At 44.2% G+C, this 72,089-nt stretch overlaps 1 long non-coding RNA gene across 1 annotated transcript; it reads right to left on the reverse strand.

Annotated features, from left to right (window-relative positions):
* Positions 1-20,544: 20,544 nt before the first annotated feature.
* Positions 20,545-39,796, reverse strand: LOC143998210 (uncharacterized). Its single transcript, XR_013277784.1, has 3 exons — positions 39,607-39,796; positions 37,056-37,117; positions 20,545-20,781 (listed from the first exon to the last, which is right to left on the reverse strand). It is a non-coding gene; the product is annotated as an uncharacterized LOC143998210 (long non-coding RNA).
* Between the last annotated feature and the right edge of the window lie 32,293 nt (positions 39,797-72,089).

The following is a 72,089-nucleotide window of genomic DNA, read 5'->3' on the forward strand; positions in this document are numbered from 1 at the left end:
TGGTACTGTCTTCTGCTTTCAATGGATGTTCTTTATACTGCTTTGTACCAGGACATGCAATCCTGAGTTCCAGTTTAGCAATCACAGAAATTCCGACAACAAATGTTCTCTGGAGCATACGCACGGCCGGACTTTCTAACAAGGTCACATCCAACATTTGTTGTCAGAAAATCTTATCGTGTGTACAGGACATAAGGTTGCACACAGGTGGACATCATTTCACTAATTATGTGACTTCTGAAGGTAATTGGTTGCACCAGAGCTTTTTTTACAGCTTTCATTATTTCTGAAAAATTGTTTTTCGTATACATTTTTCTAATTTTAGTTCACCAACTTAGACTATTGTGTTCTGATCCATCACATATAATTCATATTAAAAAAAAAACATTGAACTAAAGGCTGTAATGTAACATAATAGGTAAAAAGCCAAAGGGGTGAATACTTTTGCAAGGAGCTGTTTATGTATATACATATATATATTACAGTTGTGCTCATAAGTATACATACCCTGGCATAATTTATGATTTCTTGGCCATTTTTCTGAGAATATGAATGATAACCCAAAAACTTTTCTCATGGTTAGTGTTTGACTGAAGCCCTTTATTATCAATCAACTGTGATTACTCTTTTTAAATCCTAGTGGCAAAAGAAAATTCCAAAATGACCCCGATCAAAAGTTGACATACCCTGATGATTTTGGCCTGTTAACATGCAGACAAGTTGACACAAAGGAATGGCTATTAAAGGTAATCATCCTCACCTGTGATCTGTTTGCTTGTAATAGTATGTGTGTGTATAAAAGGCCAATGAGTTTCTGGACTCCTGACAGACCCTTGCATCTTTCATCCAGTGCTGCACTGACGTTTCTGGATTCTGAGTCATGGGGAAAGCAAAAGAATTGTCAAAGGATCTGCGGGAAAAGATAGTTGAACTGTATAAAACAGGAAAGGGATATAAAAAGACATACAAGGAATTGAGAATGCCAATCAGCAGTGTTCAAACTCTAATCACGAAGTGCAAAATGAGGGGTTCTGTTGAAACCAAAACCACGGTCAGGTAGACCAACTAAAATTTAATCTACAACTGCCAGGAAAATTTTTGGGGATGCAAAGAAAAACCCACAAATAAATTCAAGTGAAATACAGGACTCTCTGAAAACATGTGGAGTGGCTGTTTCAAGGTGTACAATAAGGAGGCACTTGAAGAAAGATGGGCTGCATGGTCGAGTCACCAGAAGAAAGCCACTATTGCGCAAATGTCAGAAAGTATTCGGCTTACAATAAGCTAAATAGCACAGAGACAAGCCTCAAACCTTCTGGCACAAAGTCATTTGGAATAATAAGACCAAAATTTCGCTTTTTTTTTAATCATTGAGCCACTCTGGGGCGATCTCAAATGTGCAGTTCATGCAAGACAGTCCAAGAATTTATAGGAACTGGAGGCTTTTTACCAAGAGGAATGGACGGCTTTACTATCTGAGAAGATAAAGAGCCTAGATTGGACTAGAATAAGGAAGTTCATAGCCAGTAGCCAATAGCTGCCCTAGCGTCAGTTTTCATCCGTCAGACTAGCATACAGACGAACTGATTTTTCATCCGGAATCAAGTCTGTTGGAAAGATTTGAAACATGTTCTAATGTCGTGTACACGCAGCCGGACTTTTCGACAGCAAAGGTCAGACGGATCCGTCAGACAATTCGACCATGTGTGGGCTTCATCTAACCTTTGCTGTTGAAAAATCAGACGGACTTTAGATTTAGAACATGTTTCAAATCTTTCCAACGGACTCAATTCCGGACAAAAAATCAGTTCGTCTGTATGCTAGTCCGATGAATGAAAACCGACGCTAGGGCAGCTATTGGCTACTGGCTATGAACTTCCTTCTTTTAGTCCGGTCGTACGTCATCGCGGTCAAATCCGTCTGACTTTGGTGTGATTGTGTGTAGACAAGTCTGATTCAACGGAAGTCCATCAAAAGTCAATCGAAAAGTCAGACGGAATTCAGTCTGTCGAAAAGTCTGGTCGTGTGTACATGGAATGAATCTAAAGTCTGATTTTTGACAGCAAAGGTCCAATGAAGCCCACACATGGTCAAATCCGTCGGACCTTTGCTGTCGAAAAGTCCGGCAGTATATACATGGCATAACAGTGTAAATTTGCTGTCCCCTCAAAATAACTCAACACACAGCCATTAATATCTGAACCACTGTCCAAATTGGGCCCAAAGTGTCAATATTTTGTGTGGCACTGCCTTAAACCTCTTGGGCATATAGTTCACAGGTTGCCACTGGAGTCCTCTTCCACTCCTCCATGATGACATCGCGGAGCTGGGGGATGTTAGAGACCTTGCGCTCGTCCACCTTCCATTTGAGGGTGCCCCACAGATGCTCAATAGGGTTTAGGTCTGGAGATATGCTTGGCCAGTCCATCACCTTTACCCTCAGCTTCCTTAGCAAGGCAGTGGTCATCTTCGAGGTGTGTTTGGGGTCGTTATCATGTTGGAATACTGCCCTGCGGCCCAGTCTCCAAAGGGAGGGGATCATGCTCTGCTTTAGTGTGTCACAGTACATATTGGAATTCATGGTTCCCTCAATGAACTGTAGCTCCCCAGTGATGGCAGCATTCATGCAGCACCAAACCATGACACTCCCACCACCATGCTTGACTGTAGGCAAGACATACTTGTCTTTATACTCCTGACTAGGGATGAGCTTCGTGTTCGAGTCGAACGCATGTTCGACTCGAACATCGGTCGTTCGTGCGTTCGCCGAATTCCGAACGTTTGGGCCGTTCGCGGCAAAATTCGTGTGGGCCACAATGCACTGCGATGGCGCAATGCATTGCTGTCTCACGATTGGCCAAGCATGCACTGTGACCCCGCATGCTTGGCCAATCGCAGCGCCAGCAGCGAGGAGAGCCATGGTTGGCCACAGGCATCCTGCCTGTGGCCAATCATAGCTCAGGCTGTGTAGTGCACGCCCCACACTATATAAGGCCGCCATTAAGGCGGCCTCGTGTAGTGTGTTGGCGTCTGAAGCAGTGGGTGTTCTGTGTACCTTCAACACAGTTACACACCAATCGTTTTTGGCTGATTTACTATCTTGCTCTTGTGTAGTGGTTACTGTCTGTGCCCTGACCGCAGTATACACCACTATATTCACCTCACCTATATAGCTAGTGATCTAGCTTTAATAATAGAGCTTGCAGTCAGTAGTGTTAGTGCGTGCTGTCTGCGTGCTCTGTACCCAGTACATACCACTATATACACCTACATAGCTGTTCTCTATTTGAGCCCGATTGTCATCTGCAGGAGTTATTGGAAGTTGTGTGTGCTTCCAGCACAGCACAGTATACATCTGTATATACCCCTTTAACTCTGCTGTTTTCTGGTTATTGTCTGCGTGCCCTGACCGCAGTATACACCGTGATATTCACCTCACCTATATAGCTAGTGGTCCATCTTTAACAATAGAGCTTGCAGTCAGTAGCGTCACTCAGGAGATAGTGCGTGCTGTGTGCGTGCTCTGTACCCAGTACATACCGCTATAATCCACCTACATAGCTGTTCTCTATTTGGGCCCGATTGTCATCTGCAGGAGTTATTGGAAGTTGTGTGTGCTTCCAGCACAGCACAGTATACATCTGTATATACCCCTTTAACTCTGCTGTTTTCTGGTTATTGTCTGCGTGCCCTGACCGCAGTATACACCGTGATATTCACCTCACCTATATAGCTAGTGGTCCATCTTTAACAATAGAGCTTGCAGTCAGTAGTGTCACTCAGGAGATAGTGCGTGCTGTGTGCGTGCTCTGTACCCAGTACATACCGCTATAATCCACCTACATAGCTGTTCTCTATTTGGGCCCGATTGTCATCTGCAGGAGTTATTGGAAGTTGTGTGTGCTTCCAGCACAGCACAGTATACATCTGTATATACCCCTTTAACTCTGCTGTTCTATAAAAAAGGCATCTGCAGGAGTTAGTGGGTGTTGTGTGCCTCCAGCACAATATAAACTACCCAACTACTGTTTTACCCAACTCCCTTCAGGCCATTACCATGTCTGGAAGGCCAGCAAGGAGAGGCAGACAGGCGCGAGCCGATAAAAGAGGGCAAGCAGGCTCTGTGTCTAGAGACAACAGTGCTGGTCGTGGACGCGGTGCATTGTCATCAGCACGTGGCCATGGGACATGCTTGTCCTTCTTTTCTGCAGCTGGACATGTTGAACCGCAACATGCCAACGACTTGGTAGAGTGGATGACCAAGCCCTCTTCATCCTCCTCATCCTCTCTCACCCAGTCTCAGGGTAGTAGAAAAGCAGCTGCCAACACATCGTCGTCCCTCCTCTCAATGTCATCATCAGTGACTCCTTCCCTAGACCCACCACGTTCTCCTGAGGAGTCTCCTGAACTCTTTGAGCACAGTGTTGGGTACATGCTCCAGGAGGATGCCCAGTGTTTGGTGGGCTCTGATGATGACACTCAGCTAGAGGAAGGCAGTAGCGTGAGCGCAGAGAGAGAGGATGCTCAAGAAGCACAGCAATCTGGCAGTCATGTTCCACAAGCTGCAGCATACTGCCAGGTTTGCTACAGCGATGAAGAGGGAGGGGATGATGAGGGCACTGACTCCACGTGGGTGCCTGGAAGGAGGGAGGAGGAGGAGGAGGAGGAGGAGAAGGCACATGTCCAACGAGGCAGGATGCCCTCCGGGGGCCAGCTTAGGGGCAGCACACCGACTGAATCACACCGCAGAGCTCCGCCTGCGCAGAGCGCTTCCTCTGCGCGTTATTCTAAAAGTTCTTTGGTGTGGGCCTTTTTTGAGACGAGTGCATCAGATCGCACCGCTGCTATTTGCAACATATGTCTCAAGCGTATCTCACGTGGCCAAAACATCAGCCGCTTGGGCACCACATGCTTGACCAGACATATGTTGACCTGCCATGCAGCTCGTTGGCAAGCATACCTCAAAGACCCACACCAAAGAACAAAGCGGACCTCTCCTTGCTCCTCATCAGCTGGCATCTCCAACCCCACTAGACCTTCAGTCCTCTCTGAAACCTGCTCTGAGAGGAATGAAGGTGTAGAATTAGGTGTGTCACAGCCAAGTGCTTCCGGGAACTCTGCTAGTGGTACATCCACATCCGATTATAGCAGGCAAATGTCCCTGCCCCAGCTGCTGGACCGGCGGAAGAAATTTACTCCCAGCCATCCACATGCCCAGCGGTTGAATGCTAGCTTGGCTAAATTGCTAGCACTTCAACTGCTGCCTTTTCAGTTGGTAGACTCGGCCCCCTTCCGTGAGTTTGTACAATGTGCGGTTCCTCAGTGGCAGGTCCCCAAACGCCACTTTTTCTCACGGAAGGCGATTCCGGCTCTCTACCGGCATGTGGAAGGCAATGTCCTTGCCTCGCTGGACAGGGCGGTCAGCGGTAAGGTGCATATTACCGCTGACTCATGGTCCAGCAGGCATGGACAGGGACGTTACCTGTCTTTCACGGCCCATTGGGTCACTCTTCTGGCTGCTGGGAAGGATGCAGGACAAGGTGCAGTAGTGTTGGAGGTTGTTCCGCCACCACGCCTCCAAAATGCTACTATTGGTTGTGACACACCTCTCTCCTCCACCCCCTCCTCTTCTTCTTCCTCCATGGCCTCTTCCAGTGCTCTGTCCTCAGAACCAGCGGTGCTCCGTAGGCGTTGCAGGGGCTACGCAAGTACGCAGGCAAAACGATGCCATGCCGTGCTTGCGCTGGTTTGTTTGGGGGACAGGAGCCACACTGGGGCGGATGTTTTGTCAGCTCTGCAGGGGCAGGCCGAGAGGTGGTTGACGCCACGCCAGCTTAAGCCAGGAATGGTGGTTTGCGACAATGGCACCAACCTCCTCTCTGCCCTCCGACAGGGACAACTGACCCATGTGCCCTGTGTAGCTCACGTCCTTAACCTGGTGGTGCAGCGGTTCTTGGGCAGGTACCCCGGCTTACAGGATGTCCTGAAACAGGCCAGGAGAGTCTGTGTGCATTTCCGCCGATCATTTAATGCCTGTGCTCGGCTGGCTGAGCTCCAAAAGGAGTTGAACCTGCCCAAGAACCGCCTTATATTTGACATGCCCACCAGATGAAACTCAACATTGGCCATGCTGCAGCGGCTGCACACGCAGCAGAGGGCCATCAATGAGTACCTGTGCGACTACGGCACCAGGACAGGGTCAGGGGAGCTTGGTTTTTTCTCACCACGCCAGTGGGGCATGATCAGGGATGCATGCACTGTCCTGTCACCGTTTGAGGAGGCCACAAGGATGGTGAGCAGTGACAGTGCATGCATCAGTGACACTGTACCTCTTGTCCACCTCTTGGAGCATACGCTGCGTGGAATAATGGACAGGGCACTTGAGGCAGAACAGAGGCAGGAAGAGGAGGACTTCCTTGCCTCTCAAGGCCCCCTTTATCCAGACAGTGTTCCTGCTGTGCCACCCATCACACAGGAAGAGGGTGAGGAGGAGGAAGAGGAGGAGGAGGATGATTGTGTCAGCATGGAGGTGGAGGCTGGCACTCAGCATCAGCAGCAGCAGCAGCAGCAGCAGTCTTATAGGGATGATTTACAGTCCCAAGAAACACGTGGACTTGTACGTGGCTGGGAGGAGGTAGCTGCGGATCATGTTGTCCTTAGTGACCCAGAGGACTCCGGACCGAATGCCTCAGCTAACCTACGCTGCATGGCCTCCCTGATCCTGCAAAGCCTGCGGAAGGATCCTCGTATTCTTCGGATCAAGGAGAGGGACCATTACTGGCTGGCCACTCTCCTTGATCCACGGTACAAGGGTAAGGTTGCCGACCTTATCTTGCCATCGCAGAGGGAGCAGAGGATGAGACATCTCCGGGAGGCCTTGCAGAAAGCTCTGTGCAACGCGTTCCCAGAGACTGGGAGGTCACAAACTCCTGGTCCTGGACAACGTGTTGCTGAGGCATCAGTCAGAAGGAGCGGTGGAGAAGGTGGCCGTCTGACTGATGCTTTCAGACAATTTTTTAGTCCACAGCCCCAAGGTATGATTGGTTAGGGCACCCATCGCCAGCGTCTAATTTACATGGTGCAGGAATACCTAGGGGCAAGGTCAGACTTGGACACCTTTCCCACTGAAAATCCTCTGGCTTACTGGGTCTTGAGGATGGATCACTGGCCAGAGCTTGCACAGTATGCAATTGAGCTACTGGCCTGTCCTGCATCCAGCGTTCTTTCGGAACGCACCTTCAGTGCTGCTGGTGGCTTCGTTACCGATCACAGGGTGCGCCTGTCCACCGAATCAGTTGATCGACTGACCTTCATCAAGATGAATCAGTCTTGGATCACCCACAGCTACCAAGCACCTGAAGCTGATGTAACCGAATAATTTTTTTTGAAATACCACATCCCTTCAAGACTGCCTATGCTGATGCTGAGTGACTGTCCTGTTATGTTGATTGTCTATCCTCTTCCTCCTCCGCTGATATGTTGGAAGAACATTTTTGGTTCTGGGTGATGCCAGCAGCCCAATTTTTCTGCCCCTGTTTAACAGGGGCGTTTAAGTACAATTTTTGATGCAATGCTTTGCAGCAGGGCTAATTTCTGCAATAAAACTAGAGTATATGGCAGAGGTTGCAGTGTGATGGCACCAGTGCCTAAGGCCCAATTTTTCTGCCCCTGTTTAACAGGGGCGTTTAAGTACAATTTTTGATGCAATGCTTTGCAGCAGGGCTAATTCCTGCAATAAAACTACAGTATATGGCAGAGGTTGCAGTGTGATGGCACCAGTGCCTAAGGCCCCATTTTTCTGCCCCTGTTTAACAGGAGCGTTTAAGTACAATTTTTGATGCAATGCTTTGCAGCAGGGCTAATTCCTGCAATAAAACTAGAGTATATGGCAGAGGTTGCAGTGTGATGGCACCAGTGCCTAAGGCCCAATTTTTCTGCCCCTGTTTAACAGGGACATGTAATTACAATTCTTGATATAATATTTCACAGGAGGGCCCCTTCCTGTGCCCACCCAGAGTAACGGTGAGGACTTATAGTGTTGTGGCACCAGCACCACAACCACCAAAGGTCAATTTTTCTACCACTGTTCAACAATGGCATGTAATTACAATTCTTGATATAATCGTTCACAGCAGGGCGCTCCAGCGCCCACCAAGAGTCACTTTGAGGGCTTACAATGTTGTGGCAAAACCAACACCTTGTTCCGCCATTTCTGCAGAGCATATAGGGCAGGCCCCTACTTTCAAACATCCAATTTACAAACATCTCCTACTTGCAAACGGAAGGAGACAACAGCAAGTGAGATGAAAAAAGATGGACGACAAAACAAATTATACAGGGGTGATAACCCTTCCCTATGTTTTCCAAAAAGCTTAAAAATTGTTTTTTTGACTGGAGCTACACTTTAAAAATGTACCAGTTGAAAATTACAAACAGATTCAACTTAACACAACAAACCTACACAGTCCCTGTCTTGTTTGCACCACCTGTATACTGCTGTTCTGAGTATATAGGGCCTGGGGGCCACACACATTTCCTTTTTTTAATATGGGTACGGGGTTCCCCTTAATATGCGTACAAGACCCAAATAGGCTGGTAATGGGCAGGGAGGGCTACCCATGCCATTTTCTGAATGATTTTCAACCATATTGCAGGAACCAGATATAACATTAAAACCGCAAGCAGTTTTAAATGGTGTTATTTCCGTTTAATGTCATTTTGTGCAGGGACTGTTCTAAACACGGGAAACACGTGGCACTTCACAGGCATACTACAGACATCCCCCAGGCACCATATTTAAAGGAATATTTCATTTTTTTTTCACTTTAATCGTCATTAAAATCAGTGTTCCCGCCAAAACGGCCGCTTTTAAAACTTTTTATTGCATTGACCCATGTCCCCTGAGGCAGGAGTCAGGTCCCCAAACCCTTTTTAGGACAGTATCTTGCATATCAGCCGTTAAAATTAGCACTTTCCATTTCGAACGTTTGAGTCCCATAGACTTCAATGGGGTTCTAACGTTCGTTACGAACGCGGGTCCGTTCCAAAGTTCTGGTGCGAACCGAACCGGGGGGTGTTCGGCTCATCCCTACTCCTGACCTGGTTGCAGCCACACACACTTGACACCATCTGAACCAAATAAGTTTATCTTGGTCTCATCAGACCACAGAACATGTCCTTAGTCTGCATGTTTTCAGCAAACTGTTTGCAGGCTTTCTTGTGCATCATCTTTAGAAGAGGCTTCCATCTGGGACGACAGCCATGCAGACCAATTTGATGCAGTATGCAGCGTATGGTCTGAGCACTGACAGCCTGACCCCCCCACCCCTTCAACTTCTGCAGCAATACTGGCAAGCACTCATACGTCTGTTTTCCAAAGACAACCTGCGGATATGACGCTGTATGGTCTTGGCTGCCATGCTGCAGCTCAGTTTCAGGGTCTTGGCAATCTTCTTATATTCTGGGCCATCTTTAAGTAGAGTAACATTTTTTTTTCAGATCCTTAGAGAGTTCTTTACCATGTTGAACTTCCAATGACCAGTATGAGAGAGTGAGAGCAATAACACTAAATTTAACACACCTGCTCCCTATTCACACCTGAGACCTTGTAACACTAAGGAGTCACATGACACCGGATAGGGAAAATGGCTAATTGGGCCCAGTTTGGACATTTTCACTTAGGGGTGTACTCATTTTTCTGGCTATCAGTTTAGACATTATTGGCTGTGTGTTGAGTTATTTTGAGGGGACAGCAAATTTACACTGTTATACAAGCTGTACACAAGCTGTACACTCACTACTTTACATTGCAGCAAAGTGTCATTTCTTCAGTGTTGTCACATGAAAAGATATGATAAAATATTTACAAAAATGTGAGGGGTGTACTCACTTTTGTGAGATACTGTATATATGTCTGTGTGTGTGACAATTTTACTATATATTATCAGACACAATATGAAAAAACAAAAACACAAAAAATAAAATACACCATAGTTATTGCATCATCCCCATTCTGTAAGCTGCTTCCTTATTGGCCTGTATGAAAAAAATTCAGTTTTTGAAAGCGATTGTATGGTAATCTGATCATATACTGATCTATAGCCAATAACGACAGTTCATCCAATATTATCTGATCGGACAAGCACGAAAATTTTTCTTGTATGATTGCAGATCACACTATTTTCATATAATTAGTACAGTTGTCATCCGAAAATACAATACAAATACACTACAGCACATTACATCACTTCCGAATTTTTATTGTGTCATTCAAGAATTAAATTAAAGTAATCTATTCAATTTATACTTGCAACTAGCGAAGTTGAGTGATCTGTTGTCCGATTTTCGAATTGTGTTTACGGGGCATTAGAGGGAGTTATATATTTCTCTGCTGTCAGACGCATTCTCTTTTTTTACCACTATACAAAAAAAATCTGTTTTCCCAAAAAGCCATATAGAAGTACATAATAAAAATATAAAAAATACATGGGCCCAGCTATGTGAAATGATCATGTAGGCCAAGGAATAGCTTGGCAAGATTTTAGTGGATATAGAAAATGGGAAAGACTATAACCCAAGTTGCTTGGTGCTCTTATAAGCCACTTCCTCTAGCTGTGAAATAAACATCCAATATATGAAAAACACCATTTAAAAACTTAAAAAAATGCAACAAAGTAAAGGATAATTGCATATCGCCTCATATTATATATCTACTTCCTATGTAGCTTTTTGCACCCTTGTTCACCCTCATTTAGTGGATGTAGAATACCACCTCTTGCTTAACGAGATTGTAAACGATCACCTTGTAAAACAACCCATTCAGTTTAAAATAGAAATGAAAGGCAAAACATTTTTGTATAGATATCAAAATAAATATGAACTGACCACGATGTGCTCTCCTGCTTAGTGTGGCCAGTTTTTAATAGGAAAGCAGGGGGACTGGCAGGAACACCAGGGATTTCGCATAAAGGAACCAATACAAAGAGAACAGGAGACTTCCTTATACAGAGCCGATCCTAAGGTCACAGATGCCTGAGTGCAGAAATATTTCTGGAGCCCCCACATGGGTGTGGTCATCTTACTAACCCCTCCCCTTTACAGATGTTTCTATGGCAACAAGTCCTGCTATAAGTTGATGATCACCGCCACTACTAATAAAAAAAAATCCCATAGTTTGTCGATGCTATAACTTTTGCGCAAACCAATCAATATACGTTTATTCTGACTGTTTATCTTCCACTTCAGCTCTGAGGGGTTTATGCTGTGACTTGCAGTTCTTCACATTTGGGAGGGTCAGACTACAAGTCCCAGCATGGCCCCCTCAGAGCGGAGGAGGTGACACCCCCCACCCCCAACTAGTGAAGGAAAAGTCCCTGAGATCTAAAGCTGTGACCCCTTGGATCTCATGTGTTCATGCTGTGACCTGTAGTCTTTCACTATTTGGGGGGCTGGGGGACACCTCTTAAGCTCTAAGGGGTTCATGCTGGGACAGTGGGACCTGTAGTCCTTTACTAGTTTGGCAAGGGGTGGGGTGTGATACAGCCTCAGCTCTAAGGGGTTCATGCTGGGACCTGTAGTCCTTCACATTTGGGGGGTCACATTCCCAAAAGTGAGGGATTATAAGTACCAGCATGACTCCCTGAGATCATCCTTGTGACCTCCTCCTCCCATCCCTCTGCAGGTTGCATCTGCTGCCAGCTCATGCTCCCTAATGACACACAAACTTTTAATTAATTCGCCTCCTCTCAGGTAGGTGCAGGTTGACTCTTCAGAAATGCTCTAATCTCCCTTCTCTCAGGCTCTGAGAGGAGCATGAAGCTGTGCTGGAAAAGATGGAGGGAGAAGGTGGGTGGAGACAAAATTCTCTAGGCTCGGAGGAGGAAGACGTTATATCCTACTCCGCTCTGAATGCTGGGGCCTTGGCCTCACTGTTCTCCTCGTGACTTCACTGGTTGCTAGATGCTAGGCAGTAGGTGATCCTAGGAACCAGTGTGGGCAGTAGAGGCCAGCAGTGCAACAAGAGGGTCTTGGCTGGCCGGAACAGATACTAAAGCACTGTGTGAGTAAATTGGAGCCGCTGCTGGTGAATGTAAGTGAGTGCCACTTGAGCTTCAGCGCCCCCCCTTCTGCTTCAGCTCATGGTGCCTGGGAGTGGGGCATCCGCCCAGGATCGGCCCTGTTCTTATACAAATACATGGTATAGCAGACACACATTAGGAATATGACATTTTGGGGTAACAAACTTTTTAAAGTGTATGTAAACCCAGAATCTATATTTCACGGTTTCAGTGTTTGGCATCATGTCTCACTGTATTCAGTTTTCAAGCAAACAACTTGTTTTTGAAGATATTGCAAAGGTTTTTTTTTTACCTGGAGATCTTGCCAGTAACAACACTTCCTGCTGAAGGCTGGCAATGCTAATACCTAGTACACACGATCAGAAAATTGAACATAAACATAAGCTGCTTGCTGTGGGGGTTCTCAACAGGAGGGCGGGGACCAGGAGCAGCAAAGAGGGACCCAAGAAGAGGAGGCTCTGGGCTGCTCTGTGCAAAACCACTGCACTGAAAAGGTAAGTATGACATGTTTGTTATTAAAAAACAACAACAAAAAGATACTCTACAATCGCTTTAATCAGTATTTGTCCCGAAAAAATCGGGACAAGACCGCACATGCTCCGAAACAATACATTACATTACAATACAACACATTCCATCACTTGCAAAGTTGTATTCTGTCGTACCAGAATTTTTGTAAGTTTCGTAATTCTTCATTTTCAATATAAGAAAAGCATAAAAAAAAATGGACGATCACTCTTTCGATATTTTCATTATGTGTATGAGGTTTAAGCCACTGCGTTGTCAGCCCACTATCAGAAAGCCAGCCCAAGTGCCAACCTAAAGGAGCACACATAGCAGATTGTGAGGATTTGAGTTACCATTGTCGGCCTGCAACACAAATTCACGAAGAACAAATTGTTAAAAAAAAAAACTGTATACTGTATTGTGAGACATGCCAATCAAAATGAAAAGTAGATTAGGGTTCACATACATTTCAGAAAAAGAAAAAAAATCCCAAGGGCTTATGCACAGCTTACAAGAAATAAATATACTTGTTATGTATAAAAATTTGCTTTATCCTTCCAAATTGATATAAAAGTCACTAAAAACAGCAACAACAACAAAAATGAATAAAAGAAGGGACAACAACAAGAGCTCTGGTATACATTAACATTTGCATAATGGATGTCCAAAACGACAAACATTGAACAATACACAAAAAATATATCTCTGTGAATGCTAATGTTAAGAGATACCCTAATGCGTTTCAATCATAATTTTGTTTTGTGATCTTCTTTAGGGTAATTGGACATCTATAACATATCAACAACACATTGTATTAGTAATATAATTTAAAGGAGGACACACCTGTATATACAGGTTTCCAAAGTATCAGAGAGTCCTACCTTCAATAGAAGAGGGATTGGAAGGGGTATTGGATGGCCAGAGCAAAAAATTAAAAATAAAAAGTAATAAGCGGCGTTCTGTGGCCAACTCCAGATGCCGATGTTCATCGTGCGCCTGCACGCACGGCCACACTCAGGTGGCGGGTGCATGCGCGTGACATCATGGTGTCAGACAGGTTGCCATGGAGCCAGCGGCCTTGGCTGGGATTCTCCCAGAATGCTGAGGAGGCCACACAATGGCCTTTGACTACTTCATGGCTGGAAGGACGTGCAGTAAGATGTGATGAGATGACACATTAAGGTGCCTGCTAACACCCAGACCATACACGCAGGTGTTATGGGCCAAGGCAATTAGGAGGCTTCTATTTAAACAGCACACTCATTCCATACTTTATTCCTATGCGTACACAACACACTGGGCAGCTGCAGGACAGGATTGAGTGGTGATAGTCGGTTCCCAGTAAGTAGTTATTCATCATTACTTTCTTACATATATTGAAATATGGCCTGTTTACCCCTTGGGGCTTGGGACAGATGTCTCAGCCTTATTGATTCATTGTTTTATGTACATATGTTTACATGTCATAGTAAATACAAATGTTTCTCCTAATGCAGTATATGGGTGCTACAACAGTGACATTATTAGTCTTGTGATGAACATATAATCTGTTGGTCATTCCATGGCACGACCTCCACAAGCAAAGGCAAATATTGGATAGATTAATACATCTCTACTGGGACCTACATATAATCAAATAAGGTAACTATGTTTTATTCTACAACATAGATCCTCCTTTATATGTATGCTGTGAATATCCATTAATAGGATGTATATTCACACATCTTTCCAGGTACAAATTGGTTGATACTTGGAGAGAAATTAACCCAAAAAAAAAAGATTAACCTACTTCTCACACCCCCACCAATCTTTCACCCGCTTTGATCATATTTTCCTAACCATTGGTATGATACCAGAGGTACTTGCATCTAATATTATTCCCATCCCATGGTTAGATCACAATGCGGTATATACAACCATAGCCTCCACCATACCAAAAGCACATGATCCAACTTAGTACCTACCGAATATAATGCTCAAACACCCGTCCCAATGTCAGAAAGTTGAACAGGCTTTAACCACTACAATACAGGGCACTTTCGCCCCCTTCTTTCCCAGCCCAATTTTCAGCTTTCATCGCTCTCGCATTTTCAATGACAATTACGTGGTCATGCTACACTGTACCCAAATTAAATTTTTATTTTTTTTGTTCGCACAAATAGAGCTTTATCTTGGTGGTATTTATTCACGACTCCGTTTTTCATTTTTTGTGATATAAGCACTAAAAGAGCGGAAATTTGGAAAAAAAAACAATATTTTCTTCTTTCTATTTTAAAAGAAATCCAATAAAATCAAATTTTGTCGTAAATTTAAGTCAAAATGTATTCTGCTACATGTTTTTGGTAAAAAAAATTCAGTTAAGTGTATAATAATTGGTTTGTGTGATTACGAACATATGTACGCAAATGATCGTGTACAGATGTGTGCAGGTGATCACGGACATATGTGTGCATATAATCATTGAGACATGTGATTTTAGTGGGACATATGTGGGGGCCATGTGTTTTTATTATTTGGGGACATGTGTTTTTATTATTTGGGGACATGTGTGTTTTAGGGACATGTGTGGGGACATGTGTGTTTTGGGGACATGTGTGGGGACATGTGTGTTTTATACTAGACTGGTGATCAGTGAGTAAATGCTGTAAAAACAGCTCATACTCACTGATCACCAGCCGGCTGCAGAGATCTGCTCTCCTTTCCTCAGCGACGACTTCCGTGTGAGGAGAGGAGAGCCAATTGCCTAGCAATCGGTTGTTTGTTTACATCACATGACGGCTGTGATTGGACACAGCTGTCATGTGATCAGGAGGGCCAATCACAGAGCCCTCCTGCCGATCCGAGATGCGCCGGGTCCGGGAAACACAAGCGCATCGGGATCGTGCCGCTGCGCGGGCACGCGTACGCGCGGTCCTCCTCCTTCTGAAGGATGTTCCTGAACGTCCAGTCAGAAGGAGGAGGCTCCAATCGTTTAAAATTGTCAAAAGACAATTACACTAGCAACCCAATTAAAATTGTTCATAAATTCAAAGCCCTCCTCGCGTCTTTGTACGAATCAACCAAAGATTTCAATGCTACTGAAGCTAATTCTTCTTCTCCAGTATCGCCCTACCAGAACTATCCCATGCTCAAATAAAATTATTAGAAGATCCTATAAAAACCGAAGAAGTAGCTGATTCTATTAAAGAATTGAAAATAAATAAAAGACCAGGTACAGATGGATACTCAACCTTATATTATCGTACATTTACAGAACTTCTTTCCCCTGTTTTAGCTGAGGCATTTAATATACTGTTAGATGGTCACTCATTCAGACAAGAATCACTAATGTCAATTCTATGTATCATCCCGAAACCTCTTTCTGGTGATACCTCCTGCATAAATTATCACCCCATCTCTCTGTTGAACCTAGACATTAAACTGCTAGCAAAAATTTTAGCAAAACACCTTAACCAAATCATAGGCAAATTAATACACAGTGATCAAGTAAGCTTTACGCCGAGCAGACAAGCGGGCGATAATGTGCGTAGGGCAGTGCTTCTAGCACATATTGCTAAAAAACAATGAATTCCTTCTTGTTTCCTATCTGTGGACATTAATTTACTCTTTACAAAAATGGGGACTCAGCCCACATTTCATAAAATGGATAGCGGCACTGTATAATAAATCTAAGGCATAAATATGCAGATCCAAATCATTCAACACTGAAAGAGGCACAAGGCAGGGTTGCCCACTATCTCCCCTTTTATTCCCTCCTATTCTAGAACCTTTAGCCCAACAAATTAGGACCAATCTTACAATAACTGGCATCGAAAAAGGAGGTCTACAACACAAACTTTGTATGTTCGCAGATGATATTCTTCTTTTTCTATCATCCCCCAAGACTCAGGCCCTAATCTTTTACCTATTCTCAACAGGTTTGAGGCCATCTCCGGCCTGGCCATTAATCCCAAGAATTGTCTTGCTCTTGATATATCACTAACAGATGCAGAACTGGCTCCAGCAAAAATGTCGCTCCCCTTTATCTGGTCATAAAAATCTATTCCATATCTAGGAATTCATCTGACAGCTTCACATACAGATTTATTTTCAGCCAACTTACTGAAACAGGTCATAAATTTATTGAAACAATGGTCACAACTCCCACTGTCTTGGATAGGAAGGATTAACGCAACCAAAATGACCATTTTACCCAAATTATTATATCTATTACCAATATCAATCCCATCATACTATTTGAGACTGGTGCAAAAAAATAACAGCTACATTTGTCTGGGGTCCTTCAAAACCATGCATACCTGCACACACATTACATCTCCCTAGATCCAATGAAGCCCTTGGTTTCCCCAATTTTACCAACTATTAGGAAGCTGCTCACCCAGAGTGTGACCCATTATCGATTTCTAACTTATTATGGCTTTAACCCAAAGACCGTCATGAACTATGTAATCCCATAACTAAACATTTTCTATCCCTTTGGGACAGCCTTAAAACTAAATATGAGCTACAATGACAACATAATCCTATGTTATCCTTTCTCAAAAATCCTGCTTTTTATCCGTCTTAGATATACCTACATCATTTAAAGCCTGGTCAACATCTGGAATCCTAACGCTTCATGAATGTGTCACTTCCAAATCCTTTCTATCCTTCCCAGTACTCAGGGAAAATTATGATTTACCACAATCTGAACTGTTCAGATACCTCCAAATTAAACATTTCTTCACACCTCTCATAAATGTTGAAATTCCTTTGTCTCACCTTTCCAGTTTTAAATCAATGTGTAAAAAAGATCCACTTGCAAAAGGAATGATTTAATCTCTTTATACTCAACTTCTGGCAAATCCTAAGTCTGACAAATCAACCTATGTTCAGAAGTGGGAGGAAGATTTAGGGTGTAACCTGAATGATGCAGAATGGTCCAGGATCTGGTTAACTACTAAAACATCCTCGCCCAATGTTTTGGGGATGGAAACAAATTATAAAGTCTTAACCCGTTGATACCTCGTTCCTAAGTGGCTAAATATGTGCCCACTCACTCAGCCCTCTGTTTTAGGGGCTGTTCAGAAATAGGCACACACCTGCATACGTGGTGGACATGTTCAATAGCTCAATCCTTTTGGAAAGAAAATTAGCCTCTATAATGTTCCAAACATTGGTACAACCAGACCCATTCACAGCACTACTTAACTTGAAGCAAGAATTTGTAACATCTTCCCAACTTAAGCTTTTTGTCCAACTTTCAATGGCTGCAAAACAAACAATAGCGAAAGCGTGTGAAATCACCATCACTGATGTTGGCTGAAACAAAAAAAAGAATGAATACAGCGATGTCTCATGCCAAAATGATAGCTATCGATTGTAACCAAATTCCAAAATGTAAAAAAATATGGAAACCATGGACAAAGTACCACTTACCTTCAAATTTTAATGATTCGGTCTTTCTGCCATGGTACTGATAACTGATTCTAGAAATCACTCATCCATTCACTTATTGAATTACTATGCTGTACATGGCACTGGTGCCTGGTCCTACCTTGTGAACCTTCTCTTTGTCTTATATCTTTCCCTTTTCCCTCTCTCTTTAATTTTCTTTCTTCTTTTTTTCTTTATTAAATCTATTGCTTTCCAATATAAGCTCTATATCAGAGTGCAAACGACCTATACACTTATCATTTATTTGTAATAACTATTTGTGGTTTTGATAGACCCTATATTATCAATAGCATAGATAAGTTAAATAACACTGTTTATTTAGGTCGTGTGAAACAGTTTACTTCTGTAAAGATACTTAATGTCATCCATTTATAATGTCCTATTGTTCAACATAGAGCTTAATCAAATATACCTTTGTATAAGTAAGTAATGTACCTTCTTTAAAATGTGTAATCAATAAACTTTTTGACAAGGATAAAAACTTCTGACTTTACAACCCCTTTAACTGTATTTTAGTTCATTTTTGTGATGGCAACTGCAGTAGCACCATATGCTCTTTTGGTGGAAATACCATTTTTAATATTGGAGCCAAAAGTCCTTTTCAATGTATACCCAGCACTGTGGGTTTTGGAAATGAATTTTTGCTATAGAATGGAAAAACGGAAGCTGATTTACTAATAGAAAACACATGTAGCATTGGTCTTATTTTTCATATCAGTAACAGAACTACAATATTTCTTTCTTTACTTGCTGTTCTCTCGATGAAGACTTTCAGTCCATCGTCTTTCTGTGTTTTTGTAATTTACAGTATGGAACTGTTGCTGCCTATACAGTACAATTCTTCTTGGCAGGTGACAACATATGACATCATTTTGTTTCATACTAATCACCATTAAATCCATCAACAGCAGCACCAGTCTGAGGCTCTGTTATTTGACCCGACATAGAGGAAACCAGCAGTAAACCATTAATGGTCAGTGAAACATTTTTGGCAACATATTTATAAGGGAGATCAGTTTTAATTTACTTCACCTCTCAAGTGTGCAATGCATAGAAAAGATTTATCACACCAGAGGTACGACCCTGGAGCCTGCAGGTTTTGCATTAACTCCACTTTAAGATTGTTGAACTACAGTAATCCACACACCAATTTGCTTTATGCTCCCAAAGGAAGGAAGTTGTTGATTTTGGCTCTATTTACTCTTTTCCTGCAAACAAATGCAAAACCTTTCCAGGCCGGCTGGTTCATAAAATCACTCGAGAGTTGGAGAGGAAAAAAAAACTTGCCCTAGGCAGCATTAAGAATTTGTTGTGTTTTAAGGAACACTTGGGTGCTTCTTGCAGCTGTTTGGGGATAATCCACAGATTCAAAAAAAAAAAAAAAAAAATGGACCTTGCCTGCTCGTTCTGCAAATAAAACCTGGAAACCTGAAGAAAAACTATATCCTTGCTAGCCATAACAAAGACATTTTTTTTATCACACATTGGTTTGTTTAAAATGCTAAAACCGCTTTTTATAGGAGAGGTTATAAATAAATAAAAATGTAAAAAGTCACAATTAAAAGGTATGGTTGTGAAAATATATTTGAACCAATGTAACATGTAGCATGTTGCATAGCTGTGGGATCCCTCTAGGAACTGGAAACCACTGTAGTATGCACTTCTAATAAAGTGTCATCCATCAGCTTCTGTCTCCCACCTCAAGTGGCTACCCTGCTGCATTGTGAACATGTGAAGTAGGCCACTGGGCATGGGCACCATTCAGAGAATGAGTTGCATTTCCTCACTGAATGCAAAGCATTTTCTGATTGAAGGTGCAGAGCACGACATCAGTTTCCTAGAGGGATCCTATAGGTATGGTATATGCATCGTTACACTGGTTCAAGCTAGACCAATGTAACTATGTAAACATGTCCATATCTGTAATTCTTCTTTAAGATAAAAATAGAAATCACAGTTAAATTCATTACAGGCGATGAAAATGTGTGATATTACATACACATGGTATACCATGATATACATCAGCTTGCGGCAGCCTGGCTACTCAGTGACAGTTTTGGCAGGGCTAATGCAGAGTGCACACTAATTTCACAGATGACACTTATCTGTACCCAGGTATGCTAAGATGGTCCAATTTCTACATGCAATTTATGGCAGCAGCTATAGCTGCTAGCAATAATCACTAAATGGCTCCCTGGTGGAGTCTTTAAGGACTTTCCATGCCCAGCTCTTGTGGCTTTCTGGTAAATCAATATGTAAGACTTTTTTTCTGCCCCTTTCCTTTCACCATAGGGTATAACTGAGACCCTGTGGTGTAACTGGAGAATATTCCCCTCCAATTAAGAAAAAATTGTGCCTGTTGCTCTGTGACAAGTGGTCATCTTGAATGTTACAAATAGGCCCACCATGTTATCCAACCAAGTTCCCTGTCCTGTGGAGAACATATGGCCTGGACCATGTGCCCCCAGGTCTATAATCAAATTTGTGAATGTAAATAGTAGAGGTAAATAGTTTACTGGTGAATCAGTCAGCAATTTGCAGTTGTGAGATATATACTTGAACAAAAAAAAAATGCTTTATTTCTTGGTACTGACCCTGAATTGAATGTTGTTCTTCCCTTTAGCACATCCAACCACAAAATGCAAATCCAGATGTATAACTTCATCTTACACATCAGCCTTTTCTGTCCTTACCTGCAGTTCTTCTTTAAGCCATAGTAACCAATCAACAATTGCTTTTCATGCTTGTGACCACTTCAAATCTATGAAAGATGAATTATGACTTAATAAATTATAGAATGGCTAAATGACTAATTAAACTGTCTAAGTTGAACATTAATCATGATTCTGGCTTCAGACACCATTGCTTCCGTTGCTTCCGTTACTGACCTAACTCCATCATTCATATTTAATATTGATCTCATAAATTACATAAAAGTGTTGTGCAAAGTCTGGTTAGCAGTAAACATTTCATATGTGTGGATGTGTAAAGTCACAGGCGAGTACAGGCTGGGTTGGGGGAACTATGTAACCTGAAACTACACAGCTTTCCTGGCGAAATCTGAACTGCTCGGAATAGGCCCTGCCAGATGTCTCTACTGGGATTCGCTGACTGTTTTGGAAATGAATTTTATATAGACGGAAATTAACAGCTGCCCAGCAAACATTAAAAAAAAGGCAGGTATTAGATATTTCTGGCAGAGAACTTGGAGTCCTAGGGAAAATAAAATAGGTCATTATGCCAGAGACATTGCCTGACAAATGAACTGCTCGACTGGGTCCAGAAAAGGCTTAGGAATTTGTGATGCAATGTTTTTTCCTCCTGGTGAACCTTTAAGGTTAACTTGACACCTTTACTTATAGCTATTCCAATATAACTGAGTACCCATCACTGGCATACCTTCTAACTTTCTGAGGTGCATATGAGGGACATCCTTTAACCAAATGTTTTAGAGAAAAGACTCGCCACTCCACAATGATGGCCATACTGCTGTCATTTCAGACAAGAAAAACTGACAGGCCATCACTATATTCGAAATTACATTTTTTATCTAGAGAAACCTGCATTATTAATAGTTAGGCTACCCATAGGAAACACATTTGAGCGAGTCATGGACTAAATTGGAAATAAAACAAATATTTGATTGGTTATCATCAGAAATATTAATATATTTTTCTTTATACTACCTTTGCTCTCACACAGAGCCCAACACACCCCCTGCACAGCACCACAGACCAGTCAACCATACTCATGTCCTTTGAATAGTGTTGTTGACTGTGCACTTCAATTGATCTTTAAATAATATACATGATGGACTGTAAATGTGCTCATACACAGGAGAATGCAAAATACAATTCTCTATCTCTTTTAACTAAATCTAATAGGCTCTGCTTTGCTCAACTGCCTCTGTTAGAATTAACTTTAAAGGTCATGGGTTTGTAACAGTTGATAACAGTTTTTTTTCTATCAGTTCTGGACAGATCCTTTAAAAGAAAGATGGCATCACTTTCAGGATGGAAGAAATGGCAACCATATTACTTAAAGTGGAACTTTTTGCTGGCAAATGGAAATTAGGCGGACAGGCAGGATGTTTAATACAGAAGAGACATGCTTTGTGCGAAAGTGACATCATCCCTGCCCAGCCACTGATAGCAGCAGGTGACCCTGACCCAGATGCCAGCCGCCCAAAGATGTCAGTGGTCAGGTGGGGAGCTCGGAGACGGCACATCGCTGGAGCTGAGGTGAGTATTGTTCTGTTTTAAAGTAGAATTCCAGGCTAAACATAACAATGCTCCCTCCCTCCTCCCAACACCTACTGTATACTGAGTAACCTGTGTAAGAAAGATGTATATACTTACCTATTTTTATCCCACGCCGTTCCAGCCACGTGATCCCTTGTGTGAGCAATGTCAGCCAACGGTAGCTTTAGGGGAGAGGAGAGAGGGCTCGACAATGGCTAAAATTCCTGGGAGTGGTGACCTCACTTACAGATTTCCATGGCTCGTCTGTTATTGGCTCCCTCCTCTCCCCTTGCCACTGAGCCTAATCACGTAACTGGACCAATGCGGCCTGAAAATAGGTAAGTATATACTGTACATCTTTCTTACACAGGTAAGCCAGCATAGGTGTTAGGGAAAAAAATTGTGAAAAAAAAAATGTTTTTTTAATTTCTTAATTTTCCAAAAAATTGTGACAAAAAATGTCAACTTAAAAAAAAACTTGCCATGCCTTTTACTAAATACCTTAAACTATCTACTTTCCAAACGGTGGTCGGTCACATTACTCCTCACTCCTTGTCAGCATGTCTTGCCATGCCATCATGGTTCAGGACTTGTTGGATTATTCTCCATGCCAGTCATTCCATCTTGTCCTGTTTGCACTGCTGAACCTTTCGAATCCCATACCCACAGTTCCCGGGTCAGGCAATTCCAGATGACTATCATTAGAATATGAGCATGTGAGGCCTTGCAGATTTACAATTGTGTGCGCATCAACCACTAAGGAAGTGACGCTATGTCACAAAATGCATTGGGTTTCATAAATGCACGTTCACACCCATTATGGATTGATCTTTGAAACACTGTACCTGGCTACGGAATGAATATGTATATATTGACCAATCTGCTTGACTATATGGCAATTATGTCACTGTTGATCTGCTGGAAATTGTATTTACCAATAAATCTTTACTTTTTTGATTTTATTATTGAGTTATGTTTCTTTGTATACTTTCCAAAGAGGGGTCATATGGTGGAAACCTGTACTGTCCTGGCACCTTCGGCCCTCAAGAAATTTATATATATATATATATATATATATATATATATATATATATATATATATATATATATATATATATACACTATATATACCATAGTTTGTGGACTCTGCACCTATCCTACAGACTAAATAATATACACTGATTTGAGTTATTTTCAAAGAAATGTAGCAGTATACGTGTTGGCCTAAATTTATGAAGAAAGGTTATTTACTTGCAAAATTTTATAACAAAAACAAAGAAAACTGTGTTTTTTTTTTCAAACTTTTCAGTCTTTTTCGGGCTGGATGACAGAAGGGAGCCAGATCATATAACCGAACCACAGTGACCTTTTGTTTATTTAACAGAAAAGAAAAAACCCAGTGGTAATTAATTACCACCAAAAGAAGCTCTATTTGTGTGAAAAAAAATGTCATATGGGTACAGTGATGCATGACCACGCAATTGTCATTCAAAGTGTGACAGCGCTGAAAGTTGAAAACTGTCTTGGGCAGGAAGGGGGTAAAAGTGCCCTGTATTGAAGTGGTTAAAGTGGAACTAAACCTAACGTTTTGAAAACTGAAAATTTTTAAAGCAGAATAGACACACTATGCAATAATACAAATTTACCTGCCTGCTCACAATTTTCTATAGAATATATGCTGAGCTACGCATGTGCAACTGAGCATGCATTCCTGTGCTGGAATGACTGAGTTTGGTGCGCATGCTCGGGATGATTCCACCTCCCACCAGCCAGTTTAGTTCTGTTTTAACCTTCAAGAGATTTAAAAAAGGCTATGGAAATTAAAATATAGAGGTGGGTGATATAGGTAGGTTTAGACAAAAAAAACTAATGGGGGGTGCCTTCACATTCCCCCAAAAATATACAAAATAAATAAACACACACTATGACAGTCCAAAGAAAAAAAACATGTTTCATACACACTGTGTAGTATAAATCCATTGTAAATGCAGCGATTGGCGATGTAGATAAACAACGCCCCTTAAAGTGGTTGTAAACCCTCCCCCACAACTTTGTCCCATGTAAATCAGCATACAAAAACCCTAATGAACACTGTTTGTAGATATCTCCTTACTTGCTTAGTATTGTTGTAATCCTTTTTGTTCTTTAGAATGAAGTCACTGAGCATGCCCAGATCTCCCCTGATTTAAGGCACACTCTCTGTCTTATCTATCTGCTATCAGGACTTCCTACAGCACAACACTTAACTCCCAGGAGACTTCAGACTCATTCAGAGCTTCCTCCTACACACCATGTGACCATGTGACATGACATACAATGTAAACCTGCCCATTACTGCAGTCTTATCAGCTGAAGCTGATAAGTCTGACAAAGGGAAACATTAGACATTGGCACAAGTAAATGCTATGAAATAAAACAAGTCTGCTATGAACAGGGAAGCAGAGTTGCCATAGAAATGTTGGATTGAGAAGGAGGCTTGGTTAACAGTACAGGAAGTGCTCAATGTAAGGGCGTAAATACACTCCACTGTGGACTCAGAAAACAATACTTAAATCGGTAGTAAACCCGCAGATGTTTTTTTTTTTTTTACTACCTGCAAAGCAAAAGGCATAATGAGCTAGTATGCACCGCATACTAGCTCATTATGAAATACTTACCTTAGAACGAGGTCCCGACATCTGGCCCGATCCACGCCGAGGGAGCTGACATGCTCCCTCTGCGTTTCTTCCGGGTATCGCGGCTCCGTCGCTGAGAGTGGCCGGAGCCGCGATATCGTCACTCCCGCGCATGCGCGCAGGAGTTTTCATCCCGGCCGGTCGGCCACTGCCGGATTTTCAGCCGAGAATCCCCTTGTGCGCATGCGCCGCTGCAGTCAGCGGCGCATACCAAGGGGTATAGGGTACAGGTTTAGGAGATATTTTTTTTACCTACAGGTAAGCCTTATTATAGGCTTTCCTGTAGGTAAAAGTTAAAAAAAAGAGTATACAACCACTTTAAGATGGCGCTGCCTAACCCCTGGAAACAAGTTTTTTAAAGTTTCTTTAAACAGTAAGTAATATGCGATTTGGGCTGGATTACAGTGGCTATAGTCTGATAATTACTTATTATAATGGAATAAATGAAAAGAAGCAGCAGAGTGGGAGAGTTTACTTCCTCTTTAAGCAGCCAAAATAAAACATGATGGCCCACAGAGATCTTCCAGTGCTGGATTCTTGCCACAAATTACATTTTCCCATCCAGAAGCTGAATGTAGACAACAGGGTCAGTCATGCTATCTGTCATCACTCACCAAACATGGTCATGACCATATTAAGTTAATTATATCACCTGAAATCCCCCAGCCGGTTTGTTAAATTTTTTTTATTTTAATTCATTTTTTACAGCAAACCTGAAGAAGCCAGGTGGAACACTGGTTGAGCAAGGCTGCTCCAGATAATGCTATGAGTGCATGCCTAGGCACTTATCTTCAAAAAAATATTATATAGAGGGTTAATTATGGAGTCAAACCAGTCTATAGACGTTATATCCCCAGTAATGAAAGCAATTTATGTATAGACAGTTTTAGATTTCATATACCCAATAGTAGAAGCAATTTATATACTGTAGATCCTAAAGTAAACACATGTTATTGGTATGTTTTTACAGTCAAAGCTGCATTCTCATGTAGTCTAATGAGCCATTCTTTAATGGAACAACTGATGCGGGGTCAAATTTACACACTGATGTAGCTGCAGAGTGGATGCAATGTAAACTTAATGCAACGTAACTTTATCAACATAACTTCTTTGAAATGTTTAGTGAAATGACTTGCATGGAGATTTTTTTGCACAGCTGTTTTATCGCACATCTGTTTGGGAAAACAGAAAGCCAATTGTTCCAATTGTTGCTGTAATATGAACAGTAAAGGCTCATGTTATGTGATCCCTCTATAGCATGTATACATCTGAGAATGCGTAATATACTGAAAAAGTTCCTTTTCACTTCATAAATAAAAATAACATTCAATAAGATATCCCTGTTGAGTCTTTGACTTGATGTTTTTTTGTTGAAATTAGTTATTAATTCAACTCTCTGGCCATTAGAGCTGTCAAAAATGAAAAAAAAAAAACTGACCATAGAGTGCCTTGAAAAAGGATTCACACGCCTTGAAATTTTCCACATTTTGTCACGTTACAACCAAAAATTTATTTTATTGGGATTGTATGTGATAGACCAACACAAAGTGCCACATAATTGTGAAATGTAACGAAAAGTATAAATGGTTTTCAACATTTTTTACAAATAGAACTCTGAAAAGTGTGGTGTGCGTTTGTATTCAGCCACCTTTACTCTGATACCCCTAAATAAAATCGAATGGAACCAACTGATTTAGAAGTCACCTAATTATTAAATAGAGTCCACCTGTGTGTAATTTAATCTCAGTACAAATACAGCTGTTCTGTGAAGCCCTTAGATGTTTGTTAGAGAACCTTTGTGAACAAACAGCATCATGAAGGCTTAAGGAATATACCAGACAGGTCAGGGATAAAGTTGTGGAGAAGTTTAAAGCAGGGTTAGGTTCTAAAAAAAACTCACTCTCACGGAACACTGCTCAATCCATCATTCAAAAATGAAAAGGCACAACTGCAAACCTACGAAGACATGGCCGTTAACCTAAACTGACAGGCCGGGCAAGGAGAGCATTAATCAGAGAAGCAGCCAAGAGGCCCATGGTAACACTGGAGGAGCTGCCGAGATCCACAGCTCAGGTGGGAGAATCTGTCCACAGGACAAATATTATTTGTGCATTCCACAAATCTGGCCTTTATGGAAGAGTGACAAGAAGAAAGCCATTGTTGAAAGAAGTCCCATTTGCAGTTTGCGAGAAGCCATGTGGGGGACACAGCAAACATGTGGAAGAGGGTGCTCTGGTCAGATGAGACCAAAATTGAGCTGTATGGCCTAAAAGAAAAATGCTATGTGGGGTGGGGGGTTAACTAACACTGCACATCACCCTGAACACCTCATCCCCACCGTGGTGGTGGCAGCATTATGTTGTGGGAATGCTTTTCTTCAGCTGGTCAGAGTTGATGGGAAGATGGATGGAGCCAAATACAGGGCAATCTAGAAGAAAATCTGTGAGTCTGCAAAAGACTTGAGACTGGGGCTGAAGTTCACCTTCCAGCAGAACAATGACCCTAAACATACAGCCAGCGCTACAATGATTTAGATGAAAGCTTATTCATGTATTGGAATGGCTCAGTTAAAGTCCAGACCTAAATCCAATTGAGAATCTGTGGCAAGACTTGAAAATTTGCTGTTCACAGACACTCTCCATCCAATCTGACAGAGCTTGAACAAATACATGTCACACTTTTTACATATTTTGTAAAAAAAATTGAAAGCCATTTATCATTTTCCTTCCACTTCACAATTATGTGTCACTTTGTGTTGGTCTACCACATAAAATCCCAATAAAATACATTTATGTTTTTGGTTGTAACATGACAAAATGTGAAAAATGTCAAGGGGTGTGAATACTTTTTCAAGGCCCTGTATACTAAGTGAAACAGTGATACAATAATGATTATGTTGTGGGAAAATAAGTAGTAAATGAATTTAAACATGCCTGACTAGGATGTAACTACAGGGGTTGAAGGGGAAGTTAGTACCCCTGGGCCTATATATAGCTGCCACTTCCTCTTATATACCTATGGTATACTTATTGCTACATTTTATACAGAATAAAAGCTGAAAAAGCTTTTTTTTTTTTCTTTTCTCGTATATACATATTTTTTCTTCCTGTTATCTATTAGAAGGCTTTATAAATTAGGATTACTAAAAAATATAGAATTGTATCTGGTAGTGCAGTGGCCTCCAAACTGTGACCCTGGGGCCAGATGTGGCCCTTTGCTTGCATTTATCCAGTGCATTATTCCTGCCACTGACCCCAACAATGGGGCATAATTTCTGCCATTGACACCAACAATGGGGCACTATTCCTTCCACTGACACCAACTATTTCTTCCCGTAATAAGAAAGGTTTAGGCATTGTTTACTCCCACTGGGCACAGTCTGGCCCCCCTAAAATCTGAAGGACAGTAAACTGTCCTTGGACACCCATGTGGTATTAGAATTAGCTGACTGATCAGACAGAGGGTAGTTTTAACTTGAACCTTACTAAACAGGTGCAGAGCGGAATTCACAATGCAAACAGTGTTAAAATTCCAAAAGGGTTTGCAGTACTGAGCAATGTTTAATTGATTATAAAGTTCTACAAAGAGGAGCTCATCAGAGCAATGTCTCTGCCACTTGATATGGACACTTGGCAGCAGTACAGCACAATCACCCTATAAGGCTCTGTAGCCATAGGCACTAATGAATGACAACAATTTTAATAAACAACATAGTACATAAATAGCTATTTGTGCTCTAAAACGTTGTCTTCCATGGTGAAGTTCAGGGAGGGTCTGGGTACAAAGACAAACAGCTGGAGGGATATCTAGGCTGGCACCACAGGTGAGCTGCTGGAGTGTCCTAGGGCTGGTACCAGAAGAGTGGACATGCAGAGTCACCCCACTTGAGGTGCAGCACTCTGGTAGCAATTGGAGCAGTGCTGTCTGCAGTGGCTGGCCCCTGTCTAAATTGACCCTAGTATGTGTATCTATGAATGTAAGTTGGAGACCTTAGATTGTAAGCTCCTTGAGAGCAGGGACTGATGTGAATGTATTGTACTGTGTAAAGGGCTGGGTAAATTGACTGCACAAAAAAAGTACCTGTAACAAATAATGGAAAAAACAGGGTATCTCCGAATCTCCCACTAAGGGAGACACGGGCATATGGGGGATTTTTAGTGTGCCTAGCAAAATAGTACACATAAAAATGTAATATACTTCAAAACAACAATATTTATTATAAACAGGTTAAGATAAAAGAATGCAATATAAAAAGATGTGAAAAAATGTTTCCAAGTTTGTTATACAAACAATAGAACCAAAGGCGATGGTGGGATTGATACATTTCTCCAAAATCGGGGACCATCCTTGAATCCAGGCCAATTCAATGGCACTTGCTATTATTCTGGCTGTATGCAGGGCTGGTGCTTTCTGTGACCCATGTGGATGGCTGGTGGTGGAGTTTCCATCTATAGCTGTGATTCTTATCTCCTCCTTTTATATTATCCTTACCTACAGGGTTTAAATTGAGCTATCCTTCTGTGTAAGGAAAACCATCAACTCTCTTGACATCATCCTGTTGGTATATTTACTGTGAGCTAATCTATCTATCCACGGTTTTAAGTTAATATATTGTGAACACCAAGTGGATCCTGAAGAAGCCCAATTTGGAGGAAATGCGTCAATCCCACCACTGCCTTTGGCTGATCCCACCATTACCTTTGACTTGTATAACAAACTTGGCAACATTTTTTCACATGTTTTTAGGATGGTTGATTGTAGCCTGTGTGTTCTGTACTATTTTTCTAGGCACGTTAAAAATCCCCCATATGCTCGTGTCTCCTTTATTGGGAGATTCAGTGATACCCGGTCATTTCTATTATTGACTTTTCAGGGATTGTGCCTTCTTTCTTTTTTTTGTACAAGCTCTCCCACCTCACATTCCTACCTGTGATAAATAAATGAAATAAAATAAACGGATTGGCTCCTTGTGCTATCTCTCACTCTCCTCCCTCTCTGAGCTCTGCTTTACAAAGCATTGTACCTGAAGGTACCTACATTTTTGCATGGGTCACTTCTCTGATTTTCTTGGCAATGACTTTGTGCTAATTGGTCTTTTGAGTTGAATTCCAGGATAACCCTAACCACTTTTAAAATTGTCACCTCCCACCCATAACACCTATGCTCGGTAACCTGTAAATTATCCAGCACTGTACCTGTGTCAGGGGTCAGAGGAGAAGCCAAGGGACCCTACAAGTTCAAAAAAATGCAAATGTCTGGTCACAAGTGGATGCTGCCAAAGTGGTTGAGGAGTGCTGGGATCTTTGTGGGGCACTCCATTTCCCCACATTGATGAATAGAGGGTGCGTTACTGCAAAGTGGCAAATCTGTATGCTGGGCTGTGTATGCCAGTGATAGTAGAGAAAGAGCCGGATACTGTCAGGTAGTACCTGTGTATTGTGAGTACATAAGTGTTGTCTGAGTAGCATGTGAGGATCGTTAGTACTTGTGTATTGTGTGTGTGTGTGCACATGGGTCTGCGAGTGCATGTTGGCCAGTGAGTGCACGTTGGTCAGGCCTTGCAATCAAAAGAATGTTTATTTAACTTAAACAGCTTCACAGCAGCAAAAACAACAGAAGGAAAATGCAGTCTCACCGACTTGCAGAGTCCAAAACTGCTATCTCAGTTAAACAGTCCTTGTTTTTTTTCACAGGTAATTTCCTCTGCCAGGAGGCTTCCAGGCAGGACACTGCTATTTACGTTTATAGTTGTACACAAAACCATCATCCACAGTCTCCTCTACACTCCTCCACACCCACTTACAACTTCCTGTCTTTTTTTAAACTCACTTCCTCTGACAGGTGAGTTAACCCTTTCATTCCCTTAAAGGGACCACAGTCCAAACAGAGGGAAAATATAGCGCCCTTCCAGGACGCAGCCACGGTCGTGTACATTACCCCCCCCCCCCCCAGCCGCCCCAACGCCAAGGAGGTGGAGGCAACAGTGGAGCTTGATGCAGTTTCCTGGGCCTATGTTCCACTACAAACTTAAATTAATCCTGACATTAGTCCCTTTACCTTGTTTCATCCATATTAAAAGGGGTATGGTCAGAAATCAGCCTAAACTTCCTCCCCAAGAGATAGTATCTGAGGGATTCTAGAGCCCACTTAATGGCCAGACACTCTCGCTCAACTATAGCATAGTTTTTCTCCGCTGGTGTCAATTTCCTACTAAGGAAGATTCCCGGTTCCTCTCGCCATGAATGACCTGTGACAACACCGCTCCCAGTCCTAAATTGGAAGCATTAGTCTGGACAATGAACGCTTTTGAAAAAATGGGTGCTATCAAGACAGGGTGTTGGCACAGTGCCAACAAAGCCTTCTCAGCGTCTGCATTCCACTCCACCATGACCAATTTCTGACCCTTAGTCAGGTTGGTCAGTAGAGCCGCCAACATGGTAAAGTTGGGCACAAACCTCCTGTAGTATCCCACCATGCCCAGAAATGCAAGTACCTGTTTCTTTGTGAGGGGGCGAGTCCAGTTCTGTATAGCCACTACGTTGCTGACCTCAGGTTTCACTACCCCTCTACCCACAATATATCCCAGGTATTTCACCTCCTCCATTCCCAAAGCACATTTTCAGGGTTTATTGTAAACCCCTCCTTCCAGAGGTAGTCCAGCACTGCCTGGACTTTGGGAAAGTGTGATTCCCAGTCTTTGCTAAAAATGACTACGCCGTCCAAGTACACTGTGGCATACATCCGGTGAGGTCGTAGAATCCTATCCATTGCTAGCTGGAATGTGGCTGGAGCAGTTTGTAGTCCACAAGGCATTCTTTGTAATGAAAACTCCCCACTGGGGTTGAAAAAGCTGTTTTCTCCCTAGCAGCCTTAGTCAACAGGATTTGCCAATACCCCTTAGTAAGGTCTAACGTAATGATATACCTGGCTGGACCTAGTCTCTCAATAAGCTCATTTACCCGGGCATGGGGTAGACATCAAACCTTGTAACGTCATTAAGTTTCCAGAAATCATTGCAGAAATGCAGAGTCCCATTTGGCTTCGGTACCAACACAATCGAGCTCGACCACTCACTCTGTGATTCTTCAATTATCTCCAGGTCTAACATCTTTTTCACTTTCTTTGGGCCTCTTGGATATGGTTGGGCCGGACAAAAACTTTGACTCCTGGTCCCATGATAAGATCATGCCCTATGACACTAGTTAGACCTGGCAAGTCTGAAAATTTTTCCTTATTTCTCTGCAAGAACTCCTTTGGTTGCTGACTTTGGATTTTTGACAGAGTATTTGCTACTTGAACACGCTCCACCCAAACCAGAGGCTCAAGTCTTGCAGGAGCCAGGGAGGTCACCGGTTCCCTGTCCGTCCAGGATTTTAACAAGTTTACATGGTATATCTGATATGGTTTCCTCTTGCCTGGCTAGCGGACTCTATAATTTACCTCCCCCTTTTTTCCACCACTTCAAAAGGGACCTTGCCCTCTGGCCAAGAATTTACTTTCCTCAGTGGGAATAAACACCGCTACTCGATCCCCCACTTGGAAGTGCCTTATTTTAGTGGCCCTATTATAGACCCGTAATTGGGACTCCTTGGCTTTTTGTAAATGTTCCTTGACCAGTGGCATCATGGTTAGGATCCTTTCCTGCATTTGGGAGACATATTCAGGTACACTCTTATGTTGAATAGGTTCACTTTCCCATTCCTCTCTAACAAAGTCAAGTAGTCCGCAAGGTCTTCACCCATACCCCAACTCAAAGGGCAAAAACCCCATGGAGCCCTGGGGCACTTCCCGGATAGCAAACAGGAGAGCTGGCAACAGGCAATCCCATTCTTTCCCATCCCTTTGTACCATTCTTTTGAGCATAGACTTAAGAGTTTTATTAAAGCTTTTACCAAGCCATCCGTTTGGGGATGGTAGACTGATGTGTGCAGCTGTTTAATCCGGAACAGATTTCACACCTCGGCCATAACCCTCGACATAAACAGAGTGCCCTGGTCTGTGAGTATTTCGTTGGGAAAACCTGTCCATGTAAATAATTGGAATAACTCCCGGGCAATAGCCTTAGAGGAGTTATTCCACAGGGATAGCGTCTCTGGATATCGGGTAGCATAGTCAAGGATCACCAGTATGTAGGGGTGACCTCGAGCAGACTTCACCAAGGGACCCACTATATCCATGGCTATCCTTTTGAATGGGACCTCAATTATGGTCAGCGAGACCAAAGGGCTCCGGAAGTGGGGCACCGGAGCGGTCAACTGACAGGTGGGACAAGAGGTACAGTATCTTCTCACCTCTGCTTTCAGACCTGGCCAGTAAAACCCATCTGTGATCTGTGCCTCCATCTTCTCAACTCCCAAGTGTCCCCCTAAAACATTGTCATGGGCCAGGTCAAGGACTTTGCGTCTATACTGTTGGGGTGCCAACAATTGTTCTACCACATTTTCTCTCACTTTCTTAACCTGATAAAGCAATTCATTACATACTGCGAAGTGTGGCCATCGCTTATTCGCACCTGGCTCTTGGGGAACCCATTTACCACTACAACCTGTTCCCGTGCCCAGGCCAACTTGGGGTCCTGCATCTGGGCAGTACCAAATGACCCCTGGGGAAAACCCAGATACGGCAAGGGCAGGGGTAGAGGCCACTTCCTCATCCTCCTCCCCCAGCATTACCTGAAGTGGAGAGGGTTCCCCCTTCGTGTTCAGGTAGGTCTTTGAGCCACACATTTTGGCATCCTTAACAGCATCAGCATTACTTTCATCTGGATCCACATTAACAACATTTGGCAGTTCAGGGTTATTTCACTCAACAACCAGAACAGAGGAACTAGTTTCTCCCCAGTCTCTGGACTGTCCAGGTAGTTCTCCTTGTTCCCACAGTTTGGCAAATAATGGACAGTCCTGTCCTATTATAATATAATGTACCAGGTTCTTGACCACCCCCACCTCTTGAGTACTAGTGTCACATGCTGTGGAGATGGACACTGAGATGAGAGGGTACTCTCTAGTTTTGCTTAATGGGCCGATCTTCCCAATTACTCTGGGATGAACCAGGGTTACCTTGCTTCCAGAGTCCAACAAAGTCCTGTATAGGAGGTGATTCACTCGAACTGCACACTCAAATTTTTCCTCACCAAGGTCAAGGTGTGTTGTACATGCTTTATGGGCATAAAAATACCCCCCCAAAGAACATCACATTCCATGGGCTCCTCTTCTAGTGGGCAGTGTGTCCGGGTATGACCCGAGGAATGACACCACCAACATTGTACATCCTCGCCTCTCTGAACAGGAACAGAACACTGAAGAGGTACCGGGAGTGACTCTTGGCCTTCCGTGGTGTTGGTTCCAGGGCTCCGTGGGACATCCTTTTGAAGGGCAGCAGTCGATTGAATATGCCATGACAGACTGGGCCCTTGGCGCTTGGTTTCTGCCTTTAGATTTTGCCTTTAGCGTCATCCGGAGGCAGGTCGAAGTAGGCCTTTTGAGGATCTCTGGTGAGGAAAGGAGCAATTAGACCCACTGGTCCTGGGGCCACCCTTCTCTCTCTGTCGTCCTCTCAAATGTAGCAAGAAATGCCTCTACATCATCACCCAGGGACAACTTCTACAGAAAATGGCTTTCCCTCATGATCACCTGGTTGCCAGGAGCAACGGCCGCTTGCTCGCAGCCATGAGAAAGCTGCTGCACTGCTTCTTTTAAGGCAGTCAGCTGAGCCTGCATAACCCCTTGCTGGGTCACCTGCTGGGCTACCAGCTGGGCTACCATTAGGCAAGCATTTTCTTACTTTTGTTGTACCTGCACCTGGATTGGTAAGCACTGATTGGTGATCGTGGCGAGTCTGTGCTTGAATATTAGCCAGGGACAGCTATTTAATTAGCTCCTCCATTGGCTCAGCTTTCAGGGTTTGTGCAGCTTTAACCCAGGACATAAATCCAATGTACTGTCCCTTTAAATGTTAGTTTAAGTCCAATGCCAAAAACAGCAAAAAAATATATATATATATTTTTTTTCTTCTTATGCCTGTTACCCTGTCTTGTCCACATTCTCCACCAGTTGTCAAGGTCAAGGAGCCAGCCAGATCGCAGGACACAGGCTTTACAATCAAAAGAATGTTTATTTAACTTAAATAGCTTCACAACAGCAAAAACAAGAGAAATAAATTTCAGTCTCACTGACTTGCAGAGTCCAGAAGTGCTATTGCAGTTAAACAGTCCTTGGTTTTTGTTGCAGGTAACTTCCCCCGCCAGAGGGCTTCCAGGCAGGACACTGCCGTTCACTTTTATCGCTGTACACAAAACCACCATCCACAGTCTATTTTACACTCCTCCACACCCACCTACAACATCCTGTCTTTTTTTAAACCCACTTCCTCTGACAGAAAAGTTAACCATTTTGTTCCCTTAAAGGGACCATAGTCCAAACATAGGGGAAATTTAGCATCCTTCCAGGACCCAGCCACGGCGTCCTATTCAGCGCGTTGGTCAGCAAGTGCACGTTGGTCTGGGAGTGCATGTTGGTCTGTGAGTGCACGCTGGTCTGCAGGTGCACGTTGGTCTGGGAGTGCATATTGGTCAACGGGTGCATGTTGGTCAGTGAGTACCTGTATTGTCTTGTTGAGTACCTGCGTATTGTCTTGTTGAGTATTAGTGTTAGGAAGCTAGTTGTTAAGTAATTTGGACAGGGTATAATCCCCAATCCTCATTAAATTAGTAGGTACGATGCTTGGGGGTGTGAAAAATTGGTGTACATCTTGTGGCATGTATATGTTCCTTGATCATCGGATCGAGGGCGAATACTGCTGTGCAAAATGTAAGTACATTTTTTCCCTGGAAGCCCAGGTTCTGAATCTGGGGAAGCAACTTTCAGCACTGAGAGGTTCCTCAATACTAAAGGAGAGCCAGGAATGTACATGGCAGATGCCAGCACAGTGGCTGGTGGAGGCAAAGATCTGCAGGCACTAGGAAAGAGTAGATGGGTGATAGTCAGTAAGGGTAGAGGGGGAAGTGCCAGGGAGGCTAATTCGGGGCTGGAGCATCAGAATACGTACGCTTCATTGAGTGATATTGGTGAAACCAGTTAGGGACCAGCACTGCTGGAGCTGAGGGACTCTCCTAGCTTCCGGGGGAAGAACTCCAGTGAGAGTGGGGGGGAAGCGAAGGGAAAGTAAAGACATATTCTGGTGGTAGGGGACTCAATTCCTAGAAGGACAGAGAGGGCAATCTGTAACAAAGACCTGAAGTGCCGAACTGTATGTTGTCTACCGGGTGCTCGGGTTTGGCACATCATAGATCTGGTGGACAGATTACTGGGAGGGGCTGGGGAAGACCCAGATGTCATGGTGCACGTTGGCACCAATGACAAAGTCAGAGGCAGATGGAGTGTCCTAAAGAATGATTTTACTGACTTGGGAGCTAAATTGAGGAAAAGGACCTCAAAGGTAGTATTCTCAGGAATACTACCTGTACATTGAGCCACACCAGACATTATAGTAATGATAACTGTGTTTCACTGCTGACAATATAAATGAAAATAAAGCTACAAATAATGTAGGACACCAAATATGTCTGTGTATAATTCACATAAAATGAGCTAACAAATTCTCATGTGCAAAAGTGCATAGAATAAACATACACAATGCTCATAAAATTCCAAAATGTGCCTTCAACCCACTTCAGATTTACTCTTCCACAAACATTAAAAAGTGACTCCAAATACTATACAGTAGATACCAAACCTACAATCCTGGTGTTCTAAGAGTTTCTTCACACTTAGTGAAAAAACACACAAAAGTGACCAAGGTTGTGCCCTCACCTTGTTACCTTAACATATAAAGCAATATACGGTAGGTCTAAATGTGCTGTCCCCAATCTGGGGGTAATATGGAGTGACCTTCAGTTTTGACAGGTACTCTGCTTTGCCCACTTTTTATTTTCCATTGCTGTGCCTTTAAAAGCTCCACTGCACTGCTACTTATGCCATAAACTCAGAGCAATAATAGGAGCCACCATGATGTAGTAGTTTGAATTACCAGCAAAATGTATTAATAAATACACTCACATGTAATTAAAAAAAAAACCATTCAATGTACAGTGTTCACTTCGGGACAGATAGCTTACTTACACCATGCTCCAACTCTGATGTAACCTGGCTCCTCCCCATATGTATCCTCATAGACCACAGGACTTCATCAGGGATTTATGTGGAAACAATTGAGGATGTGTAAAGAATAAAAAGAGAAGATTAATGTCACAAGCAAACATACTGATATCAGGCTTTATTCATCTGAGACTGCTTGGAAAAAAAAATTGATTGTCTTATGTTTAAAGCTTGATAAAGCTGATGTTTTTGGGTAGATTTAAAATGCATCCCTTCCCCCTGAATGCACCATCATTAAAAATCTCTCATCACATATATACAGTATAAAATACCAACAAATATTCAGCTCAGATAAATGAAATAACAAATGTAAAAATTGCTAACTGAACCCTGCAACTTCAGCGGAATTCCGTCAGAACTCTGTCAGAAAAACCTTCAGAGTTTATTCCGATGGGAAAACCGGTAGTGTGTACAGGGCATTACAGGGACTATGCTACTCAGCCCCATGTGACTCTTAATAAGCCACAGAGACATTGTTGGCAAAAGTCCATGTTTGTGTAGGTTTCATTTTTCTGCAGGGTATGCATGTATTTGCCATCATCAACCATTTTACATTATTGCTTCTAACTTTGCACCTGTTTAGATAACTGTAACATACAGTTACTCTCTGACTGATAATTTGGCTGATTACCCATTCTGTAAATGGGTAATACTCAGATTAGCAGGATTCACAGGATCAGCGGCTCCAGGTCTGAAGTCCATTTTACCAGTTGATTAGAAGCCTAGTCCTAAAAATTCAAATCCCACTGACCAACCTCATGGCAAGAAAAGATCAGCAAGACTTTACTCATTTGCACAGTCTTACTTTACGGTCTCAACTGTTTCTGTCATGATGCTGACCTGGCTATAATTCACACAATGTGGACCTTCTAATCTGTTAATTTACTAAGAAAGGACCTATTCATGCTCAAATGTTAACATTGTCAATCCAAAAAAGATAAAGCAAACCCACGGGAACAAAGGGGCCAGATTATCCTTACAACAAGAAAATATATCCTTGAATCTGGAATCCAGTTCACATTTAAATTCACTTATACTGTTGACCATCAGCAGATATTCATAATGGTGACCGCCTTAACAGTGAAGAGCTCATTTCTGTGCTTATGGGAATTTTGTTTGTTCTGCATGGATGTCCTCTTGTTGCTTGTACTGCCCTGAGCGCCCAGTGAACTTTAAAGGTTCTCCATTTTCCATGAGACTGTTGAAATCAAAACTATGATTGAACAGATATGAAAGAAACTTATTTTGTTACCTGGACAGTAAAAGAGCTGAGTGACATCTGGAGAATTGGTGAACAAACTGCCATGGGGTAGTTTTGGGATGTTATATGAAAAATATTATTTTTATTTTGAGACCGCCTCTAAGCACATTTGAACATTTCTTTTACCATTATCAGCAACCCTTCAATCATTTCTAGCACATCAATGAAATGGGAATAATAACTGTATTTCTCCAGTGGTGTGGAATTACAATGCATTATAAAGTTTGTCCCTTTCCTAGCTAAACCTAAATAGTTAACAATTCAATCACAATATAAAGCCGTGTTTTATAATTCACTAGTTGAATATAAATAACCTGATTTTCAGCTATTGCAATATTTCCTTAAGTTATATGACCTCATAGTTTCTTGCAAATTGTCTGATAAAATCTAAGTTGCTTCCTTATTATTCTTTAGAGATTTAGAATGGTTGAAAAGGGATACATGAAAACTTGCTATGAGGGCATTCAGAGAAGAGGAGGAGCCAGGAGCGCCGGTGGAGGACCCGAGAAGAACAGAGCAGGTGAGTATATTGTTATTTTTTTTTTTAAAATCTAACTTTAATTTCACTTTAAAATACACAATATTACCAAAAATATTGGGGGGCCTGCCGTTACATGCACATGAGCTTTAAGGGGATCCCAGTCTTAGTCCGTAGGGTTCATAATTGAGTTGGCTCACCCTTTGCAGCTATAATAGCTTAAATTCTTCTGAGAAAGCTGTCCACAAGGTTTAAGAGTGTGTCTATGGGAATGTTTGTAAAATTATATAAAAAATGATTGTGCTATATTAATGAGACAGTAGCAGCCAGCACTACAATCTAACAACATTTGCGTGAATACATGAAATTAAAAAGTACAACGCTAAATATCAAAAGTGAATATTGAAATAAAAACATAATAAAGTGCTCTGTGCAAAAATGTAACTTCTATATATATCAATATCAAAATATATATATTTATATCAAATATGTATATATTTATATCAAAATATAAAAGTTTAAGTGACTTAGGCAACATCAATTGACTATTGATGTATCATCATAATAAAGTGCACTGTGCAAAAAAATATATTTCATATACGAAAAATCTTAAATGACATGACCAACATCAACTGTATAGTCCAATTCACATGACCAACATCAACTGTATAGTCCAAGTCACATAAATTTGTGAGAAGAAATCCAAGAATATCGACTTAAAGAGTCACCACGATATGTGCATCCACCACCCACGAGAGGAGATTGAATACGCTTACCATAAGGCAGCATCAACCAAGCGTGTAGTACTAAGGAGCCAGGTGGTATTCTTAAAGATGGTGTCCAAAAATAAGGGTGGCAAATTTCTCCTCTACATGTGTTTATTTGCCGGCGCTGTAATTCAGTTTATAATAATAATTTCCAGCCTTTCAGGGTCATCTGATCCACGGCTAGCTCTATGGTAAACTGCTGCCGTCAGAGGATTCATTCTCTGGCTCCCTGAGGCAAGCCCTGGAGAAGCACGGGAGGGCGGTGGGATGGGAGGCATCTCCTCCCACCGCCTGTAAAAGCAATCAAGCCACTATGATTGCTTTTACATGTGAGGGAATCGCCAGCTGAAAAAATATCTGAATGATGCCGGCAGCTGCAGACAACTTTCAGATATAACCACTTAAAGTCCAGTACATCATATGTCCACCTAAGGATAAGTGGGTAAGCAATGAATGGATTTCCTTTCAAGCCATCCATTGTGTACAACTGCGTTTCTAGCTGTAATTGGTCACAGTGATCACATGGTACAGACTGGGCCAATCACAGCCCATCTGTTCAGCCGTGGCCAATCACAGCTAATCACAACAAAACAAATTGAATGAATGAATTTCATTAAGTAAAATGCTTGCTTGTAGCAAATAATTTTTTTTAATAGTTTAAAGAGACATTTATACAATAGTAGGTATAAACATATATTATATGTTTATCCTGTTATCAAAAATAAGTCAAATTATAGTATAAATGACATATAAATCTTATAGTTATACATATTGTAGCACTATTTTAGCATGGATATATGTATTAATGTTGATGTAAGATCGATCAAAGAGATGGAAAAGCAAAGAAGAATAGAAAAGAGGGAAAGAGAATATAAATGGAGGAGGTTCCGGGGAGGCAAGTACATTTGAGGAATGAGTATGTGGACGCTAATAGAAGCAATCTTTTGTTTTATAAAAAGACCTATCAAAGTCTTTTAGAAGATAGGATTTGATCCAAAGAGATGAGATTTTCTCAAATTTATGGGATTTGGCAGCAAGTTTTTCATTGGACATATACGACAATCATCTTATTTTTGACTTGGGTGGAGGTAGAGGAGGTAGAGGACCACCAAGCCTTCACCAGAATCTGTTTGGCTGCAGTAAATAGGAATGTCAAGAGCTGAAATAGATTTTTGGTACAATTAGGAGGTTTTAAATTGAATAATGAGTCTTTTGCATTTTTTCGTATATATTCTTTGACCTAGTAAAGTATGTATTGTTCTCTAAATATCTGTCCAAAATTGTTTAATTTTGGGACAATCCCACCAAATATGTATGAAGGTTCCTTTTGCTTGGCAGCCCCTGAATCATTTGTCAGATAGCGAAGTTTTAGATCTGGATAGGCATTGGGCTACCATATACCAACGCATTAGTAGCCTATAATTAGATTCAATTGCAGCAATATTAATGGAGCAATGTGCAGTGGTGTGCCATATGTGATGTCAATCTGTATGTTTTGTAATGTAATGTTTTTCAACACATGCACCTGACTCAGGTACTTGTTATTACCGCCACTTTCAGAATCTGTCGCTATGACTGCAGCATATTCAAAAACAATTACCGCCAGTTGAGAGAAAAGCAAACTGGCTCTAATTAAGACCAACACAGAGTTGGCATACAGAGAGACACCAGTGATCAGAGTGGAGACATTCATTCAGGGAAGCGGCCTTGATATGACAGCTTCCTGCATAGGACTTCCTGTTTGCTATAAAGCTGGCAGCCAGCATCCATGTTACATAGTTAGTAAGGTTGAATAAAGACACCAGTCCACCCAGTTCAACCTGAGTGAGTGTCTACAATTGTCCCTATCCCTGTACATTACAAACTCACATTGGTCTCTACCCTCACGGAGCCCACAATCCAAGGTCCCCATTCATATACTAGGGCCAATTTTAGACAGAAGCCAATTAACCTACCTGCATGTCTTTGGAGTGTGGGAGGGAACCAGAGTACCTGGAGGAAACCCACACAGGCACAGGGAGAACATGCAAACTCCAGGCAGGTAGTGTCATGGTTGGGATTTGAACCAGTGACCCTTTTACTGCTAGGTGAGAGTGATACCCACTACACCATTGTGCTGCCCTGTTCCTTTATTTCATTTTAGCTGTCAGCAGTGGCGGCTGGTGCTCAATATTTTTTAGGGGGGGGGGGCGACAAACCAAACCCCAAACTCCCCCACTGCAGGAGACAGACAGGAATGCAGCGACCCCCCCCCCCTCAACCCCCTGCAGGAGACAGATGGGAATGCTGGGATTTCGGAGGCCTCCATACCTTAGGAAGGAGGCAGATTAGGGAGGCATTGATCCGGGCTGCAGCTTCTTGCTCCGGGGCCATTGCTTCTCCTCCAGGCTAAACAGGAAGTGGGTCCTGACTGAGACTTGATTGGCCAGGAGTCCTAAGACTCTCTGGCTAATCGAGTCTCAGGAACTGCTTCCTAAATTGGCCGGGAGGAGAATCAAGAAGACCAAAGCTAATATTAATTCACTATTTTCACACAAGTGGGTGGGTACTGCACCCCCCCAAGCCCACCCTTATTTGAAACCAATTAGACCCCCCCCATGGATGGGCTGCCACTGGCTGTCAGTCAGGAAATCTATTAGCTAGCAGCTGAATGGGGCTAAGGATAAGTCATTGTTTATTATGATGCTATCCTCTGCAGCCAATAGTGTCCCAGTTAGCAAGGGGCTGAACATACACTGAAGACAACAACATGTACACTCCAGCCTCAGTGCCCCCTGCCCTCCATACGACAGATTCATGTGCCTGTTCTTGACTGGTACGTGAATCTGTTGCCCACAACAAAGTATTTCTAGGATTTCTAAAGAGTGTCCAGACAGTCTTTATGCATTCCACTCCATGTATAAAAACAGAGGTGTTGGTTGCATACATTTGTAAATCTATGAGGAAGCCATGCTGTCATCAAGGCACCTTTGTGTAGTGTGGTCCCTAACTCTAACAAATCTCCCATCTTGGACCATACAAACAACAATACATAGATTAAAGACAGGTATGCCCAGCATGGTGCAATGGCTGCTGAAGACTCACCAGTGTTTCTTAGCAATCAGTAACTAGCTTTGAAAAAGCAAGGAGCCCATGGCAAGAAAACACTAATTGAATACTGTATGAATGTCCCAAGAGTGGGTAGCATTTTTAATATGCGGGGGGGGGGGGGGGGGGGGTTGAATTGGTTAAAGGCTTCTGAGACAAGTTCTATCTTTCTGCCCATAAAAAGATCAGTCAACTTCTCTCTTCTTTTTTTCCCACAAAATGAAAATGTAAAAGTTGATTGGATGGACTCCAGTCAAGCGACAGTTGAGAAAAAAAAGTCTCAGACACTATCTTTAAAGTGATACTACACACACTGTTTAGTTTACATTTCTCTTCCCTTTCTGTATATGGAAGATGCCACTGTAATTATTTTGATTTAAAAAAAAAAAACACCCAATTACCATTTTTCCTAATCAATTTGCAGCTGTCACATGACCCAGCTCTTTTTAAGCATGTCTCCAGGGAAACATAAACAAGAAGAGCTTCTAGTCCTCTGCTGCCGGTCATATATTCAAAATCAAATCAAAACAAAAACAGCCTTTAGAATACAAAATAAAAATAAATAATAACAATAAACTGTTTTAAATTGTCATACAAATATATGTTTGTACGACAATATGTCCCACCCATTGTTTTTAGCTGGTTTTTGGGCATGTAGGAGGAGGGAGGGAGTAGGCTGTCATTTACCACTGTGTATACGCCCACATGTGTGACTCTATAGTCTGCTCAGTTATGATAGTGAGAAATTGCTCAGCATAGAAATTCACTGAAAACTGAGCATGTGCAGAGCTACTATCACAGCTGCAAAATGCCAACTGCAGTGGGGATGTGTCAGTAATCTTTACATTTGTGTATAGCTAGAGTAGGGACAGTTCAGATGTCACTGGTATGCAACGCGTTTCGTGAGCATGCAGACTACAAGTGACCTGACAGCTGCTCTCCTTCATCAATCCCAGTCGCTACTATTTTTCATGTAAGGCCGTTGCTCTCTACCCTCACATGGAAGGGAATGTTCTGGCATTGTTGGGCAAGGCAGTTAACCATAAAATCCAACTTACTGTTGACATGTGGTCCAGCAAGCATGGGCAGGGACAATATATTTTGTTCATAGCACACTGGGTAATGCTGCTTGCAACTCGAAAGGATGCAGGACAGGGCTCGGTTCTGCAGCTTGTTGTGCCTTCATGTCTTCATACAGCTTGTGGTGATGATGCCAGACCTGTGAGCTCTACCCCCTCCTCCTCCTCCTCCTCCACCACCTCCATGCCCTCCTTTGCAGAATTGTCCTATGAATATCTGGTACCCCCTAAGTGTTCAAAGGTCTATTCCCAAAATCAGGTTAAAGGTACTATGCAGTGCTTCAGCTGGGGTGCCTGGCACATGTCCTCAATTTGGTTGTGGAGCATTTCCTAAGTACGTACCCAGGGTTGCAAAATGTACTAAAGCAGGACAGAAGAGTCTGTAGCCATTTCAGGCGGTCATACACAGCCAGTGCTCTGTTGGCTGAAATTCAGCAGCAATTCCACTTGCCCCATAAACCTCCTGATTTGTGACATGCCCACCAGGTGGAACTCAACTTTGGGAATGCAGTGGCTATACATGCAGCAGAGGGCCGTCAACAAGTACCTGTGCCAGTACGGCACAACGACAGGCTCAGGCCACCTTGGCTTTTTTTCCGCTCGCCAATGGCTTATCATTAAGGATGCATGCACTCTATTGTCACAATTTGAGGAGGCCACAAGGATGGTGAGCATTGGCAGTGCACGTATCAGTGACACAATTCCGGTTGTGTTCCTGCTGGAGCAGACTCTGCATGGCATTATGGACAGGGCACTGGAGGCAGAGCAGCAGGAGGAAGAGGAGGACTTCCTTTCCTCTCAAGGCCCACTTTATCCAGACACCATCAGTCCTATGTCACAGAACACACAGGAGGAGAGAGGGGAGGAGGATGAGGAGGATTCTGGCACTTTCATAGGCTTTGAAGAAGAGAAAGACATGCGTCAATCTGTAAGCAATGGCTTTCCAACCCCAGGACCCTTGGGAGTAGTACATGGCTGGGAGGAGGAAGTTCCAGATGCTGTCATCCTGAGTGACCCCGAGTAGTCTGCTTCTCAAGTCTCAGTAAAAATTTGAGGTGCATGGGCAACCTCATGCTTCAAAGCCTGCAAAAGGACCCAAGAATACATGGCATAAAGGAGAAGGATGATTACTGGCAACCCTCCTTGACCATCGTTATAAGTGGAGGGTCTCAGAACTCATCCCGTCCCCACAGAGAGTGCAGAAGATAAAATCTCTTGAGGACACATTTTATTGAACATTTTTCCTGACTCCAGGTTACAGTGTTGTGGAAAACGTAGTTTTGAGTCTTCTGTTGGTCAAGAGAGGAGCTTTGGAGAAGGTGCCTGCCTATGTTAGGCATTTTGGATTTTTTTTAGTTCTTGCCACCCAGGGCTGTCAGCTTCCACATCCCATCGACAGCGTCTGCATCACATAGTGGATGATTACCTCGGGGGCCAAAACAGAAATGGAGAGCTTTCCAGCTGACGATCCACTGACTTACTGGGTCATGAGAATAGACCACTGGCCAGAACTGTCCCAGTATCCGATTGAGTTGTTGGGCTGCCCTGCATCCAGCATGCTTTCAGAAGGGGCATTCAGTGCTGCAGGAGGTATAATTACTGATCATAGAGCATGTCTGTCCACAGACTCCGTGGACTGTTTGACTTTTATAAAAAATTAATCAGTCCTGGATTACCAGCTATGAAGCCCCTGATGCCAATGTCACTGATTAAGCCTTTTTGGGATGTGGAATCTCTGCAGGACTTTGAGTCTGCCTAGCTTTGAGGTTGTTCAATCATTTAATCCGGAAGAATGTTTTTGGTATAGGTTTCATGGGCACAATTAACACCCAAAGACCAATTTTTCTGCACCTGTTTGACAGGTGAATATTATTGCAATTTTTTATAACAAGGCCAATTCTTGCTTTCATCAAGAGTACCTCTATAGGGTTACGGTGGGAAGGCGCCACTGGCTTTATAAATGCAATTATTGCTGCAGCAGATTCTAGACATGGTACAGATCTGCCACTTTACATGTAAACTAAGGGGACCTCCCAGGCTCTCTATTGAAGGAATTTTTCATTTTTATGCTTTCACTTCAAAAATCAAACAATCACTGCTCATTTAAAAATGAAGTTTTTCACAAACTTTATTTTTATTGATACATGTATCCCAGGGCAGGACCTGAGCCCCTATAACCATTGTATGCCCAATTACTTGCATTTAAGCTTTCAAAATGGGCGCTTTTGAATTTTTACGTTTGGGGTTCCATTGACTTTAATAGGGTTCATTATTCTGGTCCAAACTTTTGAGGTGTTTGGAAGTTCTGGTGTGAACCGAACAGGGGTCTGTTCGGCCCATCCCTATTAGAAACATATATTTGTTTTATTCAGCACACTCTGGGTGTTCATTGTACTGGATTGGGTGCAACTTTCTGATCATTTTGTTCTTATTCTTGTTTGACCCTCATCTATGATTCTGCCATACATTTTGACTTTGAATTACTATTTTTGGTGCAGCTAGTATTGACTTCCAGCTTATCCCCATCCTGTGGCATGGTATTAACCATGTGCTAGTGTCCTGAACCACTTACTACCCTGTGTCCAAGCTGCTGGAACTGCTGTGAGCATTCTGTTTTTTCTTCAAGCTGTAAGACTTTAAGTTACTTTTAACTTTTAAAAGCAAGACATAAAAGAAGGTGGTATTAGCAATGCCCTTTCTTATAACCTAACACACACACATATATATATATATATATATATATATATATATATATATATATATATATATATATATATATATATATTTATAATTTGATTGATTATATATATATTGAAATTGGCATGTGTTAAGGCAGCTCTATCTATATCATGCAAATCTAAAGGTAGACTGAAGTTAGCCCTTTAACGTTCTGCTCCACCGTTTGGTAGAGCACATTTTGAGTCACGCTAACTCATTGAAAAATGTGGTTTTTAAAGGGTTAAAATGCCTACTCATATTTAAAGACTTAATCAAGACAAGAGCCAATACTTTCCAACACTTTTCCGTATAAAATTTAATTTCTGCCCATATGGTTTTTACAGTATCTTCTTGACTCCGCTCCTGTTATCTCGGGGAGACGGTAACTGCTTACAATCAATAGGATACCATACAGCAGGTATGAGCATTAATAACCATCCAGCAGAGTAGCAGTGTGTACCTCCAATACCGCCACATGCATTTCTCTGAACAATAATGGAGGCAGAAGATATTTTTCAATAGGCACTTGGAAAAAAGGATTTGTAGCCTACGCTATATTTATTTGTATTTTTTCATTTCACAGCAGGATTTTAAATTAATTTATAAGCACACTCGCTGAAAGGGAAGAAAATGAAATGACCTAATTATAGACTAAATAGATGCCCTCTGGCTAGCATCCAATTATTTCAACCATCTGAGCTACCAAGTTTAATGAGGGGCTTAAGCCTTTCCAGGTCAAGTTAAGTGGCCTGCTTGCTTGTAGAGGCAGGGAGAGATTTATGATTGCCTACTCATCATTATAATGCTTAGATCAGGAATTAGAAAGCTAAGAAAAAAAAATATTATATTAAGCATGAATATGCACATTACATTGAATTATTTCCGAAAAAACACCAAATGGTCCCAGTCCACTTCTGTACTAATAGCAACATTTTGCCAATCATTATTTATACACACCGCGGGACAACTATAAGAGTTTAATTTACAGGCAAATGTTCACATCTGTACCTTTCCAACTGCTAATGTGTTGCTTCCCAGATAAGTGCACTCTTGTACATACAATTATCCATCTAATGGCTGGAAAGATACAGTGCTGTGAACTTTGCAACCCAGGGTAGACATGAACAGAGGTGTAATAGGCAAATACAGGTGCCTGGAATCCCCATTTTGAACACAACCATTTATTTAAAACTTGATGTAAATCTGTAAACTAAAATTTTCATTTTTTTTTTTTTTGGAACTGGGAAAGTATTTCATGCAAACATGAAACCGACTATTCATATACTCAATTTAAAAATGATGCAAGAGGTTTTTTTTAAATCCGTAAAGTATATACACTGGTATATATAAACAGTTTTGTCAATTGCAAAGTTATGCCCCGTACACACGACCAGACTTTTCAACATCAAAAGTCTGACGGAATGATTCCGGCAGACTATTCGATCGTGTGTGGGCTGCAACGGACTTTTGATTCGCAAAAGTCTGACAGACTTTAGAAATGGAACATGCTTCAAATTTTTCCGCCAGAACTCTGCCGGACCCAGAAATCCGCTCGTGTGTGTGCTAGTCTGACGGACTAAAACCGACGCTAGGGCAGCTATTGGCTACTGGCTATGAACTTCCTTATTCTAGTCCAGTCATACGTCATCACGTTCGAATCCGTCGGACTTTGGTGTGATTGTGTGTGGCCATGTCCGTTCATTCGGAAAGTCCGTCAGAACTCTGTCAGAACTCCGTCAGAACTCCGTCGAAAGTCTGCCGGACTTAAGTCCTGTCGTGTGTACGCGGCATTAGAATCCCTTCTTGTTTAACTTATGCTTGTTGGTGGAGGTAAATTGTATTGGGGACTCTGCTTTTTGAAGTTTTTTTTTAAAGGAAAGTGTATCCAGTTGGAGCTGGTTCAGAACACAGTGAAATAATCTATTGTTTGGTTTTAGAAATAGTTGGAAAAGGCATATTCTTCTGCCCTTAAAAATACATGCATTTTATTTTTAGCTCAGTTCCCCATGCATTTCTTTGTTGTCTTATGTGTTTTTGATACATTTTTATGCATTTTCTCATTGTGTTTTCTTGGGGGAGAGTACTGAATTGCATGGGATACAGTTTATCCTAACAAAAAACAAACAAAAAACCTTTGCACACTGCTTCAAAACAGTGGTGAAAAAAAAAAATACAACATATAAAAGAACATAGTGAGCATTGCACTATTAAGGTGCAGATGTGTGAATGGGCTTCTGATATCTTCTTATCATGGCTAGATGTAGGGTAGCTTCTCTCATCTGCTTGCACCAAACTGCACATTCACATAAAAATACTCCAGATTTTTCAGAATAAGAGACGTGAACCTCTGGTGGTATCTGATATCACTGTAGGTGGGACACTGCAGGGTTTAGGATCTCTATACCAAACTACCCTGTGAAAGAAAAGACTCTACTGTCACCGTCAACATTAGATACTACAGGTAGGTGAATGGTGAAACCGCTTGTATGGATTTAGGTGGGACAGCTATTCATTTTTATTCATACCAGGTGGCACTTTAGACATTGCTAGGGTATTACACAACTGAGAAAATTAGGGAAACATGACACTACAATAAGGAGATTAAAAATGATGAGAATTGTGAGAATTGGCATGGAACTCTGCTAATCTGACAGAATTCCAAAGAAATTGTGCAAGCTTGGGAAAATCATAGGTATTAGATAACTGACCAAGGTGCACATATAACCTAAGCTTTGTAATAAACATGATTATTATTATTTTTGTATATTGTCAGAGATGGAAAGAATTGTGATATAATCAGAACTTAGAAAGTAAGTACTTTACCACTTATAGGTTAAACGTTCATATTGCCCTCCTCACAGAAGAACATGACTGTGTAATGTGTGTTAAAAGGCCAACTCTTAAGGCTGATTTACTAATACAAGTAATAATAATAATCATAATAATAAAATTTTCAATAATAAATTGAGTTAATATTCACTTCAGTTATCCAAAGATATAAAAAGCAAATGTCATAACTGGATATTTAAAGTGAACAGGAATTTTCTTCTCACATGATTGGATAATTAGAGAGAATCTTCACTACTGAGTGATGAAGATCTACCCCTCTAGTAATCAACCTCGTAGTCTCCATCTGAAACCATGTGACAAGGTGACAACACATGAGCACAAAGGAAGAAAGAGACAGAACATTGTCACCTTATTCAGGGGAATACAATAAAAATAGAAAATTACATTTGAAATAACATTACAATTTTTTTTTTTCGTTTCAATAGATTTTTATTATTTCGAAAACAAAGGATGACAATATATGGAAATAGTGAAATACAATGGGACACGTCGCCCCTATGAAAGCGAGTTACATCATGAAGATGAGGAGACAACTTAATCAAGTAATAAACCAATCAATGACTAGGCTAAGGCTAATAACATGCGGTTACACAACCAGATTCAAGAAAAGGACATCAGGGCCTCAAAGCATGTTGGGCACCTGGAAGCCTTTTGTCAGTGTCCCCCGCCTGGAGATGGACTTGGCCGAGGGGAGGACGCCCCGCCGCCCCAAAAGGGAACACGCTGCGGCTGGGCAACTCCCCTCAGCCCCCCAACTCCTTGGAGGGAGGAGTGACTCCGTAACCTTTTCCTACCAAGAATGCTAAATGGAACAAATGTGAACTAGAAAACACGCCCTTGTGTTCGCAGCAAGTGCCAGGTGCAGGCTACCAAGGAGGCAAAATAATATTTAAAACTCCCTCTCAAGGTAGAAACCAATAGAAATTTACTTATAGCATGTCCTCCACCCGAGGGACTCAATCGTCAAGTAGTAGCGCCCCCAACAGTTTGTAAGAAAAAAAAATAAAAAAAATTTGAGATTGTGCACCTTGGTCGTGGATGAACTACTTCTTGAGGGTGCCTCAGCCTAGTGTTAAGCAAAGAAGAGGAAAAGGAGAGCATTCAGAAAGGAAGTGAAAAGGTGTGCAGAAGAGGTAAGAAGAAAAGGGGGAAAAGAGAGAGAAGGTCGTCCGGAGAAGTAAACGGCAGACAGGGATGTATAGGAGGTCAATGTGGAAGAGTGACTCCAACAAATGAAGCCCAAGGTTCCCAAGTATGGTAGAATTTCTCGGAATGGTCTAAGATTACACTAGCCATCTTTTCTTGGTTCATGATCCAGAAGATCTTTTTCCTAGCTAGTCTGGGTGAAACCGATGTTTTCTTCCAGGCTTTTGCCAGGGTGAGCTTGGCCCCCAGTAAGATAAAGTAGATGAGGCGTTGTGTAAACTTGGAAGTTTCCTTTATAGGGAAATTGAGGAGAGCCGTGAGGGGAGATGGTAGAATAGGCCTTGAAGCGATCATGCTGATCCATGAGAAAATTTTACGCCAAAAATGTTGAATCCTGGGACAGGACCACCATACATTAAATATGTCATATGCAGCCCCTAAAACAGAGAGGAGATGCTGTTGGGAAGATGTTAGCCAATTTTGTGGGCACTAGGTACCATCTGGTAAAAACTTTTACGCTAGCTTCTATGAGACCGGTATTAAAAATGCCTTTGTAAGAACAAAAGAAATTCCTTTGCCATGTCTCCAAGCTCCAGCTTTGAGCTAAATCACCTTACCAAGCCAGCATGTAAGATATCTTGGACTTCGTGGATGACAGCGCCCCTGTAGATCAGGGAGATCCCACCCCTCTGCTCGATGTCCTGCCCACACCAGTGTTCATATGGGGTTATTTGCGGGCCATTTGGGAGTGATTTAAATTTTTTGTGTAGGAACGCGGAAATCTGCGTGAATCTGAAGAATTCAGACCTGGGCATATCTAATTTACTAACGCAGAACTCTTTCGTCAGAGGGCCCAAAGGTCTAAAGAAGTGCCTTATTCTGTACATCCCTTTATCAAGCCACCACTGGAAGGCTCTAATGTCTAGACCCAGATGGAATTCTGGGTTGTGGAATAGGTGTTTCAGAGGTTCTAAGGGGGAGGTTAGGTGTTCATTACTTTTCAGGGAGTCCCACAAGGCAAACGAATGGGACAGCGTCGGGGACATAATCGGAGGTCTTAATTTTCTAGGGCTCCAGAGGAGGAAATCCAGAGTATGAAGAGGGACTGCCAGTCTCTCAATGTGTATCCAGTTGGGTGTCCCCAACGTGAATAGACCTTGGAGAGCTGTGCAAGTTGTGCCTCTTGGAAGTACCAGAGCAGTTTGGGCAGACCGAGCCCTCCCTCTAACCTGGATCTAAATAAAACAGATTTGGCGAATCTGTGACCGCTCTTTCCCCAGATGAATTTAATGATTTTGGCTTGGAAATGTTCAAGGTGGTTTTTAATGACTGGTATCGGAAGGGCTCTAAAGTAGTATAGTATACGAGGGAGTAGGGTCATCTTGATCGTATTGATCCTTCCCAGCCAAGACATGGGAAGCCCTGACCACCAAGAGAGATCCTCCTCCAGTTTTTATATAGTGGTGGATAGTTAGCTTGGTAGAGAAGTTCCACCCTGGGGGTCAGTTTTATCCCCAAGTACATGATGAACGAGTCACTCCACGAGAGCCGGAAGTTCTCCCGGAGCCTGGAGAGGAGCATACCTGGAATATTAATGTTAAGTGCTTGGGACTTGTTATAGTTGACCTTGAGCCCTGACACTAAACCAAAGTCGTTTAGGAGGCGACAAATGTTAGGAAGAGATGTTAGAGGAGAGGTGACAAATAGTAGTATGTCATCCTCAAAGAATGCGCATTTGTGAGCCACATGGAATACCCTGAATGCTCGGATCGTTTCTGATAGAGATTGCCAATGATTCAATAGCGATGGTGAAAATTAGTGGGGACAGGGGACACCCTTGTCTTGTACCCCTTAATATGGGAAAAGATTCAGAGTAAAATCCCTGCAGATGCACCTGGGCCGAGGGGGTAGAGTAGAGAGCCCGCAGAACATTGAGAAATGGATCACCAAAGCTCCAACTCTGTAAGGTTGAAAAGATAAATGGCCAGTGAATGGAATCGAATGCCTTTTGCAGGTCAAGAGATAGAAGGCAACCCTGTCTTGGATCCCCCTTGTCCCAGTTAGAATTTAGAAGGGAAATCAGGTCAATGGCACGACGTGTCTGATCTGGGCCCTGTCTCCCCGGTATAAAGCCCACTTGATCTTTATGGATGTATAGACCAGTGATGGCGAACCTTGGCACCCCAGATGTTTTGGAACTACATTTCCCATGATGCTCAACTACACTGCAGAATGCATAAGCATCATAGGAAATGTAGTTCCAAAACATCTGGGGTGCCAAGGTTCGCCATCACTGGTATAGACTAATGAAGGAGACCAGGCGTTCTGCAAGGATTTTAGTCAGAATCTTTAGATCGTTATTAATAAGAGAAATCGGTCTATAGTTGGAGACTGAGCTGGGGTCTTTATCTGGTTTAGGGATAACCGTTACATAGGCCATATTAATAGAGGCATTTAACTGACCCCCTCTTCTGAGCTCATTATAAAAACGGGCCATGTAAGGAGCTAGGGTGGTGGAGAAGGATTTGTAATAGGGGATAGAGAAGCCGTCCGGGCCAGGAGCAGAGTGGGCCTTTAACCGTTTAATCACAGCACAAACCTCCTCCTGTGAAATGGGGGCATCTAGAATCTGTCGGTGTTTAGTCACGACTTCAAGACTGGGTTCTGAACCGTGTTTAGGAACCTATCAACTTCCGCTTGCGACGGGCTGTCCTTATTACTATAAAGGGATTGGTAGAAGGAGTGGAACTGTGCCATTATACGTTGAGGGTTTTGGGATAAAGTGCTACCGTGGATTTTGATTTTAGGGAGTGCAGTGGGTCTGCTCTTTGGTGAGAGTCTGCATGCTAATAGCAAGCCTATCCTGTCACCCTGGCAGTAAAATCGGGACTGGTTCCAGCGGACCCATTTTTCAGCTCTGGTAGTGAGCGCTAAATTTAGAGCAGTTCGAGCTGCATCTAGAACCGAGGTGGGAACCTCCAAGGGGTGAGCCTTATGCTTTTTGGATAATGCTGCGAATTCCCGTTCCAACCTATCAATATCAGTTTTCTGCGCTTTGTTAATTCGGGATGCAATTTGAATAAGGGGCCCTCTGAGGACGGCCTTGTGAGCAGCTCAGAGGTAGGAGGGACCAACATCTGGTGTATCGTTAGTTTGGAAGTAATTTTTGATTTTGAGGTCAATCTCTGCTGCTCTACTAGGATCACTCAAGATGGATCCATTAAAGCGCCAGCTTCTACTGGGTTTAACAACCCTGGGGCGTTGGAAGGTCAAAACCACCGTAGAGTGATCTGACCAAACCACATCTTTAATGTATGCTCTGTTCGTCAGCGGAATGGTTGAGGATGCAACCAAGATGTGATCTATTCTCGAGAAAGATTGGTGGGGATTAGAGAAGTGGGTAAAATCTCTCAGGGATGGATTCATTTCTCTCCAAATATCAACTAAACTGTGGCTCTGTTTAGTGGGTCTGACAAGGTGCTTACCCGGGGGGCGCACCTTGTCCAGTCCCAGGTCGAATGCTGTATTTGAATCACCCCCAAAAACTACAGTACCCTCTAATAAAGGTGATATGGTGTCCAGCAGCTGTTTAAAGAAGGAAAATTGCCCCCTGTTGGGTGCATAATATGAAACGAAGACAGGATCCAATTAACCTACCAGTATGTCTTTGGAGTGTGGGAGGAAACCGGAGTACCCGGAGGAAACTCACGCAGGCACAGGGAGAATATGCAAACTCCTGGCAGGTAGCGTCGTGGTTGTAATTTGAACCAGCGACCCTTCTTCTCCTACCACTAGGATATATCTACCGTCCGGGTCTTTAAATTCTGATTTGAGGGAAAACTTGCATCTGTTTGAGATAAATATTCCCACCCCTTTAGTTTTATCCTCTGCGTTAGCCAACGAGAAACAAGGGAATTTGGAGTGTATAAAGGATGGGTGGAAGCGTTTAGGGAAATGTGTTTCCTGGATGAGAGCCACATCCACTTTTTGTGAATGGAGATGTTGGAAAATGTTATGCCTTTTAGCCGGGGGGGTTTAGGCCTTGGGTATTATGGGAAATTAACTTAAGGGGTAGTTTATCTGGGTGGTTTACAGCCATTGAGCAGAAGAGTAAGGAGCCCCCGACAAACAAAGGCACTTACCATACACGATCTCAGAGTCCAGAGAGTCCACAGTCCAGCTGGCGACCTCATCTAGCTGATGTGGGAATCGCGTGATTCCCTTCCGGACGACTTCTAAGAAAAAGATAGAGGAGAGAGTAAGCAGAAGAGAAGGACAGAAAGAGACAAAAAGGAGAAGTCGGGGGACAAACCTGTCTCCTGAAGCGGGGAGGTAACTAGGACCACCCGCATAAGGTACATGACCCTCCCTAAGCTCCACCCCTGAAGGGGATAAGAGGCAGGGAGCAATCCTGTCCAGCGAAGGGTAAAGTACCAGATTCACTAGACAGGATGGGGTGCATGAGCACCACCCCAGCAGGTAGGACTACAACAGAAGATCATAAACATTACAAATAGGGCTCCAAGGCCAGCAGTGATATGAATGTACACACACAGCTCCCCTTCTAAAAAAAGGAAAAGGGAGGGTGAGCAGAAGGCGACAGGTAATTATCGTAAAAAGCAACAAACAATTAACTGTGTTATGCAACATCAATCCTGTTTCCAGGAAACTCGAGCAAAATGATGAGGAGAGAAAAAAAAACAACCCCCCTTTCCTTGGGTGGAGACCTCGGGAGCTGCCTCAACTGAGGCACAGGGATACTTCGCTGGCGTATCCCCTTCTCAAGGCCCCCGGTTGAGGACTGTTCCCTAACTAAAATCCCAAAACAGGAACAGAAGACAATCCAACGGTGATCAAGGAGGAACATTATCCTTCGACTTCTTGTTTCTTGCCGATTCTCAAACCGGGTTCAAGGGGCTGGAAGGAAGTTGCCTCTTCGCCGAATGTGGATGAGGATCCTGCTGCATAGCATTTGGGTCATGAGAGATGAGGCCAAGTCATAAGAAAAGCTTTTCTCCTTCTTGGAGTGAGCTGAAGGTGTAGGCCTTGCCTTTGAAGAGCAGTTTCAGTTGGAACGGGAAGAGCCAGGGGCGGACTGACCAGTCGGTCACTCGGGCGCCGCCCGAGGGTCCGAGGACATTAGGGGCCCGGACTTGGCCACATGAGAGGCCACTTGCAGCGGCTGAATTACATGCCGCGATGCCGAAAATAACACAGCTAACTGTGCGCTGCTCCCCGCCGGCCCCTCCTTCCCTCCCGTCCGTCCCAGGTGCTTGTACTATATGCGTCGTGACATCACCTGGGACGGACGAGAAGAGTGGAGCGGCTGGCGAGGAGCAGCACGCTGTTAGAAGTACTATTATCGGCATCCGGTGACTCGGTAAGTGAAGCAGATGACACCAGGGCCGCTACACGTGATGGGGGGACTCGGGGAGTGTACAGATGTAAGGGCCCCGGGTCCCCCCACCCCACAGTGACCTCCTGGCGGTGTGTGTGTGTCCCCCTATTTGCATGTCCTCCTGTGCTGTGTGTGTGTCCCCCTGTGTGCGTGTCCCCCTGTGTGCATGTCCTATTGTGTGCGTGTCCCCCTGTGTGCGTGTCCCCCTGTGTGCGTGTCCTCCTGTGTGCGTGTCCCCCTGTGTGTGCGTTCTCCCTCCAGTGTCCCCCTGTGTGTTTTCCCTCCAGTGTCCCCCTGTGTGTATGCGTTTTCCCTCCAGTGTCCCCCTGTGTGTATGCATTTTCCCTCCAGTGTCCCCCTGTGTGTATGCGTTTTCCCTCCAGTGTCCCCCTGTGTGTGCGTTTTCCATCCAGTGTCCCCCTGTGTGTGCGTTATTCCTCCAGTGTCCCCCTGTGTGTGTGTGTGTGTGCGCTCTCCCTCCAGTGTCCCCCTATGTGCGTTCTCCCTCCAGTGTCCCCCTGTGTGTGCGTTCTCCCTCCAGTGTCCCCCTGTGTGTGCGTTCTCCCTCCAGTGTCCGCCTGTGTGTGCGTTCTCCCTCCAGTGTCCCCCTGTGTGTGCGTTCTCCCTCCAGTGTCCCCCTGTGTGTGCGTTCTCTCTCCAGTGTCCCCCTGTGTGTGTGTTCTCCCTCCAGTGTCCCCCTGTGTGTGCGTTCTCCCCCCCAGTGTCCCCCTGTGTGTGCGTTCTCCCCCCCAGTGTCCCCCTGTGTGTGCATTCTCCCCCCCAGTGTCCCCCTGTGTGTGCGTTCTCCCCCCAGTGTCCCCCTGTGTGTGCGTTTTCCCTCCAGTGTCCCCCTGTGTGTGCGTTTTCCCTCCAGTGTCCCCCTGTGTGTATGCGTTTTCCCTCCAGTGTCCCCCTGTGTGTATGCGTTTTCCCTCCAGTGTCCCCCTGTGTGTATGCGTTTTCCCTCCAGTGTCCCCCTGTGTGTATGCGTTTTCCCTCCAGTGACCCCCTGTGTGTATGCGTTTTCCCTCCAGTGTCCCCCTGTGTGTGCGTTTTCCATCCAGTGTCCCCCTGTGTGTGCGTTATTCCTCCAGTGTCCCCCTGTGTGTGTGTGTGTGTGTGTGTGTGTGCGCGCTCCCTCCAGTGTCCCCCTGTGTGTGCGTTCTCCCCCCAGTGTCCCCCTGTGTGTGTGTTCTCCCCCCAGTGTCCCCCTGTGTGTGCGTTCTCCCCCCAGTGTCCCCGTGTGTGCGTTCTCCCCCCAGTGTCCCCCTGTGTGTGCGTTCTCCCCCCAGTGTCCCCCTGTGTGTGCGTTCTCCCCCCAGTGTCCCCCTGTGTGTGCGTTCTCCCCCCAGTGTCCCCCTGTGTGTGCGTTCTCCCCCCAGTGTCCCCCTGTGTGTGCGTTCTCCCCCCAGTGTCCCCCTGTGTGTGTGTGCGTTCTCCCCCCAGTGTCCCCCTGTGTGTGTGTGCGTTTTCCCTCCAGTGTCCCCCTGTGTGTATGCGTTTTCCCTCCAGTGTCCCCCTGTGTGTATGCGTTTTCCCTCCAGTGTCCCCCTGTGTGTATGCGTTTTCCCTCCAGTGTCCCCCTGTGTGTATGCGTTTTCCCTCCAGTGACCCCCTGTGTGTATGCGTTTTCCCTCCAGTGTCCCCCTGTGTGTGCGTTTTCCATCCAGTGTCCCCCTGTGTGTGCGTTATTCCTCCAGTGTCCCCCTGTGTGTGTGTGTGTGTGTGTGCGCTCTCCCTCCAGTGTCCCCCTATGTGCGTTCTCCCTCCAGTGTCCCCCTGTGTGTGCGTTCTCCCTCCAGTGTCCCCCTGTGTGTGCGTTCTCCCTCCAGTGTCCGCCTGTGTGTGCGTTCTCCCTCCAGTGTCCCCCTGTGTGTGCGTTCTCCCTCCAGTGTCCCCCTGTGTGTGCGTTCTCTCTCCAGTGTCCCCCTGTGTGCGTTCTCCCTCCAGTGTCCCCCTGTGTGTGCGTTCTCCCCCCCAGTGTCCCCCTGTGTGTGCGTTCTCCCCCCCAGTGTCCCCCTGTGTGTGCATTCTCCCCCCCAGTGTCCCCCTGTGTGTGCGTTCTCCCCCCAGTGTCCCCCTGTGTGTGCGTTTTCCCTCCAGTGTCCCCCTGTGTGTGCGTTTTCCCTCCAGTGTCCCCCTGTGTGTATGCGTTTTCCCTCCAGTGTCCCCCTGTGTGTATGCGTTTTCCCTCCAGTGTCCCCCTGTGTGTATGCGTTTTCCCTCCAGTGTCCCCCTGTGTGTATGCGTTTTCCCTCCAGTGACCCCCTGTGTGTATGCGTTTTCCCTCCAGTGTCCCCCTGTGTGTGCGTTTTCCATCCAGTGTCCCCCTGTGTGTGCGTTATTCCTCCAGTGTCCCCCTGTGTGTGTGTGTGTGTGTGTGTGTGTGCGCGCTCCCTCCAGTGTCCCCCTGTGTGTGCGTTCTCCCCCCAGTGTCCCCCTGTGTGTGTGTTCTCCCCCCAGTGTCCCCCTGTGTGTGCGTTCTCCCCCCAGTGTCCCCGTGTGTGCGTTCTCCCCCCAGTGTCCCCCTGTGTGTGCGTTCTCCCCCCAGTGTCCCCCTGTGTGTGCGTTCTCCCCCCAGTGTCCCCCTGTGTGTGCGTTCTCCCCCCAGTGTCCCCCTGTGTGTGCGTTCTCCCCCCAGTGTCCCCCTGTGTGTGCGTTCTCCCCCCAGTGTGCCCCTGTGTGTGTGTGCGTTCTCCCCCCAGTGTCCCCCTGTGTGTGTGTGCGTTTTCCCTCCAGTGTCCCCCTGTGTGTATGCGTTTACCCTCCAGTGTCCCCCTGTGTGTATGCGTTTTCCCTCCAGTGTCCCCCTGTGTGTATGCGTTTTCCCTCCAGTGTCCCCCTGTGTGTATGCGTTTTCCCTCCAGTGACCCCCTGTGTGTATGCGTTTTCCCTCCAGTGTCCCCCTGTGTGTGCGTTTTCCATCCAGTGTCCCCGTGTGTGCGTTCTCCCCCCAGTGTCCCCCTGTGTGTGCGTTCTCCCCCCAGTGTCCCCCTGTGTGTGCGTTCTCCCCCCAGTGTCCCCCTGTGTGTGCGTTCTCCCCCCAGTGTCCCCCTGTGTGTGCGTTCTCCCCCCAGTGTCCCCCTGTGTGTGCGTTCTCCCCCCAGTGTCCCCCTGTGTGTGTGTGCGTTCTCCCCCCAGTGTCCCCCTGTGTGTGTGTGCGTTCTCCCTCCAGTGTCCCCCTGTGTGTGTGTGCGTTCTCCCTCCAGTCTCCCCCTGTGTGTGTGTGTGTGTGCATTTTCCCTCCAGTGTTCCTGTGTGTGTGCATTTTCCCTCCAGTGTTCCTGTGTGTGTGCGTTCTCCCTCCAGTGTTCCTGTGTGTGTGCGTTCTCCCTCCAGTGTTCCTGTGTGTGTGCGTTCTCCCCCCCAGTGTCCCCCTGTGTGTGCGTTCTCCCCCCCAGTGTCCCCCTGTGTGTGCATTCTCCCCCCCAGTGTCCCCCTGTGTGTGCGTTCTCCCCCCAGTGTCCCCCTGTGTGTGCGTTTTCCCTCCAGTGTCCCCCTGTGTGTGCGTTTTCCCTCCAGTGTCCCCCTGTGTGTATGCGTTTTCCCTCCAGTGTCCCCCTGTGTGTATGCGTTTTCCCTCCAGTGTCCCCCTGTGTGTATGCGTTTTCCCTCCAGTGTCCCCCTGTGTGTATGCGTTTTCCCTCCAGTGACCCCCTGTGTGTATGCGTTTTCCCTCCAGTGTCCCCCTGTGTGTGCGTTTTCCATCCAGTGTCCCCCTGTGTGTGCGTTATTCCTCCAGTGTCCCCCTGTGTGTGTGTGTGTGTGTGTGTGTGTGTGTGTGTGCGCTCCCTCCAGTGTCCCCCTGTGTGTGCGTTCTCCCCCCAGTGTCCCCCTGTGTGTGTGTTCTCCCCCCAGTGTCCCCCTGTGTGTGCGTTCTCCCCCCAGTGTCCCCGTGTGTGCGTTCTCCCCCCAGTGTCCCCCTGTGTGTGCGTTCTCCCCCCAGTGTCCCCCTGTGTGTGCGTTCTCCCCCCAGTGTCCCCCTGTGTGTGCGTTCTCCCCCCAGTGTCCCCCTGTGTGTGCGTTCTCCCCCCAGTGTCCCCCTGTGTGTGCGTTCTCCCCCCAGTGTCCCCCTGTGTGTGTGTGCGTTCTCCCCCCAGTGTCCCCCTGTGTGTGTGTGCGTTTTCCCTCCAGTGTCCCCCTGTGTGTATGCGTTTTCCCTCCAGTGTCCCCCTGTGTGTATGCGTTTTCCCTCCAGTGTCCCCCTGTGTGTATGCGTTTTCCCTCCAGTGTCCCCCTGTGTGTATGCGTTTTCCCTCCAGTGACCCCCTGTGTGTATGCGTTTTCCCTCCAGTGTCCCCCTGTGTGTGCGTTTTCCATCCAGTGTCCCCGTGTGTGCGTTCTCCCCCCAGTGTCCCCCCGTGTGTGCGTTCTCCCCCCAGTGTCCCCCTGTGTGTGCGTTCTCCCCCCAGTGTCCCCCTGTGTGTGCGTTCTCCCCCCAGTGTCCCCCTGTGTGTGCGTTCTCCCCCCAGTGTCCCCCTGTGTGTGCGTTCTCCCCCCAGTGTCCCCCTGTGTGTGTGTGCGTTCTCCCCCCAGTGTCCCCCTGTGTGTGTGTGCGTTCTCCCTCCAGTGTCCCCCTGTGTGTGTGTGCGTTCTCCCTCCAGTCTCCCCCTGTGTGTGTGTGTGTGTGCATTTTCCCTCCAGTGTTCCTGTGTGTGTGCATTTTCCCTCCAGTGTTCCTGTGTGTGTGCGTTCTCCCTCCAGTGTTCCTGTGTGTGTGCGTTCTCCCTCCAGTGTTCCTGTGTGTGTGCGTTCTCCCTCCAGTGTTCCTGTGTGTGTGCGTTCTCCCTCCAGTGTTCCTGTGTGTGTGCGTTCTCCCTCCAGTGTTCCTGTGTGTGTGCGTTCTCCCTCCAGTGTTCCTGTGTGTGTGCGTTCTCCCTCCAGTGTTCCTGTGTGTGTGCGTTCTCCCTCCAGTGTCCCCCTGTGTGTGTGCGTTCTCCCTCCAGTGTCCCCCTGTGTGTGTGCGTTCTCCCTCCAGTGTCCCCCTGTGTGTGTGCGTTCTCCCTCCAGTGTCCCCCTGTGTGTGTGCGTTCTCCCTCCAGTGTCCCCCTGTGTGTGTGCGTTCTCCCTCCAGTGTCCCCCTGTGTGTGTGCGTTCTCCCTCCAGTGTCCCCCTGTGTGTGCGCGTTCTCCCTCCAGTGTCCCCCTGTGTGTGCGCGTTCTCCCTCCAGTGTCCCCCTTGTGTGCATGTTCTCCCTCCAGTGTCCCCCTTGTGTGCGCGTTCTCCCTCCAGTGTCCCCCTGTGTGTGCGTGCATTCTCCCTCCAGTGTCCCCGTGTGTGTGCATTCTCCCTCCAGTGTCCCCCTGTGTGTGTGTGTATGTGTGTGCGTTCTCCCCCCAGTGTGTGTGCGTTCTCCCTCCAGTGTCCCCCTGTGTGTGTGTGCGTTCTCCCTCCAGTGTCCCCCTGTGTGTGTGTGTGTGTGCATTTTCCCTCCAGTGTTCCTGTGTGTGTGCATTTTCCCTCCAGTGTTCCTGTGTGTGTGTGTGTGTGTGCATTTTCCCTCCAGTGTTCCTGTGTGTGTGCATTTTCCCTCCAGTGTTCCTGTGTGTGTGCATTCTCCCTCCAGTGTCCCCCTGTGTGTGTGTGTATGTGTGTGCGTTCTCCCTCCAGTGTCCCCCTGTGTGTGCGTTCTCCCTCCAGTGTCCCCCTGTGTGTGCGTTCTCCCTCCAGTGTCCCCCTGTGTGTGCGTTCTCCCTCCAGTGTACCCCTGCGTGTGTGCGTTCTCCCTCCAGTGTACCCCTGCGTGTGTGCGTTCTCCCTCCAGTGTCCCCCTGTGTGTTGCGCGTTCTCCCTCCAGTGTCCCCATGTGTGTGCGTTTTTTCCCCCCAGTGTCCCCCTGTGTGTGCGTGCTCCCTCCAGGGTCCCCCTGTGTGTGTGTGTGCATTCTCCTTCCAGTGTTCCTGTGTGTGTGCATTCTCCCTCCAGTGTTCCTGTGTGTGTGCGTTCTCCCTCCAGTGTCCCCGTGTGTGTGCGTTCTCCCTCCAGTGTCCCCCTGTGTGTGCGTTCTCCCTCCAGTGTCCCCCTGTGTGTGCGTTCTCCCTCCAGTGTCCCCCTTGTGTGCGCGTTCTCCTTCCAGTGTCCCCCTGTGTGTGCGTTCTCCCCCCCAGTGTCCCCCTGTGTGTGCGTTCTCCCCCCCAGTGTCCCCCTGTGTGTGCGTTCTCCCCCCCAGTGTCCCCCTGTGTGTGCGTTCTCCCCCCCAGTGTCCCCCTGTGTGTGCGTTCTCCCCCCCAGTGTCCCCCTGTGTGTGCGTTCTCCCCCCCAGTGTCCCCCTGTGTGTGTGCGTTCTCCCTCCAGTGTACCCCTGTGCAGGTATAGCTTCAATGTTGGGATCAAGGGGGCCCCATGATCTTCTATTGCCCGGGGGCTCCATGAGTTGTCAGTCCGCCCCTGGGAAGAGCCACCAATATTTAATTTCCTTGTCTATCAATATTTGAAGTAGCGGTTTTAATGTACGCCTCTTTTGTATAGTGGATGGTGAAATGTCAGCAAAAACTTGCAGGTGGTGTCCCTGAAATATTATTTTTGGCATTGTCCTGGTTTTTTTCATTACTTCCTCCTTCACTGTGTAGAAATGTGGTTTCACCACAATATCACGGGGGAGACCATCTTCCCTGGGGGCCTAAGGGCCCTGTGAGCCCTGTCGAGCTCCAAATTGTGCTGAGGTGTGTCAGGGAGCAGGTCTTTAATGAAGGCCCTTATGGTTTCAGGAACATCCTTGTAAGATTCCGGGAGACCTCTGACTCTAAGGTTACATCTCCGATTTCTATTTTCAAGGTCGTCTATTTTGGCATTGGCGGAGTCTTGTTGCTCTTGTAAAACTTGTAGGCAAGCAGAGTTTTGCTTTGTTCTGGCATCAGTAACATCCAGATTGGATTCTATAATTTCAATGCGAGACCCTATGGTCTGGAGGTCCGCCTTAATGTCACTCGTGATCTTGTTGGCCGTATTTTGTAGTCCCCTGTCCAAAAGTTCAGCAAATTTGGCAAAAAGATCAGCCGCATTGATCGGCTGCATTAGGCCCAAATCTCCGGGCTGTAGTGGGTGTTGGGACCGGGGGGGGGGGGGCGGCTCCTATGGGGGGAAAGTCCAGATCTGGAAAGGATTGCTCTAGGAGGGAAACTGTGGAAGCTGGGGAAGCCAGGTCTGTTTGAATAGTACCTGCCGTTTGTTGGAGCGGTGAGGGTGAGAAGGAGACTGCAGGCTGCGTCCCGGCCGAGCAGGCCGCATCTGTGTAGTGAGGGGCGGCCGCTATATCTGCTGCCCCGTGAGGAGAGCGGGCTGCCTCAAATGTGGGCTTAAGGTTCCTCCGAACAGACCCCGAGTACATCGGGGAGTCCTTGTGTTATCCGCTGCACAATGGGGGTATCGCCGAGTAAATGCTGGCCGTGTGGACGCTGTTACGAGTCCCGTGCTGCTGGGGTGGGACGGAGCTCCCAGACTGAGTGTCAATCTTTGGAGCTGCCGCACATGCGCCTCCTCTGAACATTACAATTTTAAAGCTTATGTAGCATGACCCTTTAAGGGACTGCTTGGAATTACCTGCTCATCTGCACTGCCATGACCTGGTGAACATTCCAACCCACCTGACACTCTTTTTTCCGACATTCTTGCACACCTTAAAGTAATAAAGAAGACAACTCTGTGTATTTACGTTCTGATAATGTTTACTAGAACAGATTGAAAAAAAAGATATTGTCACAAAGAGGTGGTAAGTTTTAGGCAATAGTGCCAACTCAGCAAAGGGATTCCTCCAAATAACACAAAGCAAGATATTATCAAGTAAAGTACTGCTAGCACCTGTAGGGATAACACAGCTACCTGAATACAATGACACACTTCTAATGATGGTCCTTACCCGGCCTATAACTGTTACCCGAATGAGAGGTCAGACTTAAAGGTGATGGTATAAGTGCCCTTATAGCATTAATGACAGTAATGTTCCCATTGCAGATCTGATGGTCTTCACCGGCATGTAGGAGCCCATTAATTGTAATCCAATAAGGTCTAGTAAAAAGCAATAGGTTCTTGTAAATAGGAAACTAAAGGTGTCTATGCATAGTGTTCAAAGTAAATTCAGTAAAAGATTCCTAAGGTAAAGATGTCTGTGCAAAAATGTTCCAGTGGAACCGTGATAAAAGATTTGTAAAGGTTGGGCGATTGCCCTCTCACCAATGAACAGGCCAGTTAGATGACCTACAGACATGCAGCGGATCCGCTGTATCAATCTCCCGATGTGAAGCTCAGTATACTGATTGGCAGGCAACCATAGGGGTTCTGGATGAATGTCAAATGAACAGCAACAGAGCTAGGCCCCTATCATCCGGGCTTGAATGTGGTATACTGCATGGTAGGCCATTATCCCTCTCCTCATGCACAGAGAGATCCGTTTAACATCAGGCCCAGGGGGGAAGAGAGCTCTGTGCAGGCTTTAGCTTTTTTTTATAGCTACTCCCAGCAATCTCCATGATGGTAGTGAAAGATCCCTGGGATATGTTGTCCAGGCACATAAACATGCAAAGCCATTATCAGTCTGTGGGACTACTCATCCTATAATCCCTTTTTTTTTGACTCACAAATATGATGTGACTTGATAACACTGAGCACTAGAGGGACATGCAATGCATGGAAATACTGGAGGATCGCTGTACTTTATCGTTGTAGACCATATTGCTACACGTATAAGATAGTTTACTGATTTGGATCATATCTACTTTAACTGGTAGGTGTACGGCGGCTCGGGAACTCGCTTTTGTGGCATTGACCAGTGGGGGAGCCAATCAGCGGGTCCGGCGGACTCGTTGTCCCCTGGCTACCCCTGATTGTTCCCCGCAGTGACAGAACGGGGATCTGCCTGCGTAAACAAGGCAGATCTCCGTTCTGACAGGGAAAATCACACATATCCTGTCGTTTTGCTAAACAGTAAGATGGATCTGTATATTTCCCCAGTCACATAGTGCCCCATACAGTTAGAAAACACCCGCAGGGAACACATTTATCCTTTTGATCACCCTTGATGTTAACTCCTTCCCTGCCAATGTCATTAGTAGAATAAAAGTGCATATTTTTAGCACTGATTACCATAATAGTGTCACCCGTTCCAAAAAAGTGTGAAAAATGTCAGTTAGGTGTCTGATCTGTCTGCCGCAATTTTGCAGTCCCGCTAAACTGCTATCACTGATCGCCACCATTACTAGTAAAAAATAGATAAATAATGAAAATTCCATAAATCTATCCCCTATTTTGTAGATGCAATAACTTTTGCGCAAACCAATCAATATACGCTTATTGGGATTTGTTTTACCAGAAATATGTAGCAGAATACATATCAGCTTAAACTGATAAATAAATTAGTTTTTTTACATATTTTTTTTGGAAATGTTTTATAGCAGATAGTTAAAAAAAATATATATTTTTTTTCAAAATAGTCGCTTTTTTTGTTTATAGAGCAAAAAATAAAAACTGCAGAGGTGATCAAATACCACCAAAAGAAAGCTCTGTTTATGGGAAAAAAAGGACATCAGATTTGTTTTTATAGAGTATCGCACAACTGTGCAATTGTCAGTTAAAGCGATGCAGTCGCGCCCGTATTACAGAAAATGGCCTAGTCAGGAAGTGGGTAAATCCTTCCAGGGCTGAAGTGGTTAATAACACAGCTAAGAAAAAACATTTGTAGCTTAATTTTCCTTATTACTGAGCTAACAGCAAATGTAATTGTTGCTATTATAACTACTTTACCTATTTGGTATGAAAGTGACTAGACCATTAATTTATTATATCAAAGAAAGAAAAAAAACATTGAAATATTTTTACACAGTCCATGTAAGGGAAATGTTTCTAATTATGCATTTGATTTTTTGTTTAATAAGATTGGCTACTTTTATAAATTAATTTTTTTTTAGATCAAAGGAAACACAGTTCTAAGTCTTTTAGGTGTAATTAAACTTTTATTTTTAGAGGCAGGGAGGGGATAGTTCTGTTCTAACGGATAATAAATTAATCTACATATACAGTATATCTGTAATGTCTGCATCAAAAAAAGAGCATTCTTTATTAATTAAAATAACTGTAGTGAAGATAATAAATAAACAAATAAATAAATAAAATAACAATTAAACCCCACACTTTAAATTAGCTTCATTTAAAGAATGTGTACAGTACAAATAGAGGGCATGCCTTAATGGTTGCTTTATTGCCATGGTCTCAATTAACCACTTCAGCCCCGGAAGATTTGGCTGCTCAGTGACCAGACCATTTTTTGCGATATGGCACTGCGTCGCTTTAACTGAAAATTGCATGTCGTGTGACACTGTACCCGTACAAAATTGATGTCCTTTTTCCCCACAAATAGAGCTTTCTTGCTTTCTTTTGGTGGTATTTGATCATCGCTACAGTTTTTATTTTTTGCGCTATAAACAAAAAAAAGCGTCATTTTTGAAAAAACACAATGGGGGTTATTTACGAAAAGGCAAATCCACTTTGCAATACAAGTGCAAACTACAAGTGCCAAGTGCACTTGGAAGCACAGTCACTGTAGATCTGAGGGGGACATACAAGGAAAATAGAAAACAGCATTCTAGCTTGCACATGACTGGATAATAAAATCAGCAGAGCTTCCCCTCTCAGATTTACAATGACAGCACTTCCAAGTGCACTTTCAGTGCAATTTCAAGTGCACTTTGCACTTGTAGTGCAAAGTAGATATGCCTTTCGTAAACAATCTCCAATATTTTGTACTTTTTGCTATAATAAATATCCCAATTTGTTTTTAAAAATAGCAAATTTTTTCCCTCAGTTTAGGCTGCTATGTATTTTTCTACATATTTTTAGTAATACAAATCAATATAAGCATATATTGATTGGTTTGCACAAAAGTTATAGCGTCTACAAAATAGGGGAAAGATTTATGCCCTTTTTATTATTATTATTATTTTTTTTTTACTAGTTATGGCCATGATCAGCAATTATTATCGGGACTACGACATTATGGTGGATAGATCACACACTTTGACACATTTTTGGAACCATTGACAATTATACAGCGATCAGTGCTATAAAAATGCACTGATTACTGTGTAAATGTCACTGGCAGGGAAGGAGTTAACACTAGGGGGAGATTAAGGGGTTAACTGTGTTCCTTCATGTGTGTGTTAACTGTAGGGGGATGGGACTGACTAGAGGAGATGACAGATCATTGTTCCTAGCTAGTAGAAACGCGCAATCTCTCTCTTCTCTCTCACAGAACAGGGATTTGTGTGTTTGCACAAACATGTCCCTGTTCTGGCTCTCGTGCCCGCGACCACCGGCCATGCGCATCGGCAATCCTGCAGTGCAGTGCGCACACGCCTGCTATCCCTGGTTAAAAGGCCGACGTATAGCTACGATAGTTCGTGGGAATGTGCCAACCTGCTGCAGTATAATGACGGCGGGCTGGTCGGCAAGCGGTTAAAGCTGACCATAATTATGGCAACTCTCAATCACTTGCAACCACTTTTCATTGACCAGAAATCAAATATATGATCAGAAGTGGTTGCCTGGAACAAAGCAATATATCACCCACACCTTTGATCGACCACCCTAATTTCATTCATCAGACTAGGCTATATATTGAAGAAAAAACAACGTTCAAAACTAAAAAAAACTGGGACAATTTCATCTCCTTGTGGTTGATTGAAACTATCATTTAAGTCTTTAGCTACTTTGAGGTTTTGAAACTATGATCGATCAATTAAATAGCCACTCTAGTTTGTGTCGGCAACCTTGCCCAGAGCAGGCCTAACTCAAAGACAATGCACTTCTAATTTTTGTTGAAGTCAATTCACACCACTGCATTGCAGTGGTGAATGTTGAAAAAGGCACTGCATGGAGTACTTTATTTTGGCATGGCACGTTTTGACGCAAACTAACACATTGCAATACTGCTGGAGTGAATAGAACTGAATAAAATGTCACTTAGGCCATTAGAATAAAGTTCAAACAAAAAAGAAAAAAGTAAAAACTGTGCAATGTGCTGGAATTGGAGCACTGCTGGTGTGAACAAGCCCTAAGGGTTAGGAAACTGGGGGCTCTATAAAGTCCCTACCCTAAAGAACTGAGCCATTGTGTTCTATAAAAATAAAAGACAAATAATCGGCCCTCTCTCTGGTTCCTGCCCAGCTTAAATGCGTGGCCCAGCCTGAACCATTTTATAGCTGGCCTGAAATATCCAACAAAATGCTAAGCCAGTCAAACATTGGAAGGGGGGATGGTTATACTGCTGATTGGTAAGAGGTGGTGCCAAGAACCCGAAGGCTAGAGGAGAACTAGCCCGGGTGAGGATGACGCTGTATCCCTAGCTGAGTAAGCATCCTTTTATTAAAAGTCAGCAGCTACAGAATTTTTTTTCCCTAGAGTTAAAGAACCTCTTTAAATTACCATCTCTGGATTGTACTGCTTGGTGTTTTGAGGTGGCAGATTTGAAAGACTGTTCTGCTGCTGATTACTAAAGAAGTGGTTGATAAAAGGTCCATCACTCTAATGGCAAGAATTTTCAGATTTCTTTGGCTGGAATAAACAGGTGTGTGTGAATAGCTTTGTCCTCTAAGCCCATCCAATACAATGACAGGATGTCAGAAGCTGCAGCCATTCATGTTTTATTATTGTTTATCTATTATATATTATTGTTTTTATATATTTCATAATTCATGTAGACTATTAACCTACAGTCTTGTGTAGATGTTCCCTATGTGCCTACAGTACTCTCTCTTACAGTGGGAAGTAGACAGGCTGGCAATGAGAGATACCACAGCATACCTTCAGAGGTCTTTTGGAGTCCATACCTCGATGAGTCAGGGCTGTTTTGGTGGCATAAGAACCCCATAAATATTAGATGGGGGGTCATAATGTTATGGCTGATTGGTGTATTAGGGGCTGATTTACAGTACATTCAGGCTATATCTCTGTGAGTAAAACTTTGGATAGGCCCCTCCTTAGAAGAGCTGGGAAAAGGAAGATGAGTTACTGGTCTAATTTACTTCTATATTACAGCAAGATTTTAGCTTCTAATATTGAATCATTTTTACATTTCCTAAGCCTTCTAAAAATAGTCGTTTTCTGTGCAGTACCCGCCTTTAGCCTGGCATTGTATCTCTCTGAATTTAAGCTGAGCCCAATAGCTGTCACTCTCAGCCTCATTCATCTCCTGAAGTCAGCACACAGACAGTCATGGCCACACTCTTTGCAGTGATTTGAACAATAGAAGTTGTATTCTTCAACCCTAAAAGCCTGATTTTAAGCCTTGCAAAAATATATGAAAAATGTATTAAATAAATTATGGAGATTATATACTGTAAATATCTAGATGTGTTGAGTATATCAATGCTCATATACATTAATGTGTTTTGTGCACAAATTCATATTAAGTTGAGTGAGGACAACAAAAGCATTTTTTTTATTATTTGCTAATGTTAATAAAGATTATGATTTTGTTCTGCATTTGTATTTACATGGTTTGTAAAGTGTATGTAGATAATATAATATATTTTTATGATTTGATCTTTGGTAGTCCTTGAACGTAGGGGTTTTCAGTTGGATTTTGTTTCGTTAACTGTACTGGGTGCGACTTTAGACCTTTTGCCTGCTTGATAGGCATTTTGTATTCTCTTTTTGGGGAGGTGTAGTCTTTGGCCAGTTTTCACTGGTGATGCTTGTGCACTGGTGACAGTGAGGTACAAGACTCAAAGAAGCACAGGCACCAAGAGCTTGGTAGCAAGTGAATGCCAGGGTCAGAGATGTAGTCAAGGTGAGCCGGGTGTCAAGAATAGACATGTGCACACTGAAATATTGTGTTTCAGAATTTAGTTTTCGTCTGAAAAATAAATGTATTTAGTTACTCCCGTCAAATCTGATGTAACAGAAACCTACGTTACATCAGAGGGGGGCGGGGTCACCCACATGTCATTGGGGAAGCCAGGCTTTCCCACTTACGTCAGAGGGGGGCGGGGTCAGGTGACGGGTGGTCCCGCCCTCCCCATATAAGAAATGTCAGGTTGCCGGGATCCCCGCAGTGTCTCCACCAGTGGAGACAGAGGGTGCGCTGGAGGGAGAGATCACCCGTTGCTGGATCAGATCAGCCATCACTGGACCCCGGGGAGATGATGATCCGTCGCTGGATAGCAAGAGTGGATTACCACCACTGGAATCTTTTTTTTATTTTTAATAAAGGACTTTTTCAACGGTTTGTGTGTCTTTTTTTAACATTCTTTTACACTTTCTTTGTGAAACAGTAGGGATACTTTTGTACCCCCTTACCATTTCAAACAGGGGGGCTGGTATCTGGGGGTCCCCTTGTTAAAGGGGGCTTCCAGATTCTGATAAGCCCCCCGCCCGCAGACCCCCACAACCACCGGCCAGGGTTGTGGGGATGAGGCCCTTTTCCTCATCAACATGGGGACAAGGTGCTTTGAGGGGTTACAGACCCCCAAAGCATCCTCCCAATGTTGAGGGCATGTGGCCTGGTATGGTTCAGTGGGAGGGGCGCTCTCTCGCCCCCCCCTCTTTTCCTGCGGCCTGCCAGGTTGCATGCACGGATAAAGGGTCTGGTATGGATTTTTAGGGGGAACTCCATATCATTTTTTTTTTTAATTTGGCGTGGAGTTCCCCTTAAAATCCATACCAGACCTGAAGGGTCTGGTATGGATATTTAGGGGGAATCCCACGTAATTTTTTTTAAAAAATTGACACAGGGTTCCCCTTAATATCCATACCAGATCTGAAGGGCCTGGTTATTGAATTTGGGGGAACCCCAGGCTTTTTTTTTATTTTTTATCAATGACTTTCAATGACTATTCTCTGTATTACGGGGAGCTGACAATTCATTATAGCGAGTGATTTTAAAGAGGAGCTGCACCTAAAAAAAAAATATTAAAAGCCAGCAGCTACTAATATTGCAGCTGCTGACTTTTAATAAAATCACACTTACCTGTCCCAGGGTCCAGCGATGTCGGCGGCAGATGACGAGCGATCGCTCGTCTCGCTGCTGCCACCGCCGCCATCCTCTGTCAGGGAATCGGGAAGTGAAGCATGACGGCTTCACTGCCCGGTTCCCTACTGCGCATGAGCGAGTCGCGCTGCGCGTCTCTTATGGTCCCCCGCTGTGTCTCTGGGAACTGTGTGTTTCCCAGAACACAACGGGGGGCGGGGCGTCTGCGGTGGTCTGGCCGGAAGTGGGTGCAGTTACCTGGATTATCCAGGTAACTGCACCCCCCTCCCCCCTGAAAGGTGCCGATTGTGGCACCGGAGGGGGGGGAGGGATTAGATTAGCGGAACTTCCCCTTTAGGGTGAAGAACCGCTTTAAATTACTTTTTTTCCTGCAGAAATGACACTTTGTGCAGGGACAGTTCTAAGCATGGCAAACATGCGTCACTTTAGAGGCATACTATAGACACCCCCAGGTACGAAATTTAAAGGAATATTACACTTTTATTGGTTAACTTTAAGCATTATTAAAATCACTGCTCCTGAAAAAAATGCAGTTTTTAAAACTTTTTTTGCATTGATACATGTCCCCTGGGGCAGGACCCAGGTCCCCAAACACTTTTTAGGACAATAACTTGCATATTAGCCTTTAAAATTATCACTTTAGATTTTGAACGTTCGAGTTCTATAGACTTTAATAGGGTTGTAAAGTTCACACGAAGTTTAGGTCTGTTCCCAGGTTCTGGTAGGAACCGAACCGGGGGGGGGGGGGGGGGGGGAGGTGTTCGGGTCATCCTTACTCTCTATGTAGAATAATCTTGAACTAATAGAGCTAAGGTTAAGCACATTCGACCACAGGTTCAATGGACACATATCGCTATTGTCAGTGTTGTGTCAAATCTCCTATCTATATTGCAATGAAAATGAAAATAAAGCATTTGTTTATGTCGGATTTTTGGATTGTGCACGTTCGAAAATACCCGAAATTCAGATGAACATGTATTCGGACAAAAACGAATGCACATGTCTAGTCAAGAACCATAAACCAGGCAAAGAGGGAAAGTGCAGTTAAAATCACACCTTTAATGAAATAGCAAAAACAACACAGTTTAGGAACATTGTAAAAAAACAGAAGCCAGGGTTTGGATGCCAGAGTGGGTAATCAGATGAGCCAGGATCAGAAAGCCAGAAGTCAGCATTGTCAGGAGCCAGAAATCAAGAGCAGGAATCAGAAGAGAAGTCAGCCAGGCCAAAGAACACA

Source organism: Lithobates pipiens, unplaced genomic scaffold (genome assembly GCF_037356315.1).
Source record: "Lithobates pipiens isolate NorthernLeopardFrog02 unplaced genomic scaffold, aLitPip1_a1.2 Scaffold_19, whole genome shotgun sequence".
Lineage (NCBI taxonomy): Eukaryota > Metazoa > Chordata > Amphibia > Anura > Ranidae > Lithobates > Lithobates pipiens.